Here is a 65,807-nt window from a genome sequence, read left to right as displayed (position 1 = left end):
CAGGCGGGCGGTCGGATGATATCAACCGAACCAAAAGAGTTGACCCCAGCAGCACAGGGAGGCCCGACCCCAACCGAAGATACCCTGAAAAATGTCACAACATTTGCTGGTGTCTTTCCTCCGAAACAATTAAACGAACACAAACAAATTCGTGTAAGAAAAACATAAGGATTTCCAGTGGAAAGTTGCTCAATTATTTTACCCCCAAAGGATTCTAGAATATGCTACTGAAAGGTGTTCGATAAATAAAGGGTATCTGTTGCAGCTACAGGTTCGATGTGAAATTGGTTTTGGCTCTGAACAGGCAGATGCCACTGGCAGCCGCAGAAAGTGGCGGCCGAATGGAATATTGTTGCCAGCAAATCGGCCGGAAAAGTGAGTTGAACTCCGGCCTGATATCTGCTCCGCCACAGCTGCCACTCAGAGATCCCACTCACCCCCTTCCGCCACCATTCGCATCCCTTGGATAAACAGAAAGTGAAATGGGGCTGGGTGAAATCGAAACAGCGGACTGTGGAGCGGGTTTCAAGGTTGAAATTTCAGAGCAATAATTACAAAGCTTAAAGTTTTCCAATTTTTCATCAGACCCAGTCGGAGCTTTTCGTCAGACTGCCTGGGAGGAGGAGGAGGAGGAGGAGGGGGAGCAAATGTTGGTCCAATTAGGGGATTCGTCTCGGGTAGCATAAGCAGTAACTACTGTACTGTACTGTACTGTACTGTAATCCGCACGCAGCCTTCCTCCGACAATGTTAAGAGAATTTCACTCCTGTTCGGAATAATTACTCCGGCAATTCTCGCCTTTCAAGCTGCAAACCGAAACGAATTACACAGAGCCAAAGGCAGAGCAAAAGCGGGAGATGGAGATGGATCGGACCCCCCACCTTGGGGATCCCCGGGGAATATACTCGTACGTTTATCGTGCATCGTGGATATGTGCCACCAGCTGTCAGCAGGGTGCCAGCAGCCATTCCGGCCAGTCCTGCTCCTCTCTCATGGCCAGCATACACACAGCTAACGAGCGCAGGGGCTGCCGGAGATAAATGCGTTGACAAAAGCTGTTTCGGTGAAGCAGCCAAACAACACCAACAGATACTCGTACTGAGAATACACCAGTTACATTCACAGATACAGATATAGCCTCGGACACCGAAGCTGTATATGCCCTTGCTATTCCAAAAACCTTGCCTTTCGTCCGATGATTCCTTTATCAAATATAATCCGATAGTAATCCGATTGGGATTATAATAACTCGAACATTCGTCTGTAGGGCTCTAGTGACTCCACTACGAGATGGCTTTACCCTCTGGAAGGGCATACATACTGTACAGCGCATTCATGGAGGCGATGTGCAACAGCTTTGGATTGGGGAGCCGAGGTGCCCGCATCTGTTTGCGGTCTGCCTATCTCCCTGGCTGTTCGGCGTCCGCCTCAATGCACCAGACCCCGCGCCAGACCCCGATCCCGACCCCGGCGTCCCTCTGCCGAAGCGCGGGTGGGGTGCGTAAAAGCTGCAAGTGTGTATAATCCGATGAGCTCTGAAACTGAAAACTGAACGCTGAACCTGGGAGCAGGAAAAGCACGCTCATTGCATTTATCAATTTTCCAGATCTCAGAAGCCAGAGCCAGAACGGGTTCCAAATCGCAGTACGAGCCCCTGCCTCCGCCTCCGCCTCCGCCCCCGCCCCCGCTCATGCCCCTACACTAGCATTTCCCTCTTCGGACTTCCTAAGTCTCTGACTCTCTTGGCCACACGGCAAGTCCGAGTCCCTGGTTATAATTACAATTTAATTTGCAACAAATTCAATTTACGTTGCAACATTTAATATTGTTGACGAAGTTGCATGTGTATCTGACTGTGGATAACTGTGTTTTCTATCCATCTGTATCTGTATCTGTGTCTGTGTCTGTGTCTGTATTTGTATCTAGGGGTGATTGCATGGCAACTACGTGGCTTAGTCGTCCCTGAAATTATCTGGAAAGCAGTTTTGAGAGGGTTCAGTGTCGGAGGTTCGACTCCGACATGCATATCTTACTCTGATTCGGTTGTTCATCCTTCAATTGGGTATAAGTCCATTGATTTATGACTCGAAAAGAGAGACATGTAAAGGCTGTCAGCGTTTTGCACTATCGAACTGGGACTTGCCCAAGTCAGAGGTCAGAACAAGTTTACTGTGGATGGCAAGGGGTGCCGGTGCCGGTGTCGGTGCCGAGTGGCAGCAGGAGGCGTGACTCAGGCTTGGTTGTGTTCACAGCTTCATCACATCAATAACAATAAGGCAAAACCCTACGTCCCTACGTGCCACGGGCCATGCCATTCGAGTAAATCTAATTTGAAAGCAATTCGATTCAGCCACTCGCCCCACTCCTCTGCCTCTGCAGTGTCCATCTATAATCTTCTTCCCAATTGCTATCTTCGTTAGGGTCTCTTCCCATTTAGAATCTGTAGATACTATATTTCCGGTCCATGCATCTACCATCTGTTCTCTAGCCACTTCTTGGAGCACTTATATTCTTATGTGCAAGAGATATTTGTATTTCCCATCTGTACTCTTTTCTAGTATTCTGTCGTTCCCTTGTCTCATCTCACATCTATCTTCTGAGCTGTTCCCATCTGTACTTATCTTATCTCTCAACTGTTCCCATTCCATCTCTCATTTTTCAGCTGCTCTCTTCCCATCTTTCATCTCTCATCTCTCATCTTTCAACTCCTAACTGGCTTTGGCCCTGGTTCTGGCTCTGGCTCTGGCTCTATGCAGACTCCTCTTGGCCCTGGCTTATTATTGATGGTAATGAAAATTTGATGATGGCCAGCAGACATCGTCTGAGCAACAACGCGACTTGGTCGCCTGTTCTCTCTGTTCGCTGCCAGCCTAATGATAATGACAATGACGATGATTGATTGATGTGTTCTTTTGGTGTTTGCCCCAGCCCCAGCCCAAGCCTCAACCCCAACCCCCCAACCAGGCTGCTGTTGTTCCGTCCTCTAGCTGCTGTTCACTGCCCATGTCCCATCCCGTCCTGAAGCCAGTTAATTAGTGCGAACTGACTTGGCAACCGCTGGAAATTCAAATGAAGCGTCAAATGGTTTTTCTTGGCTGTCCTCTGTCCTCTATCCTTTGTCCTCGAGCAGTCACAACGGAACGGGACGGAGCGGAAACCCCATCATAACAGCTCTCGAGGGGAGTCTTCAACACTTCCAGGCTCGACTCGACTCGTCCCGTTTGGGGTGCCTCTTTTTGAGGCATTCTCGTGCATGAATTTATGAGCACATCCTTAATAACTCTTTTCAACTTTTGGGGCCCTCAATAAAGGAGAAGAAGCTGGGGCACACACATGACCTTGGCCGGCTGGCTCTTAGCCCTTTGCGGTCCCAGTCAAAAGAGTGGCAGCAGCGTGGAGCAATTTAATTTTATTGTTTCTCATTCATCTCGTATTAACTTCCACAAACAGGACGGACAGCAAGAAAAACATTTGCTCGACCTTTCAAGGAGAGGGATGTGGGATAGTTTGGGGCCATTCCCATGGGTCTTGTCACTCTTTCTGAGCCTGGACCTGTGTCCTCTATGACAGCAACAAGTTTTGTTCGATTTTCTCGCTTGTCAGCTTCTGTCACACACCACTGCGGAGGAGGAGAACCTCTCTGAAACGTATTAGGCCGATTTTTCGAGCTCAATGAATCATTTAAAAACTACGATATTACTTTGGCACGATTGAATTATTTGCCAGATGTACATAAGTTATTTATGACAATAATTTGTGGTTGCAGACTGTTTTCCAGGCCATCTTCTTAAAAATTTAATGGATCGAATCATCAGGCAGCTCTTTCGTCTGCGAGTATTTCCCGACGGGATCCTTATAGAAAATATAAATATAATCTTTACTCTGATATTCTCGAGTTATATGTATACATATTCAATTGAGCATCTGATGCCCCACAGGGCATTCTACGCTGTACATGGCATATGTACATAGCATTCTATACGGACTATCCTTCTTCTGCCTGTGGCTGGGCTCTGTGTGGAGGCGGCACATGCCGCATATTGATTGCAATTTTCGTGGTAGGCCAATACAAACAAATACGTATTCTCTGACACATGCACCTACACACGAACCAACTAATGCCATTGCGCCATTGCGAGTGTGTGTGTGCACAGATACGTACAGTCGGGCTCACACTAATAGCAGGTACTCTTGCTGTGGCTTCCCGATCATGGCCCGGCTCTTACCGAGATGTCCACCTAATGTGTAGAGTCTTCGAAATTACTTTTCAGGAGAAGTCAAGTAATCTTTTTGTGATTCTATCGGCACTGTCCTGCTGCCAGCCGCTGTCTGGACTGGGTGCAACTTGTTGTGCCTTTTGTTTGACTAGCGGCTTTTGGTGCTCCTCCTGCACCTGCACCTGCCGCATGCCACACTGCCACACTGGCACAGTGGCACAGTGCCTCACTGCTTTACTACGCCACAGCAATGTCGCAAACTGTCAGATACTGTTGCTCATCATGTTTTTAGTTTTGTTGTTGCTCCTGCTGCGTCTGGTGCTGATGATGTTAGCGCCTGTTGTTTTAGTGGTTGCACCCAAAATCGATACTCCATTTACCTATGCAATTCATTTGCTGCCTTTGGGGCAGTTGCTGGGAGCAGCCGCAGCTGAAGCGAGGCGAGGTTTCCCACCTGCCACTGCCCCATGGCGGGGAAATTAGGAAAACCTTTCAATGAACAGAAGAGGGGCGTAACCGTAAACGAAATTAAATTATATACTAAAAGTTTCACATGCCACTAGTATACTAGTACGAGTAGAATCGTATCCAAATGCTAAAAGCCTATCGGCTTCTGCCTTAATGGCCTTGTCCTTTGGTTGGCAAGTGATCTATTTATTGAATTATCTTTTGAGCTTTACATTTAACAAATATTATTGTTATTGCCATCCTTTTCGTTTGTGGCTTAAATCTATCTTAATCTTGATGGTTTCTCCTTGTTCAAGAGACTCATAATTGGCTGTATGCTGGGACATTGGGGAAATCTTTGAGCAACCAGAGCCCCGACCAGCACAGCCCTGCCTGGCCAAACAGATTCCGCATGCAATCAGGCCTAGAGGATTGGATTCGCATTCCTCGTCCTGCCGCATTCTCAGTCCTGACAAAGCTCTTCAGCACTCAGCATAGCATTCGTGTTCTGCTCTGCTCAGGTCTGATTTCACATTCCTAGGGCTAATTAGGCCATTCCAATCGAGATGCGATGCCATTCTTTTGCTAATCTTCTGTGGTTTCCTTTCCTCCGACGATGTGGCAGATGATGTTGCACACGCTGCAGAAGCTTCGTCTGCTGTCTGCTGCTCTTGTTTCTTTTCCTTTTCCTTTTCCTTTTCCTATTTCGGTTTTTTTTTTTTAAAGGAATTTCCAAATGGGAATGCAAATGCAATTTTCGAATGATTTCATTTGGGGTGTTTTCAGTTTGAGCTCAGGCGAAAGTGGCTTAGGCAATCCAAGGCACAGATGGATTGACATTCGGATTGAGGGAGGGCTTGAGATTGTGTCTTCAAAGTGGGTCAGGTGGAGCTGTGATTAAATGCCATGGGCCAATCAACGCATGCCAGGAGACACTTCGCCACTGGACATTTTTTCATTTTCGCATTCCCATTTGAGGACACATGCCCTCTTGGCCAGAGTACTGGGAGTACTGGCGGGGGGCTACTGCAAGGGAATGTTGAAAAGGTGATGGAAGAGAAGTGAATAGAGAAGGCTCGGGGACTGTCATCGAAACGGAAACGGAGCGAGGAAGTCCTGGCGGAAGCAAATCAGGAAGGAAGCTTGCGAAATTCTTTACAATACTCTGGCATTTCGTTCTGCTATGCGAGTCCTGGCCAAGTCGTAGACCCGCACCCCCACCCCCACCCCCACCCTCACGCGGCGGTTATTGTTCTGCTCTGGCCACACTTTGGTGAATAAGCAAATTGTTTCAGATTGACAGATTGCTGACCCACTCCCACTCGCAACTCCCGCTCCTAAACCCATCATCTCCACCCAAAGTCCAATCGAGTGGAAGGCGAGAGTGGACCAAAGTTTGCGTAGACCCTGGCATCGGTGTGATTTGAATGCCAAGTTTAATGGGAGCCAACTGTCGGTGCCGACGCCTGTATATGGTATCGAATGGGATTGGGAATGGGCTTCGTGATGGGACTGCGACTGGTGGCCAGAGCTGCCAATAACTGGCCACGCAATGATTCATCATGCTGCTGCCGCTACTGCTGCAGATGTGCCTTCTGCTTTGTGCGATGTAAGTACTTTACTCGCCTCGCCTCCAGCTCATCCTCTTGGAGCCGACTCCAAACACAGAGTGAAAAGAGACTGGGAGTGCCATTGGCCATGGCTGAGAAAAAGAGAGGCAGAAAGCAGGAGCTGGGTGTTCCCAGATATACGTATGTCTATGCGGCACTCCTTAACGCGAACTCCTACATCGCGTACTTCTAGGCAAGGGCAGCGGCTCTACACTGTACTCGTTTATGTAGTCTTATGCAACCTAAGCCAGATATTTTATATTCTTGAGTAGTTGTCCATGTTTCCATTCATCCCATTCAAACCCATGCTCCTCCACGGATCGGCATAAACTTCGCTGTCGGTGGCCCGTCGCCGTCGGCAGACCCCTGCACTGAAGTCCTCGCAGGGCCCAAACAATTTGTCGTTATCCTGTGTTGACCAGAGACTGTGTTGACTGTGTGCTGTGCCGCCCGTTGCCCAGCAGTTGACGCACCGACGGAGAGGCAACAATCGATTTTCCTGGGCTTAAGTCGAGCAAAACTCAACCTTAAAAATACGCTTAAGTTTTATTGTATTCCAATCTCATTAACTTCTTTTATTATTATTTGTATTTTGCTTCCACTGCCACTGCCACTTCCACTGCCCTCGCTCCTCGCTCCTCTTCTCTCTTCCCACTCTTTCTATCTCTTTACTTTCCGAGCCCCTCCCCCACTTTTGTCATCCCCCGTCTGGGCCTGCCAACTCTCTTCACACTCTCCACGCTCTGCCACTCTCTCCAGCCTCTTCGATTCCACCCACTTTTACCCCAATTTACGCGTCTTCAACTTTGTATACCCTTCCAAAGAGTATTTTTGTAATATCTCCCGAGATGTATGCAATTTTCAGATCCTATAAAAGAATGATTAGCATCATAGCCCATGTCCTACAATTGCCAATTCAGAATTGATCCTAAATCCTCAGCAGATGAGCAGACATCTCATCGATATCTTATCCCATATATGAAGGAGCCATCTGTTGCCCGAAAGGGTATCATATCTTCGAGCTTGTAAAGCAAGGCCTTCGCTCGTGCCTTCTGCTGTTGCTTCTTATTCTGCTTTTGCTTCTTCTTCTGCCGAAGTCGACTGCGATTGACGTATGTGTGTATGCAACACGGTTCTCTGTATCTGTATCTATAGCTGTGTGTGTGTAGCTCTGTGTGTGCGTGCGAATAAAATCGCATAAAATAAAGCAATATCCTTCACTTATTTGACATTTTGGGCCTACATTAATGAGGCCAATCCCGTGACTGGCCAAGAGCTGAGCCGAACTAAAACCAAACTCACGCTGGAATACAGAGGGCTGCACCGATATGTATGTTACATATATCCTTGTGCGGGTGTGTGCTTCTGGGAGTGCTGGCTGGGGAAGGGGCAGGGGCGGGGGCGTTCGAGTATTATGATTAATGAGATTCCTAGCCATGACCAACCAGAATGTATCGAATTTAATCAGTTTGCTGGCATTTCGAACCGCAACGGAACCCAATACCACTTCCGATGCATCAATTTCCGTCGACATGCGGCCAGAGAAAGAGCACGAGAGGCTGAGAGGCTGAGAGGCACAGACGTGTGCCCCTTTGATGAAGAATATTTCATTATTGTGCATTCTGATTATCCAGCATCCATCTGCACAGCCTTTCAGCCCTCTCCAGGCTCACCGGGTCCTTCTCAGAGTCCCTGACATCATTAATGTTGTTACTGCCTCCGCATCGGGCTGAAGCAGAAGCAGAAGTAGAGGAGCTTCTGGGGCTTCTTCTGGCAGGAGAGCTTACATATTGTCAGTTGTGTCAGTTAACTGTTGACACAGAAACCACTCACGCAGACACAGACACAGACACTGAAACACATGTACAGATACAGATACAGATGCAGATACAGATACAGAAGAGCTCCTCCTCCAGAGTGCTCATCCGTGGGTGGTCGTTGTTCCGCTCTGACGTTCGGTTTGCCTTCTGTTGCATTTTGCATGTTGTACTTCGATTTGCATAATCTTAATCTTTTGCACTCGCCAGGGATTTCAAATCCCAAGCCCACAAAGACAGAGAGAGAGAGAGAAAGAGGGACTCAGACCACATCTCCCCCATCCCTCATCATTTGAATTCTGTTTGATGTGGGACCTCCACTGACCTCTGGCTATGGCTCTACCCGACCGTACACCGTGGGAATGCCGCCACCTGGAAGAAGGATCCTTCAAGATGGATCAAATAGAATCCCATCCCCATTGCCGTTCCCTTTCTCATTTACCAAATATGTACCGATATGTGTCCGAGCTTTTCGTATATCCTTAAACATGTTATCCAAAACATTCTTTCAAGCAGTTTCCGTTCCTCCAAATTACGAATGCATTATCTTGCTGCAATCACAAAATCCTATTGCCTCGTTAGGACTCCACCGATGAAAGGATTTTGCCACAGATTAAAACCGGAATCGACTCAAGGATCGAGTCCACCAAAAGCGCCAATGCCGATTGGCATGAACTCTGATGAATGCCGCCCGAGATTTGTCTGCGAATGTTCCATCGATGGGGATCTGTCAATGCGGGCGGAGGAGGGAAATGGGGCTCAGATTAGGTGCACTTCGACCTCACTTCCCCCTACTCTGTGTGTGTGTGTGTGCTGTTTTGTGCAACATTCAGACGGCAGCGTCATTGTTTTCGTTTTTACTGTGGCCTCCTGCCACTGAATCAGCATCCCCCTGGGTGCATTCGTAAATGTACTGAGCCGTGCGCTTTGTTGGTTTTCAATCATGAGCTTGCTTATCAATTTTTCTGCTGGCAACAATGCCAAACCGACGGCTAATAACCAGCCAACGTCATTGGATGTAAAACAATACCCAGCCACCCCCCAACCAGGCAACCATCCTCTTCTGCTTATTGAAATATTGTGCAATCATCGTTTGCAGGCAATGAACTTCATCTGCATCACGGACAAGCCCCAGTCCCAGTCCCAGTCCCAGACCAAGTCCAGGCCAACTCTCAGCGCCACCTCGGAGGCGCCGCAGAATGTGCTCTCATTTCTGCAGCCAGAAAGGCGGTCGGTCGTTCGGTCGGTCGGTCGGGAGGTCGTTCGGTCGGGAAGGCCACCAATCAATTTATCCAAATGTTTTCTTGCCACTTGCCTGCCACTGACCTGACCCCATCTGCTACAAAACTGGAGCAAAGCCGCATTCGCTGAGTAAGTGAAAGTTGATGCAGCCAGCCCTCGGGGGGATTCGATGGCGATTTGGGGTCATTGGAGCTGGAGTTCCCTCTGTCTGGGGCTGCGCAGGCCGCCACTTGGGACTGGTCTGGCTGAAGGTTATCCTAGGATGACGCTTAGAGCGATCCACCAGAGATCCTCACCGAAGTTTCTATACCCTTCTATACCTTTAAATCTACCAATACAATTTGCTCTAACAGATCTCCGGCATATACAAAAAGTATATTATACAATATTCCCTTAAAAAAAGCACATAAAATAACCACCATAGAAGATTTACTCCAGGAAACAGCGTACCAGGGTTCGAAAAAATAAGAAAAGGAAGAAAAAAATGAAATGTGCGTCGGCCGGGAATCGAACCCGGATCAACTGCTTGGAAGGCAACTATGCTGACCATTACACCACCGACGCCCCTTGGAGGTGTTGCGAATGCAGGCACCCTATTTCAAGTACCTTTTTGGAAGAGTCGCTAACGGGAGGAAGAGCGGCCTCAGGCGACTCATATTTCTGCCGTGGAATATTTCTAGCCAATAATGTTTCCATTATTATTATCTAATCATTGTATAATATTAGATATTATTATTATTATTGCTTGAAAGATGGTGCGGGAAACCTCAAGACTGTCTGATGAAGACTTAAGACGCTGCGTTATTGGATTACTTGTGGACTTTTTGTCGATCACGGGATCACATAATGCCAGATCCATGGTCTCTACTCTAGGAATATCATCAAGCTCTCCTAGCCGCCTCCGGATGTCTTGGCCAAACCCAAGGTACGACTAATATCACAGTGAACGCTGCTTGAGTTGTATTTAAAGAACACTTCACTGGCACCGGAAAAAACTGGCATTTGTTCGAGCTTAGGGCGAGCCCCGTGGCGAGGATGCAGTATCCCTGTATCCCTATCCCTGAACGTACACCTCTCTATAACTCTATATAAACGGATCGCCCTAAGTCCTGAGTACGCTTCGCCCCACATCCATCCTGCATCCCGTCGACATTCACGTGGGCTAAGTCCTGGCCATAAAAACCGAACAAAAGCAAACCGAATTACCATAAAGAAAAGTTGGAAAAAGTTGTGCGGACGGAATCCGAGCCACGGCCAGAGCCAGAGTCAGAGCCAGGACTATGGCCAGGATGCAGGATGCGGAGGCAGCTAGCGTGAGCATATACCCATGGCGATAGCCCAAAACCACCGACCAGAAGAGAGTGTAAGGAGGGTAGGGGAGCGGGGAAGGGAAAGCAACAGCTCGAGGCACGCAGATGGGCAAAGCTCTTGGAGCTTTGAAATCACAGTCGCGGCATTTAATGGCGGAATGGCGGCACGCAGGCTATACGCACACGCACACGCACAATCTCTGGTACGCCCAGGCACAGGCATGCACATGGAAAACACCTACGCACGCCTACGCAACACAAGCAACATACATGCACACGGCACACGGCACTCGGCACATGGCAGAAATGGCAGGCAAAGCGACACGTTGGAGCGACAGCAGCCTGGCTTAATGTGCACTTTCTGAGGGGTGGAAGGGGTGAAACTTTTCAACAGCTAAGGCCGGGTCTAGCCACCGAACAATTCAATTAATTATTGCCAAATTAAATGTAAAATATCAAAAGTTATCCCCTATGCATGGGGCCATAATTTCATTAGAACATGGATTAGTGCTGTCTCTCGTCTGAAGAGGAGGCAGCTGCTTCACCTGTCGGATGCGGAAGATGCCACAAGTTCCATAGGAAACAGCGTCCGTCGCAAGGGAGTGGAGGAGGAGCAGGAGAAGGAGGAGGAGGAGGAGGGCAACAGCAACACCATCCCGAAACAAGATTGTTGCTGTGGCAGCATCGCATCCATCATCGCTTAGGTGGTAAGATGGTACTGCCACTCAGGGCATCCACATCAACAGCCGCATCAACGGGTGTTGATGTCGTTGCCATAGCCACCAGTGGCAAGGCTACGGTAAGACTCTTGCAACAGTGTAGGCGTAGGAGTCACAACATCGATCTAATCCCTCACTTAGGTCCTATTCACGCTAATAGACCGATGCAAAGTCGGACACGTGTGGCTTAGAGGGAGCGAAGCATGCGGGGATTAACTGCCATTTGCATTCGACACATTTCAGTTGAGGCAGAATCCGCTGCAGAGTCCACATCCGCCAGCATGTTGTGGCTTTGCTTACGGGCCTTTTGTCCACCGCTCAACAGCTTTCAACAGCTGATGTATAGGTGGCATGTGTCTGTGGCATATCCTGTTGCGGATGTGAAGGCGGATGTGGCGGCGGAGCTGGATGCTGTGGCTTCAGTTGACTCGCTTGTAATTAGCTGGCTAATTTGATGAATGAAAAGCTGGCAAAGGCTTCTGTAGCAGAAAGGTGGCTCGTGGCTCGTGGTCCGTTGCCCGTGGCACGTGGCAGTGGAACAGTGAATCGAATCGAAATCTCATTGCCATTTGAGCCCGGAGCACTCATTGAATTGCCTTGCAGACGGCTCCTCATGGGTCCTGCTGGACCCTGATGGCAGCTGAGCTGATGCTGGCATTCGGGTGGTGCAGCTCTCTTGGTCCAGTGGATGCGAAAGCGCTCGCCGGAATCTTCTCGACATTTGTTGCCGCCAAAGTTGTTGTGGCAGCGTGTTGCCTGGGGCATACTTTGCCAAATTGTTTTGTGGAAGAATGTACGCTGCGGGTCTTCGGAGTCTCTCCTTTCTGTTTCTCTTTTTCCCGTGGCCTCTCTTGTAGATGCATTTGAAGCTGGCACAAGCTGCTTACCATTTATCAAGTGCCTGCGACACACGCGGCGTATGATTAATGCGCCCTGGCAGCTGGAAGGGAAGAAGTTCCTTTTGGCAATTAGATTGCATTGGGATGCACGCAACAGAGAGTGAGAGTTAGAGCGAGAGTGATAGCAAGAGGATGACGTTGACGATGTGGACGGGAATGGGAATGGAGATGGGGATGGGGATGGTGATGGGGGTTAGGGGTAAATGGCCAAATGACGTACATCAATCAGGGGCAGCTATCGCGCAGCTATCAAGCGAAACTTGAATGGGATTCGCCGAGTGGAGTATGCGTGATGCTAATAGCGTGCCATAAATTGTCAAGTGCGCCCCATGCTGGCGACAACAACAAAGCGATTTGTGCGTGCCGTGGCCCTGCTATGCCCCTGACCCACCTCTAATCTCTAATCTCTGGGCACCTGATCCTGATCCGACCCCATTGATTCATCATTAGTCACTTGGCCAGCATCGGGAGAAGCCCTGGGAAAGCAGCACGAGAAATAGCACCAGAAATAGGAGTACGAACAGAGGCAGCCACAGAGGAAGCATGCCGCAAACTGAAAGGAAGAGGGTCGAGATACACGCATAGGATATCATTAAGGACAGGACAGGACGAGTGGGAAGTGGGGGCCGGCACCCTAATTACACATTAGCATTTAGTCCTTGCTTAACGACATTGGGACTCTGCCGTCAATGTTATCCTCTTGGCATTGGCAATTGATGCCCCAGATGCCTGATGTCGATGTCGATGTCGATGTCGATGTCGTGCAACATTGAGACTACAAATGGGGGACATCTCTGGGCGCCCCTGGGGGCCTTGATCCCCCGGCAGCTGGAAACTGGGCCACATTGGTCCGAGGGCAAATGAAAATTTGCTGGGGAGGAAGCGATAGATTCCGAAAATACCAAAGTTATGTACATACGTATGTGGGTTAATAAATACGTCAAATACACGAAAGACACTTATCTAACTGTACCAATTGAATATTCGAAAAATAATCGGAAAACGAATCAATTACCAGGATGTATCGACTATCAAAATATATGAAAAAAAAGAAGCTTACTTAAGGAGTCTACATACCTTGGTGGCACCGCCAAATGGCCCCTATCCAGGCTCACTTCCACACCACTGTGCCCCACATGACGGTCCAGGACCAGGACCAGCACCAGCACCAGGACACTTGTGCATTGCTCGCGGCGATGCTTATCTGACGTGTCCCAGTCCTCCGCCTCTGCGTTTGCGTTTGCGTTTGCCTCTGGCTCAACGCGGACTTCTCGCACTTGTGCCTCGATTTCGCATTTGGTTTCTGTTTCAGTTTCTGCTACTTCGCTGAGGATGCCAAAGAAGAGCTGCCATCCCCCATCCCCCATCCCCACCCTGCAGAGCCGCACTGTGGCAAAAGTAAGGAAGCTTAAAGAACTTCAAGAATGCTTGACTCGAGACATTTTTTGGAAAAACTCGAACTTTTGGATGGCTGGAGTAGGGTTTTTCTCTCAGTGCAGACCTCAATTGCTGCTCGGAAGGCAGCAGCCGGAAATGGCTTGTTTGTACGCACTCACACGCGCTCTCACAGCGCCGACACAGATACACCTTCGAGGTAGCACTTGCATGAGTGTGTGTGTGTGGGTGCCACTCGGTGGGTGTTTTGCCTGCTACGTCTGCCGTGTTTTGGCCGCCCTCCTTCTGCCCTCCGGCCACCCCAAAAACTAAAGTCTGGTCTCCTTTTGGTTCCTTCCCTATTTGCAAGAGGATACCCTGGCAGCGGAGAGTGTTACGACTATTCCCAGATGCTTGAAAACGTATCCCGCAGATACTCTCGATCTGAACGTACAGCTGAGTCACAGGGGACTGGTAGCTGCAATTCTGTACTGGGGATTCATCTCCCAGCGGAGCTGCTTTCCCATACCCCATACCCCCCATAACGCCCATACGGAGTGGAGCGGAAGTTTCCTGGTGCGGGAGATTTGAGTAGAATGATGCCCGATGATTTTGGGGCTGATGAAGCGGTTTAGCACTGAGCACTGCTTGACCTTGTCTTGGGGCGAATAGGCTTCCACTCCGTCACATACACACACGTGGTGTGTGTGAATCTGGGGCGCCTCCTTTGGTCCAGCGCTAGTCGTGTTTCCCGTTTCGCTGAGCCACGCAGTTGGGCGTCCCCTTAATCGCTTTATCATCAACACCTGTAAGAACTGGCTGGCCAGAGAGGGGGATGTGGACGAGAATGGGCTCTGCTCTCCACAGTACGAGTGTTGCCACCAGTCATGATGATGGCCAAGTGATGTGGGATTTCCATGGCTCTCGAGCCAGTCGATTCCGTTTAACACTGATGGAACTGACTCTTGTTTGGGTTCCGTTTTCTCTTCTTTTTTGCATTGATATGTTTACTCAGCCTTGGATGGTAGTCCATGTGTGTGTGTCCTGGCTGTATCTACGTGCTTTTGTGGGCTGTGTTTGCATATTTTTTATGCGCATTTCCATGCGCCTAAAATAACGCCAAAAACCCAACAATTTCACGGAGCCAACCAAACAGAGAGGAAGAGAGAGAGAAAAAGAAGTGAATTTCCAATCATCATCCTCCCCATTCAGCGCCCATCCAACCGCACAAAGTCCTGGCAATTTGGCATCTTTTATCATTTACATGTAGATCCAGCACGACAGGAGGACAGGCAGGACCAGGCAGGACTAGGCGCTGAAGCTATGGCCGGGTTTCAATTTTCGAGCGTCATATTTATTTAGCGACTCGCTCGCAACAACAACAAAAAAGATCCACCGAGTAGTGGCTGCCCTAGAACCGTCCCCGAACCCCGTCCCCGCCCCCTTCCATTTTTGTTGGGGCAAACAAATCCAAGCTGATGCCACAAAACGATGCCTGACTGCAAACACAATTGGAATTTAAAAAGGCATTTGGTATTGACAATTTAGCTCCATTTCGAATGAAGGGGGGCATGGAAGAATGCCTAGAATGGCAGGAGCCTGCCAAATAAATTACGCAATTAGCCAAGAAGCAAAGACAACGACAAAGACGAAGCTCTGGGGAGACATTTCGGATGAATGGGGAATACAAATCGCTGCCGGAGAATGTAAAACATGGCTGTAATCAGTTGGAATCGTTTAGAGAATACTTTGGAACCGAACGGAACCGAAATCATACTCGGAATAAATGGAAAACCCACACAAAAACAATCTGCAGCTGATACTCCTATATTGGCACAAAGAAGTTCGTTCATTTCGGGGATAAAAATGAGTTTTACCAGGGATAAAAGATAGATAAGCGGGAGGGAGGAGGGCGTCTGGTCTAGGGTCCGACAAGTGGTTTAATGTCTGATTGCGCACCATTTGCTCGTATTTGTTAATTGAGAAAAATGGTGTTTCAAAGTGGTTCTTGAAGGTTGTCTCCCATTTCCATTTCCATGTTCTCCATTTTCTCGATTCCGACGGCTGTAAAGCGAACTCAGACAAAGACGACGACGAGGACGAGGACGACGACAAAGAAGGAGGCAGCGGAGACGTGACCCAGTCCTCATCCCGTGCATTTCAATATACGAGTATTTCCATGTATATTTGCCATTAGCAACTGCTTAGATTGGTTGGGGGTCAGATCAGGTCAGGTCAAGACAGGTCAGGTGGCCAGGTCGGGTCGGAAAGGGTTGCTTTGGATTGGGTTAGCTTGCGTAGGGCTTGTGTTTCGGTTTGGTGCTCGGTTTTGGGTGAGCTACGGTTAAATAAAAGGACTGCGGGAGCAGCTCTCAGACAAAGGAAAACGAAAAGCCAAACTACACAACCTCAAGGATTTATTAAGGGAGAAGAACAGGGGTGGGGGGTTGGGATGGGGGCACGTGCAACTTCATTGAGCAGGAAACTCGTAAAAACCGACAGCACCCAGCACCCAAACTTAAAGATACAATTTGGGATTAAGCCTGCTCCGGGCCAAGCCATTCATGAAGCGCCACTTGAAGGCTACCCCTCTCTCTCTCTCTCTCTCTCTCGAAGTAGGGTGGCTGGGGCGAGAGGACCTTCAACCTTTTGACTGCCCGCCCGAACAGAACCCAAAGCCCCACCCGGACGCAGACCCATACCCAGAGCTCGAGCTCGAACCTGGGACGGACGGACGGACGGAGGGACAGACACTGTTTGATTTGCGTGCGGAACGCGTTTTGCATTTTGTTGATTTTGCAGTGGGTTACCGTTACCTGCAGTCTGCAGTCCCCACCAAACCACTCAAACCACTTCAAGAGTTGCAATAAAAATGTTGGCGCCAGAGTGTTTCGCCCCCCCTGGTTACTCTCTTTCGCTCTTTATCACTGTTCACTGTTTGGCCTTCATGGGCTTGGCCTGACCCAATGACTTGGTCTTATTTTTGGCTTGGCCCAGACTCGCTGGCGTCGCAAGGCGCTGGTCGGTTCGATGCACTAGCCCATGGCCTAGTATCGGTGCGTTTATCGGGGGAATACGGAATACGTGCCTCAACCCCACAAACGAGTGTTTTGATTCGAAGAATGCGCGCCAAATCCATGAGAGTTCCCCCCCCCCCCCCCCCAACAACCAGCAGCCAGCATCTGCCCACCCCTCCTCACTGGTGTACAAGGCTGGGGCTGGCGGGGGAGCGTGGGGTACACGCGAACGCTTTTCATGCGCATAATCACACGGAAATTATATTGAAATTTCCCCTCCAATAAGCTCCGACACAAACTTATTCAGCCGAAAGCTGCAAGCTGAGCTTCAATGTGAAAGCTCTGACAAGCAGAAAGCTCCGACAAGCCGAAAGCTTATGGTGGTACCTATCCCAGATGTGTGCTTGTAGCACTTCAATCATGCATCTTGTATCTTTCTGTTGGCAAAGCCAACGAAACTTGAATTCTTGTACGAGTATCTTTCAGTTGCGAAAGCTTAAGCCTCAATAGGGGATCGGGATACCCATCTATTCGCTGGAACTGGAAGCTAATTGCCAGCAAATGGTAGAAGATGCTCGTGCCACAGCCGGCTCCTACGCAGAAATCTCGCCATTGATGCAACTGCAACTGCAACTGCAACTGCAACTTCAACTGCAGATGGGAGATGGGAGTTGGGAACCAGCTCGCACAATGCAACTGCTGGTTATATAATACGCGTCCAGAAGAGTACGTATATGTACATAGTTGGGTGTCCTAATCGAAACTGCCGACTCACGGCAGCCGCTACGACAGGTTGAGATGCCCCATTAGCCAAGCAAGCACTGGCCCGCTACTGGAAGATGAAGCAATAGAAGTGTGCCCCACTAGAGAGACCCACCAGCGACCCACTGAACCCGTCTGGAGTTGGTGGTGGAGATGGTGCTGGAGCTGATGCTGAAGTGGGAGTTGTGGCAGCGATTGCATGGCCACATGCCACATGCCACAAATGCCGCACATCTCGAGGATAGTAAAGTGAAACGACTTTAAACGACTTCACGAATAAGGCTTCCAAATGTCAAACTTTAAGCAGAGATTCCCATTCCCATTCCCATATGAACAAGTACGAATACGAATACGAGTACGAGTACGAATACCCGTATTAGAGTGTTTGAAAATATCCATGTATTTACTGATTTCCAATTATTTTCGCAATCTGAGCGGAGGAGAAGAGTCAGGAGTGGCTTTTAAGCTTATTTCTCGAAGGACACGGCTAAGTACTCGGAACTATAATAGCAATAGATCCTCAACATATAATCAATCTTGGATTAAAGTTATCTAAAAAGTGATTCCAGCACATACAGGAAGCAGAGCCATCACCATATCAAAAACCAAACATTTACCAGCTTTGGGGAACTGTTTATTCAACCAAAAAAGGGCCACGACGCTTGATCAGAGATGGATTATCCGTTGCAGGATGCTTGGATGCAGGCACCGGCTGGGTGGACGGCGGAGATTCAGGACACACGCTAATGCTTACTTTGAGCTGCAGCAGTGCCTCCTGTGGATTCATCGTCCCAGTAGCCGCATTCCAGAGTGTACCAGTTATCCTTCTGCTTGACGAAGCCGTGCATCCAGGCCGCCGTTAGGGTGTTGTCCACGTCCAGGCGAACCTCCTCCATCGACTTGACCTCTAGCTCGGCCACGTAGGCGACCACCTCCTCTAGGACCATCGGTCGGTGGAATACATTGAAGGCCTCCAGTATGTGGTCGGAATAAAGGTAGCGCTGCATCTCCGCAACGAAGATCTGACCCAACAGCCCCGAAAGTATCAGAAATTTTGCAGTGTCACGAATGACATAGTCTGATAAAGTTACTTGGCCTGGGACTCGTTTTGAAAAAAGTCTAGAAGTCATTCGAAGGGCAAGCAGAAAGCCATATAAGTTATTCATTTGGCTCATGGTCTTAGCCTTTTTCTCCACTTTTTGCTCCACCAGTCCACACCTTCCCGGATGAAGGCCAGCCATTATTCTGTTTACGTTTAAAAAAAGTATTTTATCCCCAATACAAAGGGAATTTCCCAACCTCTTTTTTTAGGGGCATTCTACTGGACAATGAACTAAGTCGCTAATATAAAAGCTTTATAAATACATATATCTAAGAATCTTGAAGAATGAGGATTAAATTCCTTTCAAATATGTATGCGGAATCATCTTTTGAAGGAAAAGCATCTAAGTTATTCCATAATATTTCCAAAAATAGTATCAATTCACTAAAGAACATGGATCTTCTTTATGGATTTTCTGAATATCTCGGGGTTTCAACATTATTCACTTGGTATCTGCATCCATATCCACGCATTTATCTTCGTATTTATGCATTAGCATTTATATTTATATTCATATTTGTATGTTTGTATCTGCACATCCCTCGAATGTGCATATCTCAGCATCCATCGCCATTCGCCGGCACCGTTTGATTAGAGCGCCAAACAAATTAATGACGCAAATTGGCATACAAAAAAAAGTACAAAAATTGACCAAACACCAGATACCAGAAACAACAAATACTATACTCGTAGCAACAGCAGCCACAGTAAGTGCCATGGAAGTAGCCACACTACAGTCTAGACAAGGCACAGACCAGACCACAAACCTGGCCCGAACTGTCGAGCGTCATTTGTGGCTTAGTCAGCGATCTTGGGGGGAGCTAATAGATTTGCATGCGACTGCAGCCAATTGGCAAGCACAGTGGACACAGGACACGGCAGAGTGAAGCCAAAAGTACATAGAAAGGGAAGGAAGGAGAACAAGGTTGCCAGCCGGGGAAGATGTGAGATGCACGGTGAAAATTGTTAGAGAGATTCATCCTATCGGATATACATATCTGTAGTTTCATCTTTGCTCCGTTCGCCCCACTGTGCGGGTGGTAATTTCAATCTATCCATTGAATATGCAAACAAGTCGCTGCTCATTGTCCATGGTACGTGGTCGGTGGTGCGGGGTCCATGTTCCGAATGGTATTCGGGCAACAGGTTCTTGGCCTCTCCGGCTGACTCTTAATTATTTCCATATTTTTGTGATTTATTTGGCCTTTCCCCTGCCCTGTCGCTGTCGCTGCCGCTGCCTCTTGGCACCCTTTGGATGTCGAGTGCACAGACTTTTAATTGCTTTGACAGCCATTCACTTTTGTTAGCCGAAACCACAGCCGAGCCACAGCTGGGGCCGAACCTGAGGATCCTTTTGCAATCGCACGTCTCCATCGATTGACCAAGAATGTGTGGGCCTGAGGCCAGAGCTGGGTCGCTTGATCGTCGTTTCGAGAGGCGACTCCTTGGCATGCACACAACTTAATTAATCTGAGTAGCTGCGGCCCCCCCCCTTGGGCATTGCCTAATTTACATATGTCCACCCTCTCTTTCTGCAGCATCTGGATGGTCAATCACCCCGGGAGACCATCTGATTGAATTCTTGTTAAAGATTTGCAAGCTGACAGCTTTGCAACACTGCCTTTGAGTGGAATAGGATGGCAGAATGCACTGCCCAACACTGCAACGCTGCTGTGAATGGCAATAAATGTCATAATAGAAGGAGAAAACACCCACTCGATGGAATGGCACTTCATTCTGAGACTTTCAGAGCTGTCCAAAATCCCCACAAATCTGGGAACAAATTTCCGGATCAAGTTGGCCGAGACCAGACATTTTGTCGAGGCGTCAGTGTCCGTTCGACAAGCCACAAAATATTTTTCCATAACTAGAATCGTGTCCGGACGACACACACGACACACAAAAAAACTCGGAGAAAAATTATTTTTCGGAAAACAAAAAATTTAGATCTTGTCAAAATTATAAGTAAAATATATTTTCCGAACAAAAATTTTTTCTTTCGGCTACATCGGTTCGCATTCGCGTATTCGAAATCTTTTTTACCATCGTATCGCAGTGCGCTTGCGGTCGTCAAGTGGTGCTATCTAGTTCTAGTGCTTTCCATCGAGTGCCTTTCACCTTTCACCTTTCACGTTCGTTTCGGAGTTTCAGTTGCCGGTGAGTGCCATCAGTTGTCTTTTGAGCGTACAGTGTAGTGATGGGCGGAGCCCAAGGATTGCTAAGGATATTCTCATGTCCCTAAAGCATGTCATAATTTATTTAAATTTAAATTTCAATTTGTTTGAGCAATATTGCAAGGGTTGTCAAAACTATTGTTCTAATTGTTGTATATCCTTTATCCTTTTTTTTCTGTCCTTAGCAATATGCAAGCCTGGGGCTCCCTGCACTTCAATAGCCAGTAATCGGACGAAGAGGGAAGACCTTTTTGCAGACTTTATCTAGAGGAAGCTCCTCGGAGGGCACAGCTAAGAAGTCGTCGTCTTCGAAGAGAAAAGAAGCATTCGTTAGCTTTTCGCCATGGGAAAGAAGGGCAAAGGAAAGAAGGGGAAAAAGGGAAAGAAGGGAAAGAAGTCCATAGCGGTTGCACCGGTCGCGGCGGAGCCCTGTCCACCATGTCCCGAGATACCCAAGGCCATGGCCCCGCTGGATCCATGCCCTGAGACCAGCGGCCCCCATGACGTGGCGCGGGCCCAGCCCAACCACTACCCTGCCCTCCTGCGCATCCCCGAGACGATGGCGGTGGTGGGGTCCGAGAACGGGTGCTACGACAGCATCTGCAAGCTGTTGCGCGCCGGCTTCCGGTGTGCGGAACGCGTCTTCGTGATGGCGCCCTGGGGCAACTACGTGGTCTTCCGCTACCACAACAACAGCGACTTCATATACTTCCTCTTTGACGGATGCACCTGCGACGTGAACCGATTCCGCTACTTGGACCTCAGCTGCGGCACCGCCGGCTTCCTCTACTTCGACAACATGCACGACGTCATCAGCTACATCATCCAGTCGCGCAAGACGCGCCTCTACCTGGAGAACCTGAACAAGATCGCCATCGACCAGATCGTGGAGGAGTATGGGGCCGTCACCTACACCCAGAAGGCCAAGTGCATGCGGTTCGCATAGGGACCCCAACCCACCCCTTCTCGACGAAACCGATCCTGACCTAAAACTGAACCAACCGAAAGAAGCCAGAAGAACATGAAGAAGAATACCCCTAAAAAAACCGAGAAATTAATCGAACGATGTTGAATGCCGACAAATAAATAATGGAAATTGCCTAAATTGACAAGAAATATACTTTGAACATTAGAACATTTTAAGCTGTAATCTTCTTTATTCTTCAGTGTTTGGCATAGTTGCAGAAGATTCAAGAATGATATTGAATTCGGAATGTTAATTGTATGGGTATGGGGCTTGTGTATCCGGGCTCCGTATCCACTTGGTCGGTCAAGCAGTCCAAAGACATCGATTGCAGATTGAGGATTGTGTAAGAGAACAAAGCGCAAACAAATTACCCGGACAATGGCCAATGGTTTTCGTTTTACCCGCTGGCTGAACAGGCGCTGGAGCGTGAAAGCGCTTTTGAATCTGTACTTTTGTTCGGAGACTGCGGACTACAGAGGACTACAGACTGGAACAGAGTGTGGAGCCAAGTGGATAATTGTGTTGATCCAGTGTGGATAGTGGATACTTAGAGGGCTCTATGGATCCAGGTGCATCTTGTGATTGAAAGTCACCCCATTGCGACATGCTCAAACGCACATTTTCGTTATCTCTTATCTTCGACGGTCACAGAAGGCAGCCTTGAGTCACTGCAAAATACACACAAATTAACCAAATTGTTGTTATTGGACATTGCCAGGCGTACTGCTCCTCATCGAATTTCTTCTGCAGTTGCTCCATAGGGGGAGCATGTAGAATGGAATTATGCCGTGCCTACCGCGGTGGATACGGGGAAGCTAACGGAAAAACTTTGGTGGGTTAATGTGGTAGGAAAATACGCGGAAGATCAGGGGCCGTTAACTTCAAGAATCCCATGGTGGTTTAGGTGCATCTTCATAACTTCAAATACTTACCCGATGTTCCCAAAATACTCTTTGTCCCTGAGAGTTCTCTTTTGAAGCATGTTATCGAAGAACTGGTGACTGCTGCTGCTGTTGCTCGTGCTCCTGATCCTCCTCTATCTGCCTTATAATTTGCTCCTTCACTTTGGACATCTCCCATAAATCAATCCTCATATGGCAGGTGGTTCTTCAGAGCCCTACGCTGCTCGGTCACCCTCGGCCATGTCGCGGAGCTCCTCGCGGTTGCATCCGCGCGGATTTTTTGGGAGCTTAGCTCAGAAGAGGAGCCCCCACGAGCCTTGAGCAGTGGAGCTGGTACATGGTGGTACGAAGATATTTTAATTCAGTTTTAAAAACAGTTTCCGAGTGACTTAATAAGTATTGTACTTTTACAGAGTTTTCAAGACGGAATGAGTTGGCAGTGCAATCTGGGATGAAAAGAGTTCAGCAGAAGAGTTCAGGGACGAGCGACGAACATCGTTGAACATCTCAATCCATTAGCTGCCACAGACGAGCTTTGTATCTGTATCTGCATCATCTTCTGCATCTAATGTACAATATCTGTATCTGTATCTGCTTCGGCTTTGGCTTTGGCTTTGGCTCCGCTATGGGTTTCTTTCGATTGCAAGAGCAACCTTGCAGCTGTCTGTCTGCCTCTCTGTCGGTTTGTCTGTATGTCTGTCTGTCTGTCGCTCTGTGTGTTGAATGTGCACTTTTCTGGGACAGGGACAGGGACTGCCATGTAAAACCTTAATAAATAATTATCCAAAAGCAAGCAATCGCAGTCGGAGCTAATAAACAAATAGCATTTGGAGCAACAATGTTCAATGTCTCGAATGTCTTCCAAGCAGAGCCCCGCAGACAGATACCCAATGAAATCCGCACCGAAACGCTCAAGCATATCAGGCCCCGTCCGTCCGGTAGACGGGGCTTAGGAGCAATTGATTTCTTGAGGCAAGTCAAGCGGCGCTGAGCTCGTTAATTAAAACAACAATCACTGCACCATGGGACAAACGGCAGCAGGCAGAAGACAGATCACAGATCACAGAAGACCTCCGATGGCCCAGACGAGGGACGGTTCGGTACTCGAGCTGCACTCGAGCTGGCAAACTCGCACTGACTGTTAGGCCGTTAGGCCGTTAGGCTGTAATTGAGAATAACTTGTTTGAGATAGATACTTATACTCGTAGTCCGTTCGGACCCACAAACAGGCACAGACACAGATAGATACACAGATGCAGACGCAGACAGAGGCAGGCACCTCTTCTCATTCAAAGCCCACTGTGCGTAGGATGCCTTTGAGGCTTCGGCTGGTGCTGGTGCTAGTGCTGGTGATGGTGCTGCTGTTGCAGCTTCTGAAACGCTGGTTAATTGCAATCATTTGCCGCACCACAGAAATGGCCATAAAGCCATCACCCAAGGCAGACACTAAATGCAAATGCAAATTCTGTTCTGCTCTGCATCAAATGCAGCAAATGGAATCTGAATCGGAGTCCGAATCCGAATCCCAATTCGAATCCGAATGTGCATCTGATGCCGAGTCAGACAATGTCAAATGTTTGCCACTTGATTTAGATAGAGAGATATCGCTGACATGAGCACGAATAACGAATAACTTGATTATGGAGTAACTAGAGGCAATCAGCATTGGATTCTGTTTCAGAATTGTGATCTGGAGAACTGGTTCAGCTCTTGTAAGCAGTTATTGGCGACAAGTTTGGACTTGGCTTAGAGCTGCAGCAGGAGCTTCTTCGTGTGTATCTTCTGTGGGGCTCTTTTCCACTCGGAACTCGCTTCTTTCGCATTGAACTGATGGCCGGCTGATGATAAACAGCCTCGGCAAAACGGAAGCTCATTAGGCTTTGTTTCCAAACGAGACGTGAGACGTGAGACACGGCCCGGCCAGATGATCTCAGCTCAGCCACTGTCGCAATGGGCTAATTAAACATTTTTGGGGCCGGGGCTTTGGCTGGGGCTGGGGCTGCGACTAGTCCCACGTCAATAGAAAATAATAAAATGGCAAATATTTACGCAAAGCGACCCGAAAAGACATTGAAATCCAGACAAAGCAAACACAACCGCAAACAAGCAAACACACATTCGAAAAAAAAAATAAAACCCACAAAATATGTACGTAAAAATATTACACAAAAAATACGAAAATTATTCAGCAGCATTTTGTTACAAATCGCGATAAGCGGCAGCCCAAACACGACGACGACAACGACGATGCCGACAGACAGGCCACAGCGTTGCAGAGTTGCAGAGTTGCAGCGTTGAAATATGAAGAGCAGCTCTGTGGCATGCAACATGCAGCTAGCTCTGTGGTTTCTGCTACCATTGTGACATTGTGTTGGTGGTTTCATGCACTCGAAGAAAATTCCATGATCGCCTGCATGAGTCCTGTCGGTCGAACAGTGTCTACAGTTTTTGAAGACTTTCTTGGATATATCTCGATTTTTCAGATCCAGGCGGGACTTCAGGACTTGTGAGATTTCTCGAGAGAACATTGCTTCAAGAGTTTCATGACTTAAAAGTAATTTTGTTTTAAAAACGCTATCACGAAAAATATGGGTAGAATAAATATTTTTCTTCAACCATCTAACTTCTTTTCCGCAGCCTAAAAATTGTTTCTTTAGCCTTGTCACAAAATTGAACACGGGTTTTGTTTGGCCAGTGTACTAAATGCTTTGACCGAGTGACCCAAGAGCCTGTGTTCGAGTTCGAGTCGCCATCGAAGTCGCAGTCTCTAGGTCTGAGTCTCCGAGCCGCACCTCTTGAGCTCACACTCTCCTAACGGCCTAGCGACAGACTCAATCTCGATCTGCAATGATTTGCAATTGTCTTTCGTTGGACCAGGCATTTTTGCTTTTATGCAAATTTATGCAGGAATTCTGCAGTTGCTGGACTTGTCCTTGACATGTGAGAGAGCGAGGAGAGGAGATGGCGACAGATGTTCCCCCGGCTTCACTTTTGAGTTCACGCTCCGGCTGGAGCTCCAGAGCGAACCACGGAAGCCCTCGCAGCTGCCACATTTGGCTGCAACATTGTCCAGTAAATCTGTCATCTGTCCATCAGTTCGCCAGTCAGCGAAGGCGAAGGTGTCTTTTGGTATGCATAATAAATGATTGGGCCTGAAATTCTTGGCTGCCACAAGTCCACGAGTCGATTGCCCAACGCATTGAATTTTACAAATTCAAATTTTCCACAGAATTGGGGCTTTTCCCTCTCCCTCTCTTCCTCTCCACTGAACCAGGGGTCTGGGTCTCATTCTGTTCGCTGCGTTGGCGTTGCGCATAATTTGTCTGCGAATAGTTTGTTGGCTCCGATTTCGTACAGGCGATTGGGGCCCGCTTCGCCTTGCTTCGTTTCCTCACTTGAAGTCGGGCCAGAGAGTAGCAAATTGCTTCCTTATTTGTGTGTACAATGCGAGTACTCGTACTCGAGCTGCCTCTGTCTGCGTACTGTACTGCTTAAATGGGGAAAAATTGAAACCAATCAGCCACCAACACATGCCTCAGGACAGTGGACAGCGGACAGCGGACAGCCGCTCGGGGAAGCGTATGGAGTATGGAGGAAACAGTCGATCTGTTCAGGAAGTGCAGAAAACTATCCATATGTTAGGGTAAATCTGGAAAGTGAACAGAGAAGAAGTGATTTGAAAATGGAAGATCTCCTGGTGCTTTAAGGAATACAGAATGAAGGGAAGAGTTGTCATCGAAGCACGACCCTAAGGACTGTTATTAATTAAAGGTTTCATCCTCCCATTTTAATAGCACCCAAGACCACTGTGCCACAAAGTTGATCAAAGTCGATCAGAGTTGAGGAATGTGTGGCCTGCACTTCCACATCCACATCCACATCCACTATCTGCCTCTTCCAAGCCATGCTGAGAGCTCTGGCTTCTTGGCGAGAGCTTGAGCTTGCTGCTGTGGGCGTTCAGTTTTGGTTCAATTCGGTTCAATTGGCTCACAGGCAACCGTTCGTTCGTTCGTTCGCTTTGGCCGCCCTCTAATCTTATCGCCCGAAATCGATCTCGAAAGCGGGTCCAAGAACCCCACTGAATTGTGGGTGCGCCAACCCTCACCCTCTGGCTCGCTCTCAGAATGGACAATGGACAATAGTGCTTGGTCGGATTGATTATCGCGCTCTTCGAGTGGGTCTCAGTTCGGAGTCTGGTGTGCGGTGTCCACTGTCCACCGTCCCATCGTCCATCAATCAATCACACTCGACTCGGCGATCAATGGCGGAACATTGTGGGGCTTGTCTTGTGGGTGGAAATCCAAGTACCGGGGAGGTACGCAATTAAACGGTAATGGAAACTTAGTTTAATGGCAATTGTTGGTAATTTGTTTGCCCGATTCGGGGTTTGTTTGTTTTCGATTCGGCTGTGATTCGGCGGGGACTACTCGAATCTCGAATTTTGGCTCTCAGTATCGATATCGATGGCGATAATGCTTACCTTGAGATCATCGATGGCGGGGGGCTCTAATTGAACGGAGCAGAGCCCCTCCCCAGGCCCTCGTGGGATCCGTCGTTGGGCTGTGATCCGTTTAAATGTACAATTTGTACGGCATGTCCGATTGATTGACTGCAAATGTTTTTCTGGCTTCTTTTGTCTTGTCTATTTATTTATTGACTTTTGTTTCTGTTTTTATTACGACCGTACCAGTATGGCATGCCCGAGTCATTCAACTGTCTGTCCACCTCTATATATGTACCTACAATATGTACAATATGTGTCCAGCGCGGTTCGGTTCGCTGACATTTGGTTTGGTTTGAAAGTCAAGGTTAGTGTGCGGCGCGCAATCGTGTAAGCCCAACGAAATTGTCAATTTGGCTTACACTGGACATCGATCAATGATCCGCTATCTACGATCGGCGATCGACGATCGACAATCGACCAGCGAGAATTGGAATCGAATTCTCCGCTGGCAATGCCATTTGGCCGAGCTGCTGCCACTGACATTTCGTTGGCATTTGACAGCCAGCTGTGACAATCTTAGGACATTTATTATGCGATCTGCGATCAATGATCACTGATCTCAGATCTCAGATATCAAATCTCAAATCCCCAATCTGTGTTCTCCAATCGGCAGAGGCAAAGGCAAACTGTGTGGGGCGGCTGCACATGGGGTACATGTCAATCGCGGGACCCAGAATGTCCGGCCGATTGATCTTTTCATCATTTGACAGATCATCATTGGATCGGGGGTTTCCTTTGAATTATGATCGGTGGTTGCAAAAACCTTATGACTTGCAAAGTTCAGCTGTCTGTCTGTCTGTCTTGATCATCTTGATCGGCTCGGCTGCTGGCTGGCATTGATCAGATCGATTCAAATGAAATTGTTCCCAGCTTCATGCAGCTGCGAACCTTGAGCCGCACAAAGAGAAGTGGTATTCCTCAAAAACTCCAACAGAAATCCGCAAAAAATAAGAGAAGAAAACCTCTTGAGCGCCAAAAGAAAAGACCAAAAAAAGGGTACATTTCCGTGCCACACGAATTGCGCAAAATAGCGAAAAACATTTGCAACAAAGTGGCAAACAATTTGCCAGGCCACACGATCCGCCTAAGACAGAGGGCCGATGCGGGGATATGCACTAGGGATGGGAAAAAGTATCCGTATAATCGATAATACTATCGCCGAATAAAGAGTGGAGTAGACGAGTATATTAATCGTATGAGATACAAATACAAAGAAGAACGAACAATACAGAGATGGATGGACCTTGATGGCTGTTCGGTTGTGTAATAATCCCTTTAAATAGGCATTAAATCGATCGATTTGATCTATTTATTATGACCGTTAACGATAATTAAATATAATTAGTACTTTCGGCTCTGAATATCGGAATGATTTCCCTTTTACCTTCTGCTGCCCTTAGGTCTCTCATCTTTCATCGAGTACCCTGCTCTTCTGTTCTTCTACCCAACCCACTCTCAGTGGGGGCAGGTCGTGTGCCTCATAACCCATTCTGTCTCGAAAAGTGGCTTGCCACCGAGCGGCATGCAGCCTTTTGGCTGAGGTTTCTTTGGCAATATTTTGACTTGACATTTGGCTATGCCTGGCTCCAAAGCGAATGTTGCCGGTGTGGCAAGTGGCAAGTGGAAGTGGAAAGAGGCTAGTGACCGGCTCTGCAGATCCCCACCCCACCCCATCCCCCTGCCCCGTCCGTTGCAGCTCCCTGGCCAGTCGTTCCTTTGTATTGTCCCATTTAACATTTTGGCACGCCGAGTGCCATCGAAGTGGCAACCAGAGCTGAGCCCCAGTCTGAGGCATGGTCCCAGGCACAGTCTCAGGCACAGTCTTTGACTCAACTTCATGCAGACTGCGTTCCATCGATGTGAGACGCCAGCTGTGGTGGCGGCGGGGGCCGGAAAGGGGGTGTGGTGGCGTGGGCGGGTGGTACAGAGGACAGGGGCAACAGGAGGAGGCACGTTGACAGACAACGACGAATTTTTCTCCACTTGGAAGAGTTTGTGCCCTTTCACGTTTGCCGACAAATGTCAGGCTATCGGCGCCCGCACTGCCCCAGCCCACAATAGATTAATCGGAGACGCCTCCCTATCCCCTCCTGACCCCGTTTACAACCTATTCACATTTCGAAGATGACTAGCCACGGAGTCTGGCAAGCAGCATTAAATTATAGACAAGCCACTAAGGAGGGGAAGCTACGTTTCGACGTAGATTGGGGCTGGGCCGCAGCTGGGGACTACTGTTGTTGCAGTGGCAAGCAGCAAGCGGCAAGCGGCAAGCAGCAAGCGGCAACCAGCAGCCTGCAACTTCGGTTCTATTGTTTTGGTTTCGGTTTCGTCCATAGATTGGATTTTTGGTTATTGTGGTTACCTTTGCCTGCTTTATGCGCTTCATGCAACATTAGTCAATGACACTCACCGATGGCTGCTTGGCTGTTTGGCTTGCAACATCATCTTGCGTCAGCCGCTGAAATGATTATATATATTCGCTTCTTTATTTCATCTTTCAAAGGGTACTTTGACTTTGAACAGAGACTTACCACCAGCAATCCAGGAAAGGCAGTACGTTGCAGAGACCCTGCTATCTCCCAGATTCCATATTGTGTGGAGGTCTGTGGGAACTGTGTGGCAACCAAATGTTCTGATCATGGAACACTTCATCCTCAAGGGTATCCAAGCCTCTCATCGTGGCTCTGCAAAACTTGAGCTCTTTTTGTGGCAGGAAATACTATTTGGGGTTGCTGGAGATGGTGGCAACTTCGGATGGAAACGATGACAGTCGCTCATTCAAATGTTGGCCAACCCCAGCCGAGAGGCGAGAGACGAGGGCCGATAGTTGAGGTAATGTTTATGTAGTAACAACCAACGGCAGTGCAGTAACAGTAGCAACAGAAACAGAAACAGCAACAGCTAATTAGCAACATCAGGCAACAACCGGTGCCACATAATGCAAATGCAAATTAATTGCACATTAGCGAAATGAAATCAAATGACAGGAAGCCAGCGACAACGGCAACACGGCAACAGCCACGGTTTTCTCTGATTCGTTCGCTGATGTCATCGAAGAAATTCAATGATTGCAAATTGTGAAAAATTGCTAACTGGCCACCACACCACCACACCATGGATCGCAGGTGATCGGAGGGGACTGCAACTGCGACTGCGACTGGGATGGGATGGTATGGTATGGTATGGCATGGTATGGTAACCGGGTAGTTTACGCGCTTTTGGCCAACAGGAAACTCGTTTGTTACTGCACTTCCCTTGCACCATTCCCGTGCAAGACCCCTTGACGCAATGCCATGCAATCGAATCGAATCGAATCGAGTCGAGCCGAATGCAGAGTCGAATGTAATTGCAGCTCTGTCTTCGTGCTTTCCTTTTCATGTTGCCCATTTCACTCCCTCTTGTCTTCTCTTTTCTTCCCTTTGCGTTGCATCTTTTCTCGCGTGCACTGAGCGAATAGAAAAGTCTAAATGTGGGTACTCGTATTTGGTACAGAGTTTGGAAACCCGAAAAAATTCGAAATGCTTTCTAGCATGCAGGAGGGGAGGAGATATAACCCTAAATTGGAACTGTAAGAACCAGGGATGCAAGGGAGTGCGACACGTAGTGGTCACCAGTAGTTGGTGTCGTTCTCAAATGCAGCTCTGCTCGAAACTATCGGTTGGCTCAAGAAAGAAGTAAAAGAGAATGTTGTAGGACATTCATCATCTCGAAAACATAGAAATAACATACTCTCATCAAATCAAAATGTATGCCTATTGGTGAAGGTGAAGTCTAATCAAGAATACCTTCCGGCAAAGGAACATTCACGTTAGACGCTTTAAATATATATACCAAAGCCCTGCCCCCGAATCGATTCTGTAGGATCAATTTCAGAGACAAGCGAAGTACTCCCACTTGTATTTTAGTGGTTTGGGGTGATCCAAATCTGACTGAAGAAAGGATTCGCAATGATAGGAAGCATTGAAGAGGCAAAGAGGGTTCTGATAGATGCATGTATTACATGCTTTCGTTAGTGCCCCAACGCATGGCTTGTCAAAATCGCTAATCCAAAATATCTATGGTCTAATGAATGCTAATAAATTACCATTTATTTAGAAATCTGAAGGGGATCTCTTCGGAATGTCGGACTCGTTCAAACCACTACGAGTAACATCCTATCTTTGATCGTTTTGATCCTTGAATCGTTTGTGACTCTGAGTTTTCTCCGAGTGTGTTGTCCTGGTTGACACATCTTGTCAATTGCCATGATTATGTTGTCTCTGCTGCTGTTGCTGCTGCTCTTGTTGCAGTTGTTGCAATTGTTGCTTTTGCACTCATAACTATGCCTGGCAAATGCACTGGACTGGCCGGCAAGTGAAATTGGTTTCGCTTTCCAGTAAAAGCGTGCGACTTTTCTTTTTTTGTCTCGAGTGCTTTCGGTTTTTGCAGCGAGAGCGGCAGCGGCAGTGGCAGCGAGAGCGGCAGCGGCAGCAACATTGATTTCCTCTTTCATGGCCGGTTGGGGCTGGAGCTGGAGCTGGTGCCGTGGCTGATGCCGGGCTGAAGCTGTTTCTGCGGCTGTTGAGGTTGTAAAGTGTTTCCTGCTCCGCAGCAAATCGTGCGGGTACCCGTTGCATGGGAGGGTATGGAGGGAATGCTGCTTGGAAATTGTCAACATTTTGGCGAGTATTTGTGCAATTTGCATGCCAACAACAACAACAACAATAAAGAAAATTTCACTTTCGCTCTCACCGAACCAATGACTCTCATCCAGCATCCCAGCCGACATCTTTTGCCCAAATTGGCAGTTTTCTTTCACTCTCACCCTCTCTTAACATGGCTCCAGTACTCCAGTACTCGTACTCCTGCAATCTTTCAGTCTTACAATACTTAAAAACTGGCAGCTGAAATGGCTGCAGATATCTCTGGCATGGACATGTTCTCCAACCCTTATGGAGTGTGTATGTTATGTTCGTTGACAGTCAAAGGCCCAATTAGGTTATCAAACAATCCTTGTAGAGGCTGTGGAACTTTTCAAACTATCAACGACTGTCGATTGGTCAATAGGAATGCCTACACCCTTTTTTTATACGATACAGATTCCCATAAATCTGTCTGAGCCATTTATGATGTGTCTTTTTGGATACGATTTACATTCCTTAACGATCCATCATCATCGGTATGAATATCCCTTTCCATCAATGAGAGCAACAAGGAAGACAGCCACTTTCCTGCCGGGCTTTTTTCATCTTGAAGCTACATATGTGGGGTGTGGTCCAAGAAACATCCGAGGCTCGGGGGCTGTGGGAGTGTGGCTCACATGTACTTCATTTAGATATGGGGCGATAAGTCTTGTGGCGCAAACACAATTCAGGCAGAGAGAGAGCGAGAGAGGGAGACTGAAAAACAGAGTTCGTGTCTTAAGTCTTTCGTTTTGCGAAATTCCCTCTGTGTGGCAGTGGCAACGGGGCATCGGCTCGTTAAACAACCGCAACAACGATCGACTGCTCCTGCCCCTGCCCCTGCCTCTGCCTCTGCCCCTGTCCCGTTCGAACAGACCCGCTTGCTATAAAGCATGGAGCATCTTCAATAAATTTCATGCAGCTGCCGCCGACAAGATAAAGCTGTAGAAATTATACAACAAAATCAATTGCAGTTGCCGTTCAGTGGCTGCAGCAGTATGCCTCTTTGAGGCTTTCGCCGCATGCCGACATCTGTCTTATATAATAATTGACATGAGTAATTATTATTATCGCTTGTTTGAACAATGACCATTAACACTTTGCCGCTTTTGTTGCACTCCGAAGAACTGGGCTGGGGAGGGGGCCAAATGCTTTGCGTAATGCCGTCAAGTGGCTGAGGAACGGTGCTCAAGGAAGTGCTCAAGTGGAGCCAGGGGAAAGACTTTGACTCCGATCCGCTAAGAGCTTGGTTCCTTTGTTCGAGTGGAACGAACGCACTTTTCCATCGTGGAAGCCCGACACGTGCTGGCTGACTAAGCCATGGATTGACATGACGGAATGACGGCAAGACTGCATGACTGACTGACTGACTGACTGACTCATTGACATATCAAAGCGGGACCCAGTCACATGTCAAACTTCTGCACTAAGCGGACAAACGCTTTGCGAGTCATCCGAACATCTGCGACATCTCAAATTTACAATTCCAATTGCGAAGACAACAAACGATGGCAAATGGCGGCCAGTGCCAGTGCCTCTCGGTTCGAGTCACAAAGGAATGTGTTGCAATTGAAAATAATTGTTTATGCTTGGCATTAAAGTCATTACAAAACGACGACAAATACCGCAATTGTTTATCTGCCTCTGGGGCCTAGCTCTGACTCCGGCTGCGGCTCCGGATCTTGTGGCAGTTGCTGCTTAAAATATTTCAAGTTTCCTGCATTAACATTGACAGTCTACAGGAGAGGCAGCAGCATTCAACGGCCTGCAAATGAGAACAGCAAAATCAACATTAAACAATGAACGGTAGCCGCAACAGACAGGGGCAAACAAAAAAAAAAAACTAAAAAGCAACTAGTAAAATGTTTGAGCCACGGATCGACGAGTACGACTACGCACAGTGACAGCACGCCAGATCCATAAAGATCCTCTCGGCCCAGTATTGACTTTCGCCAACAAATGGGAGAGAGTGATGGCCAAGGATATGCCCTACGTGAGGCAGCAGCAACTGGAGTCCATGGGAACTACGACAAATGTACGATAATCATTGATTTGCATAGCTTTTTGATTGGTATATGAAACTAGAATAAAAGGTACCTCACACGGGGATAATCGTCACGAATACCCAGTTACTTGCCATCAGCACTGTTGAGGGATTGCCAATCAAGACAGACAGACAGAGAGACAATCGTTTCCTAGGCCTCATCTTGAACCATCACATCACAGGAATGACTCTGACGATGGCGGTGATGATGATGATGACGCTGGCTGCCATGATGACTAGACTGCGAAGTCTAGTCAAGGCGCCCCGACAGAGTTGATGAGCAAGAGCGCTTGACAAGTGACTGGGGCTCACAATTTATTTGCATTAGTTGGCAACAACAGGCAGCCCCGTTGGCCACGTTAAATGCTCGTACTATCGACTGTGAAAGGCACAGAAATGAAAATGAAGGAACTTCAAAGTTCGTTGGCAAACAGAAGCCGCCACCAGCAAAGAAGTCGTAGAATGGGAGATGAAGAGCCAGCCATCCAAAGCATGACTCGACTCGAGACAGTTCAATTGTTCCGCCAAATATTTACCATTACTTAGGGCCCGACCAAAGAGCCAAAGAAGAACTGAAATTGGAATGGGAATGATCCAAACATGATCCAAGGGCCATGCAGAAGAACACGAACGGGCACTCGTAGGAGTGGGTCCAAGGCCCAAGGCCATAAAAGGAACTATCTCCGATCGTCTCCAATAGTCACCAATGGTATCCAATAGGAATGCCAATTAGCATGATCTATCGACCAGCCAATATCTCAAATGGTAATCGCAACCGGAGCCACAGACGAGCTGGGAAGGGATTGTGCATGATTCATAGATCTCAAGGAGGATCTCGAGGCGGATAACGATAGAAATAACTAGAAGATGATTCATTTGAGTGAAGGCCATGGCATTCTTGGGCCGATATCAGTAACATACTCGTACTACACTTTTGGGCTAGAGCCTGTTATGCTGCATAGGTTGGTTGCCACATCCACCCACCGATACTCGATACTGTCAGTCAGCTGTCGCCGTCTGTCACCTTAATGAGCGCTTAAATGCTAAATTAATGACAGCCTGTTTGTTGGAGATGGGCGGGTCTCTGCCTCTGCCCCTGCCCCTGCCCCTGCCCCCTACCCCGCCACTCGGAGGGCTGCTGGCTTCTGGCTGATGGCTGCTCGTGACTCCATGTGGGCCGGCTCAAAATCATTTTCGGTTCTCTTTTTCGAGCCTCTCTCTATGCTCGTAGATCTCTGTGTTCTTTCGTGTCAAGTGGCCATAGCTTGGGCTTTGCCATAATTTTGTTTTCATTAACAATAAATTTCAATTAAGCTCACGATTTGTATATTCATAAAGTTTTCAGCGGCACGAAACGCAAATAGCCCAAAAAAAAACCAAAACTCAACCAAAATAAGGCCAGAAACGACGGATTCCAGTGCTGTGAAGTGTGTGTAAACCTTTTCTGTTGCTGTTTCGGTGTCGTTGACGATGTTGTCGGTGTTGGTGTTGGCTTGTCGCCAGATTTGTTGGAGTTGAAGTTTCTCAGCTGGAGTCAGAGAGTCAGAGATCTAATGCAGAGTTTCGTTTTCGTGGCCCGGGTTTATTAGCAACACGAGCAACCGTCGAAACAAGAGACCTCAGGCAGCCGACAGGCCAGGCCAGGCCAGGCCAGGCCGTGTGGGTGTTCGAGTATTATCTGTGTTTTTTCCTGCCTCTTTTCTTCTCTGGACATGGTTCTCCTATGCCATAGAGCACAAAGAATTTTTCGACTTGGTTTTCGGTTGTTTTCCATTATTTTAGCAGGGCGCGTTGACAAATGGCCTTAAAGAGCTGCCAGCAACTGTGCTATAGGAGTGCCTTGATATGTTACGAGTAGTACAAAGTACCCACAACGAGTACGGGTATGCGGTTACCCTGTATGTAGTGGAAATACTGAGAAGGTAGACTCGCTAACCGAAGAGGTCACCCTCCACTGTATTCATCTATTCATCATTTGCACACCTTTTTCCCATATATGTATGTGCATTAATCGCATGTATAATTGCTGTGGATTGTGCATATTGATTAATTAAAGCATTTGCAAGTCGGATCCAATTGATTTGAATCGCTGGCCTATCCCATTAATTATCGTAAATACCACGCTGATTGAAGCCGCGCTTTCGAACAGAGGATTCGCCGCGGGGGGCGTCTCTTTTACACATATTTTGAAATATATTTTATAGGAAGAACCACTGCGATTTCAGATTCCAGATTCCAGAATAAACTCTTGATTCTTGGATCAGTTCCGGATCGAACAAGTTACGAATTTTCCCACGACCCACCATCGAAATGGGCGGCAATTGTTCGCTAATTGAATTTCTATAATTTCCAGAGGCGAGCCAGAGCCCAAACCCGATCTACAGTTTTCCATAATTAGTTTTGCCCAGTTAATTGAAATACTTAGCCAAACAGATCGGTGCAATGGAAGTGAGTGCCTGGTGCCGCCTGTTGCCCCCGTCGTACAACCAGATTTATCTGTCGGCATACGCACCAGCAGCATACAGCAGCCTTTGCCTTCGCCGTCCGACAGATGGAAGTCGGGTCTTGGCTTTGGCATTCATACATATGAACACTCGCACGAGTATGACTACGAGTACGAGTGCAGCCCCTACTGCTCTCCGTGGCTGTGGTGGGACTAAGGTGAGGCCGTAAATTAAGTGCCAGCCTCCAAATGTCAAAACATATGCCAAAGTCGGGAATTGTGCGATAAAGAAACGCATTCATAGACCAGCAAGGCAGTAGCCAGCAGTCACCTTCTCCAGCAGCAGCGGCAGTGGCAGTGGTAGTGGTAGTGGTAGCCCACGGCTGTAAGAACCGCTAGCGGACAATGACCATGACTGCGACTGCGACTGCGACTGCAGTGGGGGCATGCAGCAAAACCAGCAGTGGGACCAGTCGTAAGACCAGCAGTAAAGTGTTACCGTTAACCATGACGAGCGCACAGTGGGACAACTGTGTAGGGTGCGAGCCTTGTACATCTCCCGTACAAGGAGATACAAAAACGAACGGCTAACATGAAGTCTCACCTAGAAAACCTTCATAGAGTCCAACGAGTTGCATGCCTTGTGGCATCAACTTCTTGGAAGGCAACTATGCGATCGTTGCACCATCGACGCCACCTGAAATGGGAATCCCCACCCTATGTCAAGTCCCTATTAAGAATAATTGCTATGGGGAGTGAGCAAAGAAGAGATATGATGGACGGATATGTTGTATGCTTTAATATTTGAAGTGAAAATGCATCAATTCAAAAGAGTGTTTCTCGAAAAAGAGTGTATGGTGTGGTGTATGTGTATGTGGTTTTTGTCAACCACTGTGCCCCAAAGCTGGAGGGCGGAGCGACGCGGGGAGCTGTGCTCCGGTGCTGCGGTGGTGCTCTGTTGGCCTACGTTTAGACGTTTAGACGGACAGACGCCTCGGGCGTATAATTAAATCATTTTCCAGGCCTCACCATGCCGCACCATGCCGCACCAGAGCAGACCCAGAGCAGGCCCAAACCCGACCGGGCGGTTTCATTTAACCAAGTTTATCCGCTGTCCGGGGCGTTAACGAAGGCAACGCAAATTAAATGGTATTTATGGCACTAATTAGGCGATTGAGTTTTCCAAAACTTTTCAACTTGCCACCCCAATTCCAGCGATTGCCGGAAGTTCTTTTGACACCCTTTTGTGAGGTCTACTCAGACCTCATTTGGGATCGAAATGTTCAAGCTACTGGGAGTCTCTCTCGCGGATTTGTGGACGCAACGCTTCACCTTTGCCCGCATGGGCATCGACCTGCAACCGATGTCGGCAACTGGTGACGGTGCTCTGCGCCGCCCCGTTCTGTACGGTATTATGGTACTGGCCACCAGCTTCGAGCTGTGTACCGTCTGCGCTTTTATGGTGCACCACCGACACCAGATCGTGCTCTGCTCGGAGGCGCTGATGCACGGCCTTCAGATGATCTCTTCGCTGCTCAAGATGACCATCTTCCTGGTCAAGTCCGGCGACTTGATCTCGCTCATCCACCAGCTGCAGGAGCCCGTCCCCAGCCGAGTGGTCCGTCGCGGCCAGCAGCTGGCAGCCATCTACTTCCTGATGTGCGCCGGGACGAGCGTTTCCTTCCTTCTGATGCCGCTGGCCCTGACCATGGTGCGGTTCCACCAAACGGACCGGTTCGAGCCTGTCAGCTCTTTTCGTGTGCTGTAAGTGGGAAAGCAGGGGAGAGCATGGCCATCAGCTCAGATCTGAGATATTTGTTCCTCCCCAGACTTCCCTACGATGTGACCCAGCCGCATATATATGCCCTGGACTGCTGCCTGATGGGTTTTGTGCTGACGTTCTTTTGCTGCTCCACTACGGGAGTGGACACACTATACGGCTGGTTTGCCGTGGCCCTGAGCTCCCACTACCGCCGGCTCACCACCCAGCTGCAGTTGCACTTGCCTCTATCGGACCCCTCCCGACCAGACCTGGGCCTGGGGCACCTGTTTGCCCAGCACGCTCGGCTCTTGGCTCTGGTCGATCGCTTCAATGCGGCCTTCCGGGAAATCGCCTTCGTCGAAGTGCTGGTCATCTGCGTGCTCTACTGTTCCGTCATCTGCCAGTACATCATGCCGCACACGGACCAGAACATAGCCTTCCTCGGGTTCTTCTCGATGGTGGTCACCACGCAGCTGTGCATCTATCTGTTTGGCGCCGAGCAGGTGCGTCTCGAGGCGGAGGGCTTCTCGAGACAGTTGTACCAGCTAGTGCCATGGCAAGGGCTCTCTCCGAACCATAGGAGGCTCCTACTGCTGCCCCTGCAGCGGGCCCAGGGGGACATGGTGCTGGGCGCCTACTTCTTTGATCTGGGGAGGCCTCTACTCGTTTGGGTGAGTAAAAGATGTACGAGTATGATGTATGAGTTCATCCCTGTTGTAATGTGGGTAAACAGATCTTCAGGACAGCGGGCTCCTTTACCACACTGCTCAATGCTCTCTATGCCAAGTATGAGACAATGCCGACAGCTTGATGAGAGGAGGAGCACCTTCGAAAATAATATTCATATCCGAGTGTTTTCATTTCGTTTTTATTTAGGTTTAAGATTACATTTAACAGCTGATTGGTTTTGTCGATTTCTCGCTTTTATGTACACACACATAATAAAATTATGCTCAATTAGACAAAAAATACATTACATTAGATACGCATATAAGATATATAGAGATATAAAGTATAGTAGACTAAGGGCTAAGATTACGAATTAACAACAGGAATGATGCAGGACAAACAGACAGACGTAAAACAAAAAAAAATATAAAGATACATTTGGATTGGAGAACTGTTGAGGATGTTGAGTAGGGGTGGCAGTGGCAGTGATAGTGATAGTGGTAGTGGCATGGAATGAAGCACAAAATTTGAGGGATCTTGGGGGGCTCTTAAGAGTAAGACGCGATTGATTTGTGGGCGGTGTGGGCGTTTTTGCATTTGCATTCATCTGGAAATAAAATAAATAAATCTAACAGTGGAGAGAAATGAATATGATTCGCCGGCCGGCGCACTGCGGCACCATTGAGTGCACTGCACCGCACCGCACCGCTTAGCTGAGGGCCAGCAGGGGGTCCAGGTCGAGCGGGTCCGACTTGGGACTCGTCTTCTTCCGGTACTTCTTCTGCAGCTTCGTCTTGGCCAGCTTGGTCTTCGACTTGGAGGTGACCTTGGCCTGGCCACCAACTTGGCCTGGTCTGGCCGACTGCTTCTTGAGGGCCGCCTCCTCGAGGGCCTTTTCCCGGTCGAGCAGCTCTAGCTGCTCAAAAATGTTCTTCGGATGGGGATGTGTGCTGGGGGCGGTGGCATTCTTGGCCGCATAAACCACCACGAACTGGGAGAAAGCCGAGTCCGCAGGTGTGTTGATGTCGGCAAAGTCCCGGAAGTTGGCGAACTGTTCCTCGGGATAGGTGTACTTTTGGACGAAGCCCTCGGTGGGCCGTCCGTGTCCGTTGTTGGCGTCCCCGTAGATGTAATCGCTGTTGTCCTCCGGATGGTAGGGCATCTCCTCCTCCGGGTAGAAGGTGCCACCTCTCAGCACTCCAAAGTCCCCGCTCCCCAGGATGCTGGCATCGAAGTTACGCTGCTGCGGATGCTGCGGCTGCTGCTGGGGATGGGGATGGGGATGTGGCTGGGGCTGCACCTGCTGCTGCTGCTGCTGCTGTCCGGGGTGCTGTCCAGGCGCCAATAGAGGTAATGGGAGAGACAGGGGTGTGCTCTCCGAGACGGATCCGTGGCCGTGGCTCACTCCAAAATAAGGCCGCGAGTGACCCAGCGGCGGTGCCTCATGGTAGAACGGGGGATAGAAGTTCTGGGCCGCTTGGCTGTGCGAATCGGCCCCCACATCGGAGCGTGCCACCAGCTTCGTGTTCGGATTGGCAATGGGTCGGAACTGCTCCTGCTCCGGCTCCTGCTCCTGCCGGATGGGCGCCTGGAACTGTCTGGGCTGCAGCTGGGTGCTGGGCGGCATGTGGAAGTGCTGCTCCTGGGATCGCAGCACCGTGATCGGGGTAAACTCATTCGGCTCCATCAGCATGTCTCCATCTTCCTCCGGGAACTCAGCTGCAATAGAAAAGAGAAATCAGCTAGAGACTCGACTGCAAAGAAAAGACTTCAGTGCTTCACTGCTTCAGTACTTCACTGCTTCAGTGGGTTGGGATGTGGATGTGGATTGTACGGTGGATGAATGGTGGATGGGCCAGCGCCACTCGAGTCTCGGGAGCTTTCTGCCTGCGGCGGCTTTGAGTGGTGCGTGGCGGCGCAGCGGAAGACTCTTAACGTCTTTGTATGATGTTTGACATCAAGTGGTGAAATGTGTTGCCGAACATGTGTTTTTGGTCCACCATAACGATGACTGAAACTACGAAAGAGGCTGACGCACAGGCTGAAAAGGAAACGAAAGTCTTTCGACACTATTTCCGGTCAGGTGAAGACCTTTAAGCACGATCCTTCAAAAAGAAAATAAACCAAAATCCTGATCAATCTGTCTGTTTCAATCCAAACGATATCCTCAGTAGGTCTAGAGAAGGCATTCTCTATAAGTCGCTAGTAAAAATTGTCCCGAGGCTTACAAAACAAGTAAAATATTATTTTGTGTAGAAACTTTTTGAAGAAAAACGCTTAATACTTTCAACTTTGCTTTTCAGATCTAAAATGAATAATTTCACTGGATCTCTGACGGTAGGAAGGCGAACAATTGCCAGAATGAGAATATTCAAAATCAATAGATGGCGGAAGTTGTCCATGCCCAAGTACAAAACGAAAGGAATAAACAATCAATTGGTGACACTATGCCAGGATCTAGGTTTAGATCCGAATATGGAGCTGACTCCCGCTCAATTCCAAGAAATACGAGACCTGCTAAAGGTCAAGATAGAGGAAACGGTGTACCATAAGATTCCGAAAAAGCTTCTATGTTTCATCCTAGCTGGGATACTGACTGCATTCGCAGGCAAAGTACTCCTACAGAATGCCTATGTGACGGTACTGCTCCAGGATCCATTTAAATGGGTAAAAAACTTATTTTAAAATAAATAAACCAAACGTTCTATTTTGTAAAGTCATCAAAAACTAAAAACATTTGCTTTTGTTCTTATATTTCCCTTTTGATTGAATTCTTGTGACCCATATCCGACGACCCTTTGCGAGTATGGTAATTGAGGCCTGGAAGTTAATATAGCTAAATGATCTGATTGAAGAGGCAATCCTCTACTTTTGGATCTTTGCAATACTTTCGATCCAACCTGTGGACATTTTCGAACATTGCTAACATTCTGAAAAATATTTATTTTCTGAGTGCAGTGGAAGACTCGATCCTTGGATAATGACCAATTTCCAGCAATTTTCTATCCCATAAGGAACCCCCGTGTGTTTGACTCTTTGTAAAATTCTTGGGGAAGTGACAGTGGCAGACCCAGACTCGACTCGCCGAGCCGTATGCCAACTCAATTACATTCGTCCAGCGACATGTTCAGCTCTGAGTTGCCTCTGAGTCCGACTCCGAGTCCGAGTCTAGTTTGGGTCTGGGATCTGGAGTCTGGGGTTTGGGTTTCGGGGTCTGGTGAGCAGTCAAATGTCGTATCGATAAAAGTCGATAATAATGTGAGCCGGGCAGCTGGCATAAATTGTAAGTCGCCTGGGTTCTAGGCATAAATGTTTTGGCCCCTCTGTACTCGCACCAACCTCTTCGGCCCCAGGCCCCACTCGGACCCCACCCTCGGCCAGGAGCCGGCCTTTCATATGCTGCCTGCTTCCACTCAATTTTAGTTTCAACACAATTTTTGTTGCTTGTATCTTTTTTGGTGTTTCTGTCTTTTTTTGTTTCTTCTTGTTTTGTTTGGAATTTTTCAGAGTTTTCACTGCATGCAATGTTGGCGGCAATTTCTTGGCCTGACACCCGCTGGTAGTTTCCATACGCTTTCGGAGGGTCCCATGCTATTATGAAATGTTTCACCGAAGAGAATGAAGCATTTTCCAAGCCAATAAATAGAGTATTTGCCAACTAGTGCTAAGATTATGGGGATTCCTCACGGGTGCTTCAGTTATCTATTAGAATGCAGTCTCGTATCACACAAGTCAAGTGGGCAAATGAGGATATGAGGATCGAGGAGAAGGAGCCACGTAATCCGATAGAAAACACACATCATAGGATTTTTAGATGTAAATAAATCAAATTGGACCTCGGCCAAGGTTCTTTATCATATATCTGCCATGATAAGTATGGGTCAGCAAGGGTATTCGATACTTCGACCTCTCGGAGCGAGCGTTCCTTTAATGCTGAGGTCTGCGACCGGCAACCGCTGAACATAATGAGTTTGTTAAGTGTAATTGGGTAGTGCTTTGGGTCTCTAGTCTCTGGCCGTCTCCGAATCGGGCTCCTGGCAAAAAGTACGAGTACGAGTACGAGTATTTTTGGTTGGTTTTTTCGAGCGATGTCTGATAGTGTTCGGCCCGGGTCCGCGTCTGCTGCCAGAAATGGGTCAAACACATCGAGCGATATGTCGTGTGGTAAGTATAGATTACTTTATTATTATTTATTTGCCTTGCATGGGGCTGGGGGCTGGTGGCTGGTGGCTGCTGCACGTTTCGGCCATTCGATTTGGCTAATTTAGAAAATTGCCTCGTTTTGTGGCTGGTGCCGCCTGGTCGCTGCTTGCTGGCTGGCTGGTGGGATCCGAATCTGGCCACTGCCACACATAATCGATCAACAGATACAAAAGACACCCAAAACAAATTGGAAAGCCATCGATCTGTGGGCATTTTCCATGCATCCAGAGCAATAAGCAGGGACGGGGACAGGCATTCCAGTACAGTGCGGTACCTTTATTGTAATATAAAATCATACAAAACTGTTGGGCCGAAAGCATTCAATTCGAATCGAATCCATTTGGAGTGTCTGTCTGTCTATTTCAGTGGCTCATCAATCAACCATCATTCAAAGCGAAAAGATTTGCGATTGAAGCGAAAGCTCCACGGCTTCAAAATGCAATAAAAAGTGGATAAAATAAACAAAAATCCAAAAACAAATGATATGAAAATCAAAGCAAACAAAACGTCACGAGCTCTGGCTTTCTCCACTCTTCCATTCAGCTCTTTCTCTATCTCAATCTGTACCTCCATTTTCATTTCCCTATAAGTATCTTTTTCTATCAGTCTGTTTACCTCTGTCTGTATTTGAGTATAGATGCTCTTCCGAGACTCTTTCTCTTAATTTGTTTTTATTGGATTTTGGTGAACGGTAACAATACTCGTGTGTGGCTAAGTTTTTCTTTTGTTTCTACCCAAACGATATCCTCAACAGGTCTAGAAAGTGCATTCTCTATAAATCGTAACTACAACTGACTAGTTCACAATTCGAGAGCCAATAGATGGGAGCAGTATCCCATTCCCAAGCACAAGAAAAAATTCCAACATTTTCTGGATTTTCCTGGCTGGGATCGTACTTGTTCAGAACCCATACCTGGCGGAAGTGGTCCAGGATCCACTTAAATGGCCAAAAACAAAACGTTATTTTTTGTAAAGTCATTATTGCCCTTGTAATTTTTTTTTTAAGCTATACAGAAGGTCTCAGAACGCTCATACTTCATTTATTAACATCAAATTTCCGACGACTTGTTGATTTTTCAACTTTCTTTGGGGAATTGGATCAGAACTTCTGCAAGTGGATTCCATTTACAATATCTACAAGAAATGGCCATTGACCAAACTAAAATGTAAATCTTACTGAGCGCAGCCCCATTTCAACTGTGGCAATTCGTCCATCCACCCGAAACTCCAGAGCTATCTAATTAATACGAGTTTTTTATGTGCGCTACGCGAGTTATGAAAGTGCTAAAAAGACAAAGCACCATAAAGTTTGCCAAACGGAAAAGTGGAGTAAAACAGCGAGAGAAAGGAGAGGGATTTCAAAAGAGGAAAGCATGAGGCATGAGACATGAGGCATGAGGTGCATACTCGTAATTATATATACCCAACTCGTACAGACGCGAGTGGGAAAAGGAGGAGGAGCAGTAGGGGGCACTTGTAACATGATGACCCTGATGACGATGTCGATGTCGATGTTGATGTGGATGTCGATGTTATTGCGTCTCTTGGCACGACTCTGCTCCACTCTGGCCGGGTACAATGGGGCGTATGCGTTAAATTGAGCGCGTCGTGCCCACAACAATCCCATGGGTGTCTGTTCGAGTGTGCTCTGAGTGTATCTGTATCTGTGAGTGTGCAAACACCATGACATGGACATGTGTTTATTCATTTACAGGCCACAATCAAACAAAACAAAATTGCACATTGCGATCGTCATCGTCATCGTCACCATCCCATCCATGGGACTTCTTCAATTTCAGTTCGCTGATTGTATCTGATTGCTTTCAGCGGTGGGCTTTGGCTTCAGCTACAGCTACGGCGTGGGCGTCAGCCGTATAATTAACACATTGTTATTGTATCTCTGTGCCTTGCCGTATCTGTATCTGTAGCTGTGACTGTGACTGTCTGTTTTTGTATCTGTGACTAGCTGTATCTGTGTATTGCAATGTTCGCTAGTGCTCGGCTGAGTAATGGGGCAATGGGGGATCGTGCCTAAGTGGGCGTTAAATGGCCGCCTCAATGCGTCCATCATTATCGTCATCATCATCATCTCCGCCTGCCTCTTGGGTAGGCCCACTTATCGCCTTGCACAAAGCTGACACACGACAAACGATCGCTGAAGAAACGTAGATGCAAATGAGAGTCCAGGAAGAGCCGTCCAATCAAAAGATTGAATCAGAGTTGAATCAATGTGGGAATAGGCTTACATTTCAAATACTCAAGATTTTGAGCAGCGACGCCCCAGACTCTTTTACCCCATGAGGAGTGATAGCCGCTAGTAATCCTTCAAATTTATTAGAATTTTGAAATCTAACACACTCTGTGCTTCCCTGGAGGTACTGTACAACCCTCAAGAGTTGTGCAAATCGAGTTTCATCTTCGGTAACTCTTCTGGAGATAAAGCACTATCCTTCCCTGCTCCTCTTTCGCATTCCCCCCCGTATGCCATCCTCCAATCCTCAAAAGACATTCGCCAACACTTTCGTTGCATTTCCCAAGCCTCTCCATCACTCACAGTTCATATTCATTTCAATCTTATCCGTTTTCACCATCGCATCGCCTGGAGCCGACTTGCGGCTGCGGTTGAGGCAGAGCAGAGACAGAGACAGAGGCTGTGGGGCACTCCCCAGTCAAAGTCTCCCCGCTGCATTCCCTGTGGCAAGTCATCAGCGGCTCTATGAAATTTTCCGGCACTTTGCTGGCACTTACAGCACCGCATGCGTGTAAACACACCGATCAGGTCGTGGGTTGTTTCGTGTCTGTCTTCAAGTCTATCTCTGTCCTGGTTGCCGTCACCATCACCGTCTCTGTTTCTCACTATCTCAGCTGCTGTCTCAGTCTCAGTCTCAGTCTCTGTCTGTTTCTGTATCTCATAAATTTCAAAATCAAAAAAAAAAAATAAATGCAATCGTCACTTTCACTGCTGCACCGATCCACAACAGGTTGGGTGTTCAACATAATTATGGAGTCGAGGGAGAAAAGTACGAGTATTATTCGTGTCTATGTCGCTTAGCTTTGACCTTTTGTCTGTCAATGTCAGGCAGTTTTTCTCTCCTCTCCACTGAAACTCCAGCTTCAGCTTCAGCTCCAATACCGACCAATACTTTGACAGATAACTTTCACTTTCCTGCGAATCAGCGATCCAGCAATCACTGTGAGCTGGTTTTCCGTACCTTTGAGTACCTCACAACCTTTGCTATTTGCCCATATTCTGGAGTAGTACTGTATTCGCAATCCGGAACGTTAGTAGTGCCCATAGTCCACACCAGTTGGCGGCGGGGAAGACTGATAGATGGTATAGTATGGGGTCTCTTGCAATGACAACTGTCGTCGTGTCTGGGTTATTTATGAGGTCGTTTCAGAGTCTTGCATTCATAACGAAATGTTGGCAATTAGCTGCTTTTTATGTTACACTTTAATGACAGTTTTGTCTCCGTTTCTGGTATTGGTATTTTTCTGTTTTTTTCGTGTCATGTTTTCCGCATTGAGATTGAGGCGACCCAACCTTGAAGTCGGAGCTGCAACTGCAAGCCAAGCACTTCATTTGTCTTCATTTGCAATTCGATTGCACTTGACTGTTGGCCGAAAAGAATCTGGCCAGAACCAGCCTCAGTCGCACCGCATCAGTTTCATGATGATGATGACGATGATGACAATGATGATGATGACTCAGCTGGAGCTGAAGCTGAATCGTAGCCGGCCGGCGATGCAGGCGGTCAATGTCAGTTTGGTTCAGGGTGGGAGGCCCAGAGAACATATGCACATACGAGTGAGTATGCCTGAGAAAATCCAATCGGACGAGTTGCCGAGAATCGCATTTCAAGACAAACCACTTGCCAGGCAAGCGGCTAACAGCCTCAGCCGGGCCAAGCACATGCTGCCCATTAATTGTCAATAATAATTGCTGACTCTGGGAGATGCGGCCCGGGGTCCACACGGCGCATGCCCGATGCTCGATGCTCGATGCTATAAATTACGAGGTGAGGGTGAGGCTGTTAGTGAGGCTCTGACTCTGACTCTGACTCTGAGGTCTGGTGTTCATTATGCTAGAATATATGGTTTCTATGCCATGGTCTGGGACAGCCTTAGCAGCCTGGCAGTGTCGGAGTGACACCAAAAGCCAAGCACAACCAAATTAATGAAAACTGAACAGCTGAACAAACGAACAAGTAAACTTGACTGCCATTTAAGATGTCTTGTGTGTTGTTGGAGCATAATTAAATTTGCATTTTTCTCATCGCTGTGAAAATCCGTCGGTCGAGGTTGCAGCCAACCCCAGACCCAGCCCCAGCCCCAGCCCCAGAAACGGGGCACGCCCCAACTACAACGAGTATCTACAACTATTCGTACTCGCGCCCGTGCTCGTGCTCGTGCTCGTGCTCGTACAGCGAAGCATTACTCATCTCGAGACCATCTCGAAGATCTCCATGGCTATCAATCATTGGCTTCGACTTCTGGCTTTGGGAGTGCTCCGGTTTGGCCATTGCCAAATCATTGCTTTCCAATCAATTCCTGCTTCCGCATGGGTCAAAGGCAACATACGCGATGTGCGGGCGACCCAGCCCTGTTGGCTGGTAATACATAAGTAACTATCCATAATTGCTAGGCTCTGTCTATGTACACTTGAACTTTAAAGTTCAGAGCGAATGGAGAGAATGACATTTAACTTGACCAGCAGAAGAGGCAGAAGAATTCTGTGCGAAATGTCATGCCGGCGAAACAAAAGAAACAAAAGACTCAAGACACGAACACGACAACAACAACAACAACAACAGCAGCAGCTGTTGGCTTGTGGCATGGGAGTGGCCTGACACTACTGCACAATCGTATATCGAGTATCGGATCGGGTTTTATATGCTGGATCCATCTTCAACTCGATTCCGTATTCAGCAAAGCAATTGGCATTCGCATTCAATGTAGAATTAGGCATTTCAGCTCAATGCTAGACCTCATTTATGTGTTCATAGAATGTCTTTGTCTCGATTTGGTTTCGGTTTTGACTACGTTTTAGTTTCTGTTTCAGTTTTAATGATTGCTCTCCAATTATGCCCCAGAAGAAGCAGCTGAATACTGGCGGCGCTTGATAAATGAGTCTGCTCCGATTTGAATACCTACCACATGCTCTAACTTTAGCATTGGAGCTAATTTCTACACACGCGGCAATTAGCCATCTTTTAGCCATGAACCAAGTTAATTTGCTTTCGGTTTCCATTTCAATTTAAGTTTCAGTTTCAGTTTCGTTCGAGCTTCGAGCTCCGTGCTCCGTGCTCGGCATGCCAACATGATCTCCATAAGGTACGAGTATGCATAAGCGATTCGATTTTATGTGGTCTGCGGTACGAGTACTCGTACATGCCCCGACTGAGCAACGCGACTATCCCGAGAGAGACGGTTCCTATAAATCTTCCACTCAACGGTTTGCTGGCTCATTGATTTATGGGTCTGTGGCGGTAACGGGGGGCCGCCTTATAAATAGCATCCATCCGCGATCCACCCCCTCTTTCTGGTAGCGCAAACACAAACAAATGCCTTTATTTATGACAACTTCAGTGCGAAGCCGCCTGCACTTAATTGAGTTGCCTTGTGCGCTCAATCTACGGGTAGATCTCAATGCTGCTCAATGCTGGCTCCGCTACTGTGACGCCGTGGCTGGGAAAATAAGTAATATATTGTCATAAAATGCACTCTGTTTGTTCGCGTGGAAAAAGTGGCATGACTGGAAAGAGTGGAAAGAGTGGAAAGAGGATATGTTCTCCGCCAAAGTCAAAGTTCCTCAAGGTTATCGTATTTTCAAGTCAATGAAGAACCACAGCACAATCATATTCCGCAGTTATTGTTTTATTACGAATACTTAAACCAATTTATTCCATATATTCCCCAAAACGATCCGTTTGGAAATAAAAGCATTGAATCAACCGGATTCAACTTCCACATTCTACGATCTACATCCTTTCCCATTCTTATCTAACTACTATATAGCCCCAACTAATCCATGAATTCATGACAATTCCCTTTTTGTGGAGCACTTGGAATATATTTCCGTATATTTCATATCGAGCACAAGAAATATTCATTCAACTCTGACGCGTCGAGCATTTGCCAAGTCGAAGGACAAATGTCAAGGATTCAACAGATAAACGTTATAATAGGCTCTTGTGTATCTTTTAACAACTGTATCTGTAGCTGTATGACGAGTTATCCAAGCAATCAATTTACTTGGAAAGACAGCAGAGTCGCTGACAGATGATGAATAAGAGCTGGGAGAGTATAACGGAAAAGAACGAATGCTTCCTGAAGGAAAATATTGGTTGACCGAACAGATAACATATGAAAGGAAGGCATTTCTAGCCTAGCCTAAATAGATATGTAGGTGAGAGGACCGGATGCTAGGACCATGTGACCCTAAACCTTAAATAAGGGCGGTCATTTTCTCTGCATATTGTACAGCCTTTTGACTTCAGGAAGTCTATTTCTACTTGGGTCACACTCAGCTCCAATTACCAGTCTCCGTTCTCCAGTTCTCATTAACCTGTCGCTTGGGTTACGCGTTTCGGCTCAGAGCCCCGTTTGTGTTATCATTAAATTGACTCTGACTGTGACCCCGGCATCGTCATTGAAATGATTCATTAAGCTGCAGTTTTACGCCAGACTGAGTTTTGCTTGTAATTAGAGATCGTTTCGGCTGGGACTAGTGCTAGGGCCCCCCATAGGGCATATTTCCGGCTGACATCAGGGCTATTGTGTTGGTTAATGGCTTACAATGCGTTAAGTGTTGTAATGACTGTGACCCGGGGCTGGGCCATGAGTTGGGCTGGAACTGAAAATGGAGCTGGAAATGGAAATGGAAATGGAGCTGGAACTGGATCTGGGGCACCTGTTCTGTAAAGCCACCTGATGCTCTCATGCCCCGCTCAGGCGTTCGTTCGGCCATAACTCAATTTGTTAACACAATTCCCCAGCTGACAGAGTGAAGCGTTGCATGCCACGTTTACGCCGCACCATTTGCCACACGTCAACCGGAGACGGGGACTGGGACTTGAACTGGAGACGGAGACGGCAACTGGGACTGTGACTGAGACTGAGACCTGAGCCTGACATTGGCCGCCCGATCGACTAATTGAACATGACATTTTCCAATAAACAACAATTACTTAATGTCCGCTCAGTCTTTGCCTGACCTTAGGCAGAGACTCTTTTCGAAATCGTTCAGCTTCAGCTTTACCTGGAGCTTCGACTTCGGCTTCAGATTGTGTTTTGGATCTGTGAAAATGCCATAAATTATTAGCAGAACAAACCGCAGCGGTGCTGTCGAACGATCTCTCTGTACTTGGGTCTGCGATGAGCTTCAATGTCAAAACCAAGCCAAGAACAACAATGCAGAACAGCTAAATGTCAAACATTTTGCTTGCGAATTCTCGGCCAGCATCTGTTCTCTGTTCTCTGGCAATTGAGATTGAAATACTCGTCGAAATGATTTGTTATGGCTTTTCACGAACATCAAAATGCCAGCAAGCCAGCAGCCAGCAGGCAGGCAGCCAGAAGCTAGCAGAGAACAAGGCACATTAGCTGTTCCATTCGATCTGATAAATCAAATTTGTTCTATTCCACATGCAGTTAGAGTCAGGCTACTGTCGGGGTCACCATTTGGCGGGGCCAGCATCGTATAGATCCCCTCGATCGTAATCCCCTTGGCATTACAGAGGAAATACAAGGGTCACAGACACACATTCCAATCAGTGCGCATCAAAGAATCCCATCAGGTTCAGTATATAGTGGGGTCACCAACGTGCTATAGAGATTTCAACAAGTACAAAAAACATCAGTCGATGAATAGTGTGTCCAATTAACCATATCGTGGTACTCAATCAAGCAAAGTAGTTCATGAACAATCCTAATGGGTAGGAAACTCGAAAAAGAACACACACAATATGAAGTCCTGATTTCGAATTGAAAGCGCAAGCTATCCATTTCGCAAGGACATGTATCTCATGACGGAATTTTATAGATCTACTCCCCTGCAAATCCCGAGAGTGCGGTCATTATGAAGATATTTCGGGGGGAAACGCATTGGAACAGATCAGATGATGATCCGGCATCATATGACACAAATAGGTATAATCGGGGTATTCCATACTGATTCCATTTCATTTGACATTTATACCATACTTCGACAGTTTGGGCATAATAGGGAGGGATGTTCTATTTTATTGAAATATTCAATGTGGATGATGGTGATGGTGATTGGCGCTCACCCCTGTTAATGATATGGGTTCGGTCTAAGGCAGTGAATTTAAATCGACTGAAGAAGAATTTTGCTGTTTTGGAGCGTGTTTCATGTGCATGGGATTTAGTTTTTGGTACCTATATTTAATGGGGTCTAGATGAATGCAGGGTATCGTTACAGGCCTGCTGGCTGCCTCCCAAAAAGTTGGCAATCCGCTTGCCAACCACTTGATCTGCCATTATGTGTATTTGTTACCATTATTAATCTAATGAAACTGCCAGTTAGTCACTCATTCAGTCGCTGGCGATGGCTGGCTCACCAAGTTGGCTCAATAGCTGCAATGCTTGGCCAAGAGCAGTTGCAATGGCAAAAGCTTTCCTGAGTGCGCTCGTTTCTGTCTCAGTCGCAGTCTCCGTCTACGTCTCCGACTTAGTTGCTGGCAATAATAGCATTTAAATGGCTCTTTTAAATATTATTTATGACTTTGCTAACTGTTGCATGACATAAATGTGTGGCTCTGGCTGTTGTTCTGTATTGCGCTGTGTGACCCTCAGGCTCTCTTCCACACATATGAACATGGCCGAGGGAGTTACGGACAGACAGTCAGACAGACGGACAATTACCTTATTTGTAAATTATGTTTAGATCACATCAAATACGAGTACTCTGTGGCAATGCCTGGCCACGTATGTGTAATAAATTACTCTATCGTAATCATTCTCGAGAGAACTTTTCCCATCGTTAAGTCTCATTAAAGTTGGCTGCCTTTGTCTCTGTCTCCGGCGTACACCCGCTAACGTTCTTCCCTATCGCCATCACCATCACCATCAACAACATCCACATCATCAGCATCTGAGTATCATAGTATCTGAGTGTTTGAGTATTTGAGAACGAAGAACGAAGAATGAAGAATTTGTAGAAATAATTATATATAATGCTGACTGGCCAAGGACGGGCTAGTTAGTTGCGTTTTGTTTCTGAGGTTTTCCCATTTTCATACTTTTTTCTGCTGACTGACTAACTGAATGACTGATTGACTGAATGACTGTATGACTGACTGACTGACTCGTTGCATGCCTCACTGATCATTGTGCAGCGGCTGAGCGCTTCGGTGGGCATCGCACTTGTGCGACTCTACTGCGACTGCGACTGTGAATGTAGTTTTAGTGTATCTGTGTCTTTATATACTCGTATGAGTACAATGTAATGTTTGTACGAGTGGTATCTCCATTCTATGCTCAGACCTACGAGTATTCATGTACTTCTGATTGCTTGTGCAATGCATTGTGCTGCGCCTTCGAGTGGGTGCTGTCAGTCAGGCGCGGATTTGGCGTCCGATTCTGAGACAAAGACAAAGTCGTCTCTGTGGGTGCGGTGTGTGATGGTTGCGGATGGGGCAGGGGCAGGGGCAGGGGCAGGAGTTGAAGTTGTGGTTGAGGTTGAGAGTGGGGTCTGGGGTCTGGGGGTTGGTGTTTGGTGTTTGGGGCTGAGAATCAATGTGCTTGAGTGTGGCGTGTGGTGCCAGCTACAATGAATGCGTCCGTCTTACATATGATTGCATGTGGCAGCCAATCAAGTGTTGAAACAGATGTGGAATAACCCGAATGCGGCTCACTTCATTCTCTTAACTTCATTTCAGCTCAGTGTTGTCAAGCAAACAAAGGTGCTGCTGAGGCACTTCACAGCACTGTTTACCAAATAGGTCATCATATATGAGAAGATCAATGCCGAAAGTAGTGCCAATGGACCTATAAGACAGTGATAGAATGTTTGGATATCATGTTTACCAGCCACTTATTATCAAACACCGATAGAAAGTATTAAAACTTTAGAAAAACACCAAGTTTTGTGCAGGAAGTACAGTTTATAGTCCAGAAGTAGTGCAGGCACGTGCCGCTTGAATCACTCACAAAGAGATTCAGCCAATCGGCTAATTACAAGAAAATGGAAAGGCACAGGCAAGGGAATCAAAACCGTATCAAAAATACATCACAATAAATTCCAAACAATCAGACAGCCACAGCCACAGCCACAAGTTCGAGTACGAGTACGAGTACTGTATATGTATGTATTTTCGATATGATCTGTGCAAAAAATCCAACTATGATTAACGATGCGGCTTTGATTCCGATTCCATTTGATTTGATTTGATTTGATTTGATTTCAGTTGATTTGATTGGCTTCGACGGCTGTGTCTGTGGCTCGGTCCGGGGCTCGACCCTTTCAAAATATTTACAGACAAGGGCGCACGCGCCCGCGCCCTAAGATTGTGAGAGTCGAAAAGAGTTTATTTTTTGGCAACATTTGACGGTCACTGGCAGTGCGAGTGGGAGTGAAATGGAGGCAAATCAAATGGAATGAAATGGGAAAAATATCCATTCCCATTATCATTACCATTACTATTGCCAGTTCAATGTGTTTTTGTGTCTCTCTGAATGGCTAATTAGGTTGCAATTGCACACTTGGCGTATGCGTGATATATCTATGATACCGAGTATCTCTGGCTGTGCCGCCAAAAGCATTTGGAGCACTGAGTCAGCACAATGCGGTCGCAAACACGTTTCCAGGCCAAAAGCCCAAAACTGGCAGCGGCCCGGCCTGGAACCTGGGGGCCGTGGCACGTACAGCACACAGCACACAGCACACAGCGGACGGTAGACAGTGGACAACGGACAACAGACAGAGGAAGGTAGACAGCACTCAATGTGCAGCAAACGTTTACACGTAATTCGTTTGGTTTTTGTGTGTCTTTTTGGCCAACAAGGTGAAGGTTAAGCGACAAAAGCCCCCAAGCCAAAACCGAACCGAAACCGAATAGTCGTAGAAAAAGCAAACCGCTAAATGCCAAAACTGTCGCCAAACTGCTGCCTCAATGCTCCGTGACCGATACCGACCACCGATCTGTAATGGATACCCGATGCCACCAGATACCACCCGATGCTCGATTTTAATGCTGCTCCATATAAACCTTAGTCCAATCTCTAAGCCACTCTCATGCTCATGCAAATTGCACCTTTTTGGCCTGCCAAAAACAATTTGCTGTCCGAGTGCGGGGCAATTATTTATTTTTATTAACCTGCAACTTCTATATAGTACTCGTATAAATGGGTATATGCACGAGCTTTTTATGTATGTACATATATACCTGGGGCATGGCATGGTACTTTTTCCGCTTCGCTCTTGTGGCATTTAGTGGCAATTTGTTATGCAATTAATCTAATGGCCGAGCGAAACAGAGCCACGAAATTCAGAAATTCAGAGCCAAGTGTCGACCAAAGATCGACAAAGATTGCAGTTACAAGATGGCTGGATAGATGGAGCTGCTTCTAAAGATTTAAAACTATGATACAAGATCAAAGGATCGTTGCGCATTCAGAACTCAAAATTTGGTCTCAAGCTCTTTGATCCGTGTTTTGATTACCCAAATTTGATATCACACTCAATCAACCCAAAGGAAGCACTCCAAGGTGGGGGTTTAACTGTTGATTGAAACAATCTCAAAGCCTATTTAATAACCAGCAATCGGTAGGCTTCGATCCGATCCGATCCAACCCGATCCAATCCCTTTGCTTCCCCTTCATTAATAATGATGTATTTTTGGGGGCTCTTTGGAAACAGTGTAATCAGAGTGGAGCGCACTTGACGCCACAGCCACAGTCAAAAGAAAGAGGAACATTAAAACAACACTTGGGCCAGAGGGCAGCCATCATCTGTCTGCGCAGAGCCCTGAAGTGGCAGCATGCCACAAAGTACAATCGCAATCACCGGTCTCTGTATTGGAGTCGGAGTCGGAGTCACAAGCCCCCCAATCCCAATCCTGAACCCAATCCAAAATCCAAATGATGGCTGACATCTTTGAGCGGCAAGCGGCAAGCGGCAATGCAAACAGAGGCCCAAATGATTGTTTACTCAATGGTTGGCTCATCCTCCCGCCGGTTTCAGCAGCTGCTAAACTGATGTCTGATTGATTTTCAGTTGAGACTGGGACTGGGACTGGGAGGGGGACGCAGACGGGTCCCCCTGGTCTACGGTCTGGGGTCTAGGGTGATTACAAAATTCCCTAACTGATCATTATGGGCATAACGCAATTTGCATTTAAGCGTTCAAATCTGTCTGTCTGTCTATCTCTCGTTTCTATCAGTCTTGTTGTTGGTCTTTACAGTTGCTGGCTTTTGGGAAATGGAACGTTTGTTGTGATTGATTGCAATGGCCAATGGCCAGCGGTGCGTGTCGAAAATGGCCAAAATGTCCAATGGGCCCTGCGCTGGAGCGATCGGCGCGATCTGAGCGGTCAGAGCCGAGCAATTACGTTGTTTTCACTGCGAAAGCGAAAGAAGACATCATTAAGTTCGAATTAGTCGCTTGCCACATAGCCACATCGCCACATCGCCACATACACACGCACACATACACATTCATCCCCCATTTTGTTGAACAAATTGCGCCAAATATCCGACACATAAAGGAATAAATCAAATGAAACACAGCATAAGCCAGAGTTTAACGCTTGTAACTGCCTGCGATCACATTCGAAATGTTAGGACGAAAGCGAAACACACAAAACGCAATTAATCAGCGGCCGGACCTTTGAATGAAAGTCACCAAACCGAAGCGGGATTGCTCTTTTCGAGGGTAATGAGCATGCTTGGGAACCCTATGGAACCCTAAGCAACCCTACTAAGCAATGCCAAAGCAGCACATCCAACAGAAAGGGCTCTAGTAATACAGAGTTATCCATCATCTTTGACATCATCTGTAGTCTTTCATACATCCTCCAATCCCAAATCAAGTCTCAAACTTAAGACGATATCGGTACCCTATCGATACCCTATCGAAAGGTATTCGTGGTCAATTCATGTATAAATCAAAGCCCAGCATGTCGCACATTTTCATTAATTAATTTAATGTTGCAAATAAAATGCAAAAGGCGATAAAACGAAAGAAAAGAAATACATATCAAATGTGCCGCTCCGCTCTATTTGTGGCTCGCTGTGGATTTTGATTAATTTGTGCCCGCCCGCCACTTTCGCCCAATGTAGAGCAGATCGGGGACGGGATCTGATCCGTGTGATATTAATGAGTTCAGCTAATTATGCACCCACCACCAACCACAGTCTGCCTCTCCCCCACCCGCAACTGCTTCGTATTATGTAAGCGAAGCGACTCATCGGTACTAAGCTGGAGTGTTATCGATCGTTCGATTTGCATAACTCGATGATCTACGATCGATTTAGTTGACTCCAATCGCATTTGGGTTGTCGCTACCGTACGGCGATGTCATTTGTTTGCCTTGTCGATTGCCCAATTGAGTCTTGCCCTGGCTGATGGATGGCGGCCTTTCTTTCAGCTTCATTCAGCGTTTTATTAACGAGTACATTTTGATTTTGATTTGGATTTCGATTTCGATTCGCATTACTCAATAACGAAACGCAAACACAGCCACAGCCAGTCCCAAAATGTGTGTAATTACACACAGCCCCAGCCCGTCAGTCGGGCCCACTGAGGACTGAGGACTGAGGCGGTCTCCATTCAAACAGTTCGCTGAATTTAAAGGTTAAGCCTCACCATTTAAATTTAACAGCCCCCAAACACAATGCCCAGCCACGTCAAGCGATAAACGAAATGGGGCTTTGTTCCAATTTTATGTAGTACTTAGTTTGCAGTCGGTTTCTGGCCTGGCCAAAGTTCAAAATGTTAATTGCTGGCAAGAGGCAAAACGCCTTCACGGCAATGGTCAGGAAAGCAGCCCACCGCACAGAAACACCAAAAATCCGAAAAAAAAATCAACCACAAAAAGTCGATCAAGAGAACCGCAAACTTTGAAATATGTAAAGGGCATTCGGCTTGAGCTGGGGAATCCCCAAAAGCTACTGACTGCTAAACAAAGCTCAAAAAAGTGAAGTTTTTTACCGTGATGGAAATTCAAAGAAGCTCCTGGGAATTCCTTAAGGAAAGGAAGCTATTAATGCGGGCATTAGATAAAGGAAATACACAAGGTAGAATTCTAGAATTGATTGTGGAATGGAATCTTTTCTCACACATTTTATACTCCACAAAGTGTCTCTCCAGATCACAATATCACTACAACACTCGGGATTTTTCTGCCAAAACTCCGTTGCACTTAAAGGCCTCGTTCGAGTATCGTATCGGAGTCGTCACACACAGACTATCGATTTTTCAAATACAAGTTCAATTTGGGGCCGACTCTCTTCTGGACACCGCAAACGCCCACAGGCCCTCGCCCACGCCCACGCCCACGGGGTCCCACATCTGTGAACAACGAACAACTATAAAAGGCTGCAACTGGAGGCAACGGCAAGAGATACTCGTACTCGTACTCGTACTCGTACTCGTACAATAACAGCAACAGTAGCCACAAAATTAAACTCCAACGGTAGCCCAAGAAGAGAAGTGAAGAAAAATGAGATACAAAATACATGAAAGAAAAACAGATACTTTGGGGGCGCCGAAGCTTGTATGCTCTTGTTGTTTTCTAGAGTCCCAACTACCTAAGAATCTCAGAATGTGGCCCATCTGTGGAAAGGGCAAAGTGCTGCATTGAGTTGTTTATCAATTTCTATTGTTAGAGGAATGTTCTTCGAATGTTTGGGTGGTTGGAAAATGTGATCCATACTATATCCTGCATACTTGTATGTAATGTATGCTTAGGAATCATGCAATTCTCAATTCCATTGCGATATTTTCTAAAATTTTGGGGTATGCCGATGCGAGTCTATGTGCGTGTGTCCGTGTATGTACCCCCTTTGAGGGTATGTGTCGTGATCGCTCGTAAAAACGGAGCAATTGACAGGCCCAGATCTGTCTCCTTCAATGTGGGCCCCCGGGCAGCCGATCGGCAGTCGATCGGCAGTCGATCGGCAGTCGTCGTCGATACTCATAAATTGGATAAATAATAAATTGAATATTGTACATATGAATAAGTATAAGAAGCATGTGTGCGAGACTACATACGAGTACTTGTAGCACAATACTCAAATAATGTTGCATGCAACATCGATTATATGGCTTTGGTTTCGGCGCTGGCTCTGTCTCTGTCTGTGGCTCGGCGATTACGTTATGGCCAAGTATATACGATGTTTTTTCTCTTTTTTTTGGGGCCTTTTCACTTATTATTACTTATTATTTGTATTATGCGAGCCGCGCTCATTAAATTTCATTCATTGTGCAAATGAATGGCAATTGTTTGGCTCGTTTTTCGGATTTCAGTACCGAGCATCTGCGCTGAGCGTTGATATAATGCGCGTTGAGGATGGTGGTGGGGGCGGAGGTGATGTGATGTGATTATTACATGTCTGAGGCTGAGATCTAACCCAAATTGGGGGCTGCCTCTTCTGCACTGCCATTCCCCCACTCCAACCATTAACATCGGCCCAACATCGTGGTGGCTCTTTGACAACTCATGGCTGGGAAAACTGTCACAAGGCTTGCGGTTGGGCTGCTCTGTGATGCAATCTGAGGTCTACTTGGGTTTGACTTTGGTTCAATGAGTTGCTAAATGTAAGTGTACTTTGAAGATATATCCATGCTGTTCCCATACTCGTGTACATCTCAATTCTCTGTCTCTTGGAGAGCTGATCATCTTCATAGCCAGCTCCAGCTCCAGCTCCAGCTCCAGCTGACATCTCCTTTGATTACAACACACAACCAAATGAGCCGGCCGAATCGAGCATTGAAACGTAACTAGGCATTGTTTTGGCCAGAATGCGAAATCTGGGAAGTCTGGGAAAACTTTTAACACTGGATGTTCACTCGAACACTCACTGTGGCACACTCACTCACACTCGCTCAATGACATAATGACACAGAGACAGCGGCAAATGTTTTGGAAAAAGCCAGTTGCGAATGCAGATGGAGTTGTCTCGGAGTCGGAGTTGGGGTTGTGGTTCGGGGAAGACGCCACAGGCACCGGTACAGACACAGAGACAGGCTCAGGCACAGGCCATCCATGACAAAGGAAAACATACGGAAGCAAGTGCAAAATGCGGTCTGTGGGTCCCCAGTCCCAGCTTGAACCTCTCCCCTATTCCAGTAATTGCTGAAGATGTCGTAAGCGCGGCGAGATGTCTGGGAAAATGTTATTTGATACCCGCCTTTGTCTCGGGGGTCTGTCTCGACTCTCCATGTCACAGCTCCCCCTATTCGGCTCTGCCTCTGGCTGTGGCTGTGGCTCTGTCTCTGCCTCTATCTTTTTCTTTTGATTAATTTTGTGCCTTTCTTTGATGCCATCCGTCTGCTTTCGCCCTTTTGTTATATAGTTAGTTTGAGTGTTACTGACAAATTAGCAAGTCTTGGCAAGGTTTATGTAGTTTTCCTCTCGCTCAACACCTTCCCTCCGCGCGTGCAGCCCCCTTCCCCACTGTGACTCTACTGCAGCAGGGTGGGGCATGATGTGAGCATTTAATTGAACGTAACTGGCTGACAAATGTTTTAATATCCATTGCTGATAATGGGGAACCCGTACTCATACATACCTTGACATTTCCGTGGAGAATTTAAAAGTCTTTAGGAGCTACGTAGTGTGGAATAAAGTACTCTCCATACCTGTTAAATTCTATTCTGATATTGTGGTACTCCAATTAAAATACATTTCATGCAAAGCTACCGGGTTTCCTTAAGCAGATTTTGTAGCCATTTATCTCTGATTTCATAGAATTAGTCTTTGGCTGTAACAAGTTACCTCCGAAATCGAAGCAGCTACTACGAAACCTGGCCAAAGTGAAAGCGGTGCCACAAATCAAAGCCAGCAGCCGCTGCCAGCAGCCAGCAGCCAGCAGCGGAGCTCAACTTGACACTGGCTATTGGCCATTGGCCGCTGATGGTCGACCATCAGTCGACGGTTGACGACTTTATGCGCCATAATTCTCGGTTCCGAAGACAATGCCCAGAGATCAGCGGAGAGACCGCGCGAAATAGAGACGGGTCGGGACGGGACCGGACGGTGATAGAGATGGCGGGAGGGGGGGATGCAGATGGAGATGGAGATGGAGAAAGAGAGTTTCACTTTCGCAGACCGCGTTAATTAAGTCGCAGATGCAGATGCAGGGGTGCAGAAGGTGAGGCAAAATGATTGGACTTACCATTTTGAGTGGCAGCTGGCGCTTCCTGATGGGGCTTGCCCATCACCAGGGTTGCCAGGGACAGCAGAATGAGCACCAGGCAGCCGCCGACCAGCAATCGATTTGTGGCAATCGATCTTGTGGCTGCTGTTGCTGTTGATGCTGATTTGAACGATGATATTCCTGATGATTTTCTGCTAATGGGAGATGAAGATGTTGCTGGGGATATCGATGTGCTCTGCCTGCTGCTGCTGCTCCTGGGGCATCTGCTCCTTGTGTTGGCTATCATTGTCACTGCTTCGCTCTGTCGCTTTTGGTTGTATTCTGCTGTAGAATGAATGCTCGTTAAGGTTAGGCTCTTCACTTTTCAAACTGATCGAAAAGCGAGTTCGCCATGTGGCAGGGGCAGCTGCAACGGCAACGGCAACAGCAACAAAAGACAACTGCAAAGTGAAATTTCACTTTCGTCGATTCAAGTGGATTTGGCGCTGCAGAGTCCAAGAGCAAGTCGTGCCACAGACACACACACAGCAGCACATATACATGCACCTCCAACAGCGTACATATATGGGTATATGTGTGGGGTCACGCACTCCAACAAATCGGGGGGATACCCTAACTAGCCGAGAGCATGAACGAATTTATCAATACAAATATTCGGAGCTCTCTCTCTCCCCATTTAAATGAATTGAAAAGTGCTCCAACATAAATACTTTAAGATGGAACCTTTGATATGGAGATCCTATTAGAAGAATATGACTTGGGAAGCTCTCTGAGTACTCTCTGAATTGTATATGCTCTACTAAAAGATTTTTAGTATATTCTTTGTGCTCTTAAAAGGATTCCGATGTATTGAAATATATTAATTGAAAATATACTTAAAATTCATTCTTGGAATCTGCTAATTGTAGACTGCAAGGGGCTGCAGTCGAAGTGGAGTTTTTGGAAATGTGTATCATTATTCTTTTATAAAAAACTTCTCATTCGAGGATTTGCTCTGCGATTGCTAGGGTATCCCCCACTTCGTTGCCACAAGCCACGTTTCTAGCATCCACAATCCTTTGACCATTGTGTTGTAGTTGCAGTGGATGCATTTGTGGCCGTTGCCGTTGCCGTTGCCGTTGCCATTCCCGTTATTGTTGTTTTTGTTGTTGTTGTGTTTGCTATTGCTGCTACAAGTACGAGTATGCTCGTGTGGCTGTCATCCTATCGGCTTCGCATAAAAGTCATACAAATAAAATTTATTTTGTTAAACAGCAAGCACAGCAAGTTGACTTGCAGCAGCAGCAGCTGCTTGCCACCGCTGCTGCTCCCTGCTGCCACATGCAACGCCAGGCGGCCAGGCGGACAGGCGGCCAGCCAGCCAGCACTTTCGCAACAAATTTTATTTTGGCCAGTTTTCTAGTTATGGCCGTTGCCATTGTTAGTGCCGCTGTGCAGGAAACTATTAGCGCGGAACACACACAAAATCAAATCCAATTCAAATCCGAATCCGAAACCGACTCGGACTCGGACTTCGAATACAACAACAACAACAACAACAGCAACAGCACGGAATATTAGTATTCCATTCGGTTATTTGTTAAATTGTACTGTAATTAATTTGCATTTCGTTATAGTTTCGAGTGGTGCTCGTTGTAGTAATTATTTTTTGTTTTGGGTGTTTTTTTCTTCTGCTCTTTTCCACTTCTTCGGATTTTGTATTATTTTGTCATAATTTTTCGATCACTTTTTTCTCTTTTGGGCAGTTCCTGAAATGCGGAAATGGCGCGTAATCACGAATTCGGCTTCAAATTGAAAAACACTCCAGCAGAAACAAACAACAAAAAAAAAACAAATAAATAAATGATTCAATAACAACAAGCAAAGAACGGGAAAGAGGAAAGCAGAGCAAATGCAACCTGCAACCTGCAACCTGCAAACGCTTTCAAATCGCACTGCAAACCGATTCTAAGCGCATTCAAATCGCCCCGAAACCGCCTCGCGTCCAAAAACCGCTCAAAGCGCCTAACAATCGCACTCGAAACGCGCGCAGGACTTGGCGGACGTTAGTGTCGCCTGCTGTTGCAGCCTCCCATTTCCGCGCTCCTCACACAAACATACACACATACACACGCAAAGTTAGAAGCTCTTACGAGAGGGGGGGTGGGATGTTGGGCGGGGGGCCGGCGATAACGAGCGAACGTCGATCGGTCGACGGACGATGGCGGCTAAAATCGCGACGTGTGCCTAGCGCTCGCTTCGAACGCGGTCTGAACGGCGCGCAGGCGCCGACGTAAGCTTTTAAGGCAAATGCGGCAGCGGCAGCGGCAGCGGCACTGGAGAGCGCGGCAGAGAGAGATATAGAGCGAGAGAGCCACCGAGAGAGCCACTGCCGCTTGCTGCATTCATGAATGAAGCACGGAAAAGAGGCAGGCATCGGAGACAGAGCCAGAGGGCAGAGGCAGTGGCAGAGGCACACTCACTCGATCAGCTGTGGCAGCCCCTCAGCTTCTGCGTCAACGTCTGCGTCTGCGTCTGTTTCTTCTCGTGCCCCATAAACCGGTAAATGTTGTACAACTGTTTTGTGCGGCTACTGCTGCGGCGGCAGCTACCGTTATTGCTGCTCTGCTCTGATCTGCTGCGGTCAGCACGTGACGTATCCGCAAAAACAGAACCGCTATGGGAAAACTATGATGTTGACAACGGGTGAAGAGGGAGGATACGAAACCAGGAAGACTCGTTGAAGAGGAGGGAACAACAAAGGGGAATAGAAGAGAAAAAAACAAAGATTACCTTAGAATGTCCGAAGGGCAAGCCTCAAAGATTCGTTATTGATTTATACAGACAGATTTATATTTATTACAAGTAGCAAATTGTGTTTTGGTGTTTATCAGGTGTTTATGCACTGCTCAGAGAAAGAATTTCAAACCATTAACAGTATATCTTATGTATATCGAATAGGATATGACTATCGCTAAGATCTGACCACCATATCATACGAATCATTCCTCCAAGTGCCTTTTTTATGGCTTCCATATGAATATTATTCCTGATTTATCAAAAAAAAAAAATGCAAAATGTAAAATTCCACCTGGAATTGAACTTGCTTTCTATGGCGAATCCTCCTGAAATCAGATCAGGGACATTAAGTGGGGTACAGTTCCCGTCACGGCTAAGGGGCGTCGGTGGTGTAATGGTCAGCATAGTTGCCTTCCAAGCAGTTGATCCGGGTTCGATTCCCGGCCGACGCACATTCCATTTTTTTTCTCTTTTTTTCTTTTTACGAATCTTTGGATGCTTCTTTTTTGAGTACTTTTTAATGGTGGCTATTATTATGTATTTTTTGAGGCAGGATAAAATATTTTCAAAATATTTAATTTCATATGTTTTAGTGTGTTATCTGATTCGTTTTTATTATATTTATATTATTAAATTCTTCATATACTATAATTGCCTTGTAGTTGCTTTTTGGAGTCATGTCCCATCTGCAGACTGCGTCTAAAAGACTCTGTCTTGTATAGTGCCTGATATCCAGATACTTCCTCGGCCTCTGGTTCCATCTATTCTCTCCTTCTGCCTATGTACATAAATAACATACATTTTTTAGTTGTCGGGCTCTCCTTCTAAAGTTCTATTTCATTCTTCGACTGGCAAATGTTTCCCAAGGCCGCATTCCATTTCGCAAGACCATTTGTTTCGCCTCAAACTATCACCATTGCCTAATCCCCAATGAAGCCCCAGGCAGTCTTCGCCATTCCCCCCAAAATCTGCCTAATTTTGCTCACTCACTCTCACTGATTCACCGATTCACTGATCTGTTCCCGCCCCGACCCTATGAATGTGCCCTAAGCGAGATGCGTCTTGACAGGCACATAAACCAACACGCAAGACCGACGAACGTGACAAACACTTGAGTACCGCCAAAAGGGACAAGCTAACAGGCCTGCCAGGTTGGCTAGCTTTTGCACAAGATCTGGGCCCGAATCGATGGCCACAACGAGCCAGCGACGAGCTAATTGATTGGCCCACGACAAAGGCGGGCAGAAGAGTAATTAATCGACTAGCCCGGGGCCGCGCTTGGGGCTGAGATCGGTTGCTTTATCTTTATCTTCAAATTGGGGCCGCGAAATCATACTCAGCTTGCAGTTTTCACGCTGATTACACACTCCAGATGAGCATCGGACTAGCATTGGACTAGTTGCGGTGCTATGAGAACTCCTTATTAAGCTCTGCTCTGACTAGATACCATTTCAGCTAGCTCTACTCTAAACCCAATCTTTACCGACCTGGGGGCCATGCTCTTCGCAATTCGGTTCACCCACTTGAAGCTGAGAACGAAATCACGAGCAGGTCTGTTCATTGTTCATTGGAAAAACTGTACAACTTTCATTCCGATGATTCCCAAATAGGGAGTACATTATTGACTATAAGCAAATCTTCCTCCTACCTTCTGAGTAAATATTTACATCCTAATTTAGCCCCCCTAAATTCTACCCACACCCAAAACGGATTCTGTTTCTTCTCCTTATCTTGGGTACTCATTCTTAGGAGTTCCGATTATTCCTGCCTCAAAAGATAACGTCTCTTTTGAAGTATCTTTCGTCTTTTATCTGACTGGATTCTTGCTCGCCTGTCTTCTATAGTGTCTTTGTACCTTTTGAGTGGAAGTTTTAAGCCTGTCATTTCCAGAAATTTTCCTTTCTTCAGGTTTTGCCTCTTTGTCTCTTGAATAACTATGTATCTTCCTTCCTCTGTGTGTGAGAGTATCTCAACCTCCAGCTCATACTCGTACGGGTATGTGGGCGGTCTGGTGTCTGGTGTCTGGCGATGTTGGTCTTTGAGATACCTGGCCGGCGACATGACAAAGTCAGTCTCTTCCGCCAAGGCGCCGCCGGCTCTGAGCTCTAAGCTCTGATCAGCCCAGCTTTTGGCGCTAATAGTGGGGCATTTTCCACTGTCGGGTGGGAATGGTAACGGTAACGACGGTGTAATGGCAGGCAGAGAGGAGCGCGCGGAATGCGGAGTGTGGGGAGTGTGTGAGGCCAGGGCGTGCCTCAAATCAGGCTTAAAAAGCAATTACGCACTCTTCGCAGTTGTCGCCGATGTCGATGTTGGAGTCGACGCGACTTCCTGCTCCAGGCCTCGCGAATCGCAAATGTCTTTTCGCCGTTTCCCCCTCCTGAACAGCCAAGCCAAGCCAACCCCTTCCTTCACTAAAACCCCATTCCACCCCATTCCCATTCCCATTCCCGTTCCACATTTGGCCTGTCATTAAAAAGATAGTTTTCTACTCTGTTTTGATGTTTTTCTTCATTTTGGCTCCAGAAACGACAAGCTTTCCTCTTGTCCCCTTGGGCTTGGGAGGACCGTGGTGCCTGGTGCGCTTCCCATGGGCCATGACCAATGGCTGACAAATGCATATATTTACAGACATACATCTGTACATACTAGCATCTTACATCTTACATCTTACATACATACATCTTTCAGTCTGTCCTAGGCTCCAGAGAGGCAGAAAGAAGGAGTAGAGTCTGAGATTTATGAGTCTGCATAAGATATTAGACTCAAAGTTGGGGCCACAGCAAATTGGCAGAAAAGAGTACCATGAATCAGTCGCCCAATGGCGGCGAATGGGCGTGG

At 47.2% G+C, this 65,807-nt stretch overlaps 4 protein-coding genes and 2 non-coding genes across 6 annotated transcripts; 3 read left to right on the top strand and 3 right to left on the bottom strand.

The window, feature by feature from the left end:
* Positions 1 to 9,825: 9,825 nt before the first annotated feature.
* Trnag-ucc lies at positions 9,826 to 9,897 on the bottom strand. The gene has a single exon. It is a non-coding gene; the product is annotated as a tRNA-Gly (tRNA).
* Positions 9,898 to 18,026: 8,129 nt separating this feature from the next.
* On the bottom strand, positions 18,027 to 18,467 carry LOC6598334. The gene has a single exon (XM_026990518.1). The coding sequence runs from the start codon at positions 18,419 to 18,421 to the stop codon at positions 18,158 to 18,160; it is 264 nt and encodes an 87-aa protein (XP_026846319.1). The 5' UTR covers positions 18,422 to 18,467; the 3' UTR covers positions 18,027 to 18,157.
* Positions 18,468 to 20,434: 1,967 nt separating this feature from the next.
* Positions 20,435 to 21,833, top strand: LOC6598336. Its single transcript, XM_002023427.2, has 2 exons — positions 20,435 to 20,673; positions 20,876 to 21,833. The coding sequence occupies exon 2, from the start codon at positions 21,034 to 21,036 to the stop codon at positions 21,634 to 21,636; it is 603 nt and encodes a 200-aa protein (XP_002023463.1). The 5' UTR covers positions 20,435 to 20,673; positions 20,876 to 21,033; the 3' UTR covers positions 21,637 to 21,833.
* Positions 21,834 to 37,490: 15,657 nt separating this feature from the next.
* On the top strand, positions 37,491 to 38,784 carry LOC6598338 (odorant receptor 1a). Its single transcript, XM_002023429.1, has 3 exons — positions 37,491 to 37,975; positions 38,041 to 38,644; positions 38,707 to 38,784. Exons 1-3 carry the CDS (start codon positions 37,491 to 37,493, stop codon positions 38,782 to 38,784), a joined length of 1,167 nt encoding a protein of 388 aa, XP_002023465.1.
* Positions 38,785 to 38,962: 178 nt separating this feature from the next.
* On the bottom strand, positions 38,963 to 62,403 carry LOC6598340. The gene is made up of 3 exons (XM_026990534.1): positions 62,321 to 62,403; positions 60,207 to 60,512; positions 38,963 to 40,361 (listed from the first exon to the last, which is right to left on the bottom strand). Exons 2-3 carry the CDS (start codon positions 60,472 to 60,474, stop codon positions 39,352 to 39,354), a joined length of 1,278 nt encoding a protein of 425 aa, XP_026846335.1. The 5' UTR covers positions 60,475 to 60,512; positions 62,321 to 62,403; the 3' UTR covers positions 38,963 to 39,351.
* A 943-nt stretch (positions 62,404 to 63,346) lies between these two features.
* On the top strand, positions 63,347 to 63,418 carry Trnag-ucc. Its single transcript has one exon. It is a non-coding gene; the product is annotated as a tRNA-Gly (tRNA).
* The last annotated feature ends 2,389 nt before the right edge of the window (positions 63,419 to 65,807 follow it).

The sequence above is a fragment of the Drosophila persimilis genome, unplaced genomic scaffold, assembly GCF_003286085.1.
Source record: "Drosophila persimilis strain 14011-0111.01,24,50 unplaced genomic scaffold, DperRS2 tig00000579-arrow-pilon, whole genome shotgun sequence".
Classification (NCBI taxonomy): Eukaryota; Metazoa; Arthropoda; class Insecta; order Diptera; family Drosophilidae; genus Drosophila; species Drosophila persimilis.
This window is presented reverse-complemented; position numbering and strand designations above follow the sequence as displayed.

Excerpts from the sequence above, each read along its gene's own strand:
- LOC6598340 (XM_026990534.1), bottom strand. The coding sequence starts at position 60,474 with ATGATAGCCAACACAAGGAGCAGATGCCCCAGGAGCAGCAGCAGCAGG. Across the intron at positions 40,362-60,206 it reads GCCAGCTGCCACTCAAAATG|CTGAGTTCCCGGAGGAAGAT; the intron begins GTAAGTCCAATC and ends TTTCTATTGCAG.
- LOC6598336 (XM_002023427.2), top strand. The coding sequence starts at position 21,034 with ATGGGAAAGAAGGGCAAAGGAAAGAAGGGGAAAAAGGGAAAGAAGGGA.
- LOC6598334 (XM_026990518.1), bottom strand. The coding sequence starts at position 18,421 with ATGCAGCGCTACCTTTATTCCGACCACATACTGGAGGCCTTCAATGTA.
- LOC6598338 (XM_002023429.1), top strand. The coding sequence starts at position 37,491 with ATGTTCAAGCTACTGGGAGTCTCTCTCGCGGATTTGTGGACGCAACGC. Across the intron at positions 37,976-38,040 it reads GTCAGCTCTTTTCGTGTGCT|ACTTCCCTACGATGTGACCC; the intron begins GTAAGTGGGAAA and ends GTTCCTCCCCAG. Across the intron at positions 38,645-38,706 it reads GGAGGCCTCTACTCGTTTGG|ATCTTCAGGACAGCGGGCTC; the intron begins GTGAGTAAAAGA and ends GTGGGTAAACAG.